The 72,089-nt window shown below is 34.5% G+C and overlaps 3 protein-coding genes and 1 non-coding gene across 5 annotated transcripts; 3 read left to right on the top strand and 1 right to left on the bottom strand.

Moving 5' to 3' along the window:
* Positions 1 to 23,301: 23,301 nt before the first annotated feature.
* LOC128039371 (small nucleolar RNA R71) lies at positions 23,302 to 23,408 on the top strand. Its single transcript, XR_008193875.1, has one exon. It is a non-coding gene; the product is annotated as a small nucleolar RNA R71 (small nucleolar RNA).
* Positions 23,409 to 27,254: 3,846 nt separating this feature from the next.
* LOC105788521 (uncharacterized) lies at positions 27,255 to 32,277 on the top strand. The gene is made up of 9 exons (XM_012615461.2): positions 27,255 to 27,826; positions 27,908 to 28,578; positions 28,660 to 28,862; positions 30,960 to 31,040; positions 31,135 to 31,221; positions 31,295 to 31,427; positions 31,504 to 31,575; positions 31,649 to 31,786; positions 31,992 to 32,277. Exons 1-9 carry the CDS (start codon positions 27,255 to 27,257, stop codon positions 32,099 to 32,101), a joined length of 2,067 nt encoding a protein of 688 aa, XP_012470915.1. The 3' UTR covers positions 32,102 to 32,277.
* A 14,587-nt stretch (positions 32,278 to 46,864) lies between these two features.
* LOC105789851 (pectinesterase inhibitor 4) lies at positions 46,865 to 47,694 on the top strand. The gene has a single exon (XM_012617176.2). It carries the CDS (start codon positions 46,903 to 46,905, stop codon positions 47,515 to 47,517), a length of 615 nt encoding a protein of 204 aa, XP_012472630.1. The 5' UTR covers positions 46,865 to 46,902; the 3' UTR covers positions 47,518 to 47,694.
* A 13,862-nt stretch (positions 47,695 to 61,556) lies between these two features.
* LOC105788520 (uncharacterized) lies at positions 61,557 to 63,187 on the bottom strand. Of its 2 annotated transcripts, XM_012615460.2 has the most exons (3): positions 62,983 to 63,187; positions 62,094 to 62,760; positions 61,557 to 61,952 (listed from the first exon to the last, which is right to left on the bottom strand). In XM_012615460.2, exons 1-3 carry the CDS (start codon positions 62,983 to 62,985, stop codon positions 61,870 to 61,872), a joined length of 753 nt encoding a protein of 250 aa, XP_012470914.1. In that variant the 5' UTR covers positions 62,986 to 63,187; the 3' UTR covers positions 61,557 to 61,869. The 2 variants fall into 2 exon arrangements, with proteins under 2 accessions (XP_012470914.1, XP_012470913.1); XM_012615459.2 differs by having other exon boundaries at positions 61,557 to 62,760; positions 62,983 to 63,185.
* Positions 63,188 to 72,089: the final 8,902 nt, after the last annotated feature.

The raw sequence follows: 72,089 nt of genomic DNA, 5'->3' as shown, positions 1-72,089 counted from the left end.
CGGAATAGGATACGAGGCATTACCAGATTTTACTGAATTAATTTTTCTGTTATTACGAGTTTAATTACTATTCATTTATTGAATCATGTCATGACGTCCCTTGGATGGGTCTCCGAAGCCCAAAAGATATATCGGGACTAAACTGATATTAAATTGAAGCCATAAGAAATTTTTCGCAAAATCTCAAAGTTATACTTACTCTAGCCATACCAACAGCTAAGTTACAAACATTCATTTCTATGTAATATTGGTATTTAGTCTATACATGTCATTCTTTCAAAATAAGTCATTTTCAAATACCAAAAGATATGGGTTGATAGTGTGATAAAGCTCCGACTAATCTCCAACCTTCGAGCTCCCGAGCACTACAAACTAGGGAAAAAGAGAACGGGGTAAGCACATTGTGCTTAGTAAGTTCATGCAACAAGAATTATACTTACCATATTATACACCTATCATTTAATAACACAAGTACACATCCAATTCACATAAACATATACCTATCACATACAAACTCAACTTTTGCATTAGTTAAGTAAACATCATATAAATTCATTACAAAGACAAATGATTGATGAGCTCATCAATTCCATATTTTCCATTCCCTTGTTATTTTCCATATTTATCCCGTTGAATTTCCCAGAATTTCGATGAATTTTCAGATGTACACTTAAGTGTACAAATTCGGGTCCGTCAATTCATATTCATGTGCGTACATTTCTATTTCAGAGAGCACACTCCCGCGAACCACATCCTTACAGCGGGATTACCAGTCCAGGCTAAATCCCCTGTAATATATGTTGAGAGTTAACCAAGTCAAACTAGACTTGTTATCACTCCTATTCTTTAGGATCTTATTCTACTTAAAATTCAAATTCAAATTGTGAATAGCTGTAGATAACACTCTGATGTAATCTTGTATATATTTGCTATCAATAGTCGAATATAATTGAGCTGAATTTACAAACCAAAATCACTATATTTCATGGTATCAGACTGCCAGTAAAAAGGTTTCAATCACCGCCTCCTCTCTTTTTTTTTTCCTCATGGCCAATTCGACTGTTTCCTCTCCACCTTCCATGCCAAATCAAATCACTATCAAGCTTACTCCCTCTAATTACCTCCTGTGGAAAACACAAATGACCCCTCTCTTATACAGCCAAAAACTTATGCATCATGTCAACGGCACAGCAGCTCCTCCCAAGGCCGTTGACAATGCTCCTAACCCGGCCTATGAGCCGTGGTTTCTTAAGGACCAAATGGTTCTTAGCTGGATCCTTGGCTCATTGTCTGAGTCCGTGCTATCTCAGGCAGTCGGAGCCACTACCGCATTCGCAGCTTGGATAAAGCTGCATCAAACTTTTGCTTCCGGATCTCAGGCTCAAATCCAGACCCTTAAAGGCTCTCTTCATGCCTTGTCTCGTGGCGATGATTCAATCGTCATATACATGGATCGTGCGAAACGGATTTTTGATCAACTCGGGACTCTAAATGCGGCTATTTCTGAAGATGATCTTGTCGATCATATTTTACGAGGACTTGGTGCCGATTATCGACCATTCGTTCGCAATCTAGAGGCAAAACTACAGTCAACATCCTTTGATGATTTGTCTGGCTTATTACTTTCTGAGGAATTACAATTGAAAGCTGTTCAAGAGCCTCTTCATCCTACTGCCGTTACCCACTTTACCGGCTTGGCGATATTCGCTTCCGCTAATCGTGGACGGGGTCGTAACAGTAAGCGCAATGGCAATTATTCCAGTCGTGGCCGAGCTGCCTCCCCGCCCAAGGATCCAACATGTTATAACTGCAAAGGACGTGGCCACACAAGTCGTCAGTGTCCCGGCCCAAGATATGCCAAGTCCTACCCCAAACCCTTAGCAAACTATAGCTCGTCTCCTCATGCAAATCCCAAGCCATGGATCGTTGATACCGGTGCCACTCATCATTTGACATCTGAATTGGGAAACCTGGGCATTCATTCTGAGTACACTGGTTCCGATGAAGTCACTCTCACCAATGGTAAAACCTTACCTATCTCTCGTGTTGGCTCGTCTGTCTTAACTCTTAATTCTCATCCTTTCAAATTGTTTAATATTCTTCATGTTCCTGAGGCTAACCTAAATTTATTGTCTGTTCCTCAGTTTACACTTACTAATGATGTCTCTGTTGAATTTTTCCATGATTATTTTGTGGTTAAGGATCGACGGACGAAGCAAACTCTGCATAGAGGGTACATCGAGAATGGTTTATATCGCCTAGCCACTGATCCAGTATCTCCTGCTTGTCATTCAGTTTCGTTGTCTACATGGCATGCTAGACTAGGCCATGCTTGCTCAAACACTGCCAATAAAGTTCTTAGTTTCAATAAATTGTCTGCTTCTAATAAGCATGATTCATCTCTTTGTGAAACTTGCTGTGTTAGTAAATCACACAAATTGTCTTTTTCGGATTCTACTTATGAAGCAAAACGACCATTAGAGTTAGTTTGTTCGGATTTGTGGGGTCCTTCTCCAATTGCTTCTAGTGATGGTTTTCTATATTATGTGGCGTTTTTTGATCATTATAGCAAATATACTTGGATCTATTTTCTTCGTCGTAAATTGGATGTTTATAATTGCTTCATTCAATTTCGTGCTATTGTTGAGAAATACTTTGGTTTACCTATTAAGCGCTTCCAATCCGATTGGGGTGGGAATTCCAAGCCCTTCAAAAATATTTGGCCTCTGAAGCTATAATCCAACGCACTCTTGTCCCCATACCCTGAACAAAATGGTCATACCGAAAGAAAACACAATCATATAACCAAATCGGTCGCGCTTGTTACATCATGCCTCTGTCCCTCCCAAATTTTGGGATCATGCCTTTGTTGCTGCTGTATACACTATCAACCATCTCCCAACTCCAAAATTACACCATAAATCACCCTACCAAGCCCTTTTTCATCATGACCCTGATTACAAGTCATTGAGAATTTTCGGTTGTTGCTGCTATCCCTGGTTGCATCCATACACCAAAAAAAGCTTGAGCCTAGGTCTGCCAAATGTGTTTTTCTTGGTTACAGTGTTCTTCACAAAGGTTATAAATGTTTATCGCTGTCCACCAATAAAGTGTTTTACTCACGCCATGTTATTTTTGATGAACAGGTTTTTCTATTCAAGTCAAGTGATGGGCACGTATCGGTTCTCGGTCTTTCACCTTCCCCGACAACCATTTTTTCTCTTGGCCATCGCTCCGATTCTAATCCATCACCTGCCGTCCCATTGCCTACAGCCCCATGCCCCAACCAGCAGCTCCCTACTGTCCCAAGTACCCCCCACCGACTGTTGATCAATCTCTTGCCATCACCACCGTGTCCTCCCAACCTGCTCCCATTGTTCCCAATGACCCTATCACATTCCCGATAGGTTCTAGCAGTCCCAATGCTTCTCCTACCACTGCTCAGGCACCTACCGTGTGTCATTCAATGACTTTACGCTCCCATACTAGCTCACTTAAACCAAAGGTTTTTCATGCTGCTGCGTCCACTACACTGTCAGCCCCTTCGTCATACACTGAAGCAGCAAAACAGCAAGTATGGCGTGCTGCAATGGGAGAAGAAATTGATGCTCTTCTATCAAACGGCACATGGGATCTTGTTCCTCGTTCTCGAGCTTCGAATATCATTGGTTACAAGTGGGTATACCGTGTAAAAACAAAAGCCGATGGTTCCTTCGATAGATGTCGTGCGCGGTTGGTTACAAAAGGGTTTCATCAACGACCAGGCCTTGATTACGTTGAGACTTTCAGCCCTGTTATAAAGCCGGCCACCATAAGGTTAATTCTTTCCATTGCCGTCAATCGTCATTGGCCCATTCGACAACTTGATGTTTCGAATGCCTTTCTTCACGGGACTCTTGATGAAACTGTTTTTATGGAACAACCACAGGGATTTGTTGATCATTCTAAACCCGATTTTGTATGTGCTCTAAAGAAATTGCTATATGGTTTAAAGCAGGCTCCACGAGCTTGGTATTTTTGCCTTTCGAATAAACTACAACAGCTTGGTTTTCACGGTTCCAAGGCTGACAGTTCGCTGTTTATATATTCCGGTAATGACGAGTATGCATATTGCTTGGTCTATGTTGATGATTTGGTGTTGACAGGATCATCCTCTTCGCTGTTACAACGGTTTATTGCTCAACTTGGGAAGGTTGTTGCGCTCAAGGATTTAGGACCACTATCCTATTTCTTGGGTGTTGAAGTTGCGTGGTTCTCGAGTGGCTTGCAGCTCACGCAATCCAAATATATCAAAAATTTGCTCCATCGTGCGAATATGCAAGATGCCTCGTCGGTTTCGACTCCTTCAACGCCGCAAGCTGACCTCACCGGAACTACTTCTTCTACCTTTGATGATCCTAAGCTTTATCGACAGGTTGCTGGGTCTCTTCAATATTTGGCACTCACTCGCCCCGACATAACCATGGCAGTGAACAAAGCTGCACAATTTATGCATTCTCTTTGCCTCCATCATTGGCAAGCCGTGAAACGAATCCTACGTTACCTCCGCGGAACAATAGATCATGGTCTCGTGCTTCGCTCTTCTCGCCAAGCTTCACTTGTTGCTTTTTCAGATGCTGATTGGGGTGGCGACAAGCTTGATCGAAAGAGCACTTCTGCATATGTTGTCTTTCTTGGCTCCAATCTGATCTCTTGGATTTCTCGTAAGCAAAAGACTGTCGCTCGTTCAAGCACAGATTCGGAATATCGAGCTTTAGCATCAGCTGCTTCGGAGGTTTATTGGCTTCAGTGCTTTCTTCGGGAACTCAATTACAAGCTTCCAACAACGCCGAAAGTATGGTGCGATAACGTTTCCGCTACCTATCTAGCTGCGAATCCCGTTTTTCATTCTCGTAGCAAGCACCTTGAGTTGGACTTTCATTTTGTCCGAGACCAAGTACGCCAGAAGAATCTTCTCGTCTCCTATGTTCCGACCATTGATCAAATAGCCGATGTCTTAACGAAACCTTTATCGACAACTCGGTTTCTTACGCTTCGAGACAAACTGATGGTGACTTCCCCCATCTGTTTGCGGGGGGCTGTTGAGAGTTAACCAAGTCAAACTAGACTTGTTATCACTCCTATTCTTTAGGATCTTATTCTACTTAAAATTCAAATTCAAATTGTGAATAGCTGTAGATAACACTTTGATGTAATCTTGTATCTATTTGCTATCAATAGTCGAATACAATTGAGCTGAATTTACAAACCAAAATCACTATCTTTCAATATAAACTCATAGAGTACTGTCAGGATTACCAGTCCAGGCTAAATCCCCTACAATGACAATTACTCTAATGAGCTTGGATCTGAATTACCAGTCCAGGCTAAATTCAGACCCTAAGTCGGATTACCTGTCCGGGCTAAATCCATTTTCCACATATTCTTCGGGAGGGCTATATCAGAATAGGATCACCCGTCCGAGCTAGATCCTTTTTACCGTCAATTCCTTTTCAGAGATCCATCGAATTTTCCTTTCATTCACCCGGGATTTATTTTCTCTTTTCATCAAGAATATCAATAATTCATCAATTATCATGCAATAAACATCTAAATCATATTCACATCAAGAAAAATATATTTCAAGCATTTAAGAATATAATTCAAGTTACACGAACTTACCTCGACACTTGTTCGTAACCAAAAATCTACTAATCCCGAACTTTTTCTTTTCCTCGATCTTGCTTCGTATTTGAATTTTCCGGATCTAAATAAATAAATTTAATCATTAATGTAATACTTTTCATGTTCATATGTAACATTCTCTATAATTCCATTATTATTTATAGTGCATTCCAAGCTGTCTCACTGAGTCACAGTCACTAAATTATTTATATCTTGAGCTACAGAACTCCAAATTAAGATCCGCTAATTTTACCTGAAACTATACTCACATATCTTCTTACCATAAAATTTTAAAAAATTTTGGCTTAGCCAATAAGTACAGTTTATTTTTTAAAGTTTCCCCTGTTTCACTATTCGACAGTTCCGACCTCTCTTCACTAAAAATTAATTATCTAATTGTACAGAATTTGGATGATGTTTCCATTTGTTTCTTATGAAAATAGACTCATTAAGTATTCTAACCATATAAATTATAACTCATAATAATGTTTTTTACAATTTTTAATGATTTTCGAAATTCACAACAGGGGAACCCAAATTCATTCTGACCTTGTCTCACAAAATCTATTATATCTCATGATTTACAATTCCATTGCTTACACCGTTTCTTTTATAAGAAACTAGACTCAATAAGATTTAATTTAGTATTTTATTCATCCTCTAATTCAATATCTAAAATTTTTGGTGATTTTTCAAAGTTAGACTACTGCTACTGTCCAAAACTGTTGTAGTGCATAATGTTAATTACCATTCTTTCCCTAGGCTTTCAATAAATGATAATTCCATCCCTGCTCAATTAACCTCTTAATTGAGCTGATTTTTCTCAACCAACACTTGATTCTATCACTTTAAACTACTTTATAACCTTTGGAAATCAGAATTTTAGCACTAGACTTTAATTCCAAACTTTTTCACAATTAAGTCCTACAAATCAATTTCTATTGAAATTACCTAATAAAATCATCTCATAAACAAATTAAAGCTTCAATTTCATTCTATTTCATCATAAACTTCCAGCACATATTCATAGCAACTTTCAAATTCATTCATAAAATCAAAAACTAATGAATTTAGTAATAGGACCTAGTTGTAAAAGTCTTAGAAACACAAAAATTATAAGAAAAAGGCAAGGATTAACTCACTTGGTGCAAAAATTATGAAAAACCAGCTTGAAGAAACCCTTAGGACGTTTTTTGGCTGATGAGTATGCAGAAAAATAAAGAGAATTCTAGATATTCCACTTTAGTCCTAACTTTTAAAGTAAATTTTGCAATATTCCAATTTTACCCTTAATTCTTCAATTCTCCTGAGTTTTCTCAGCGTATGCCGCCCAAAATATCTTCTTTTGGGCTTTTTTTCAATTTATGTCCCTCTTCATTTAACAATTGAGCTATTTAATCCTTCTAGTAACTTTTACACATTTTTCAATTTAGTCCTTTTCACTTAATTGACTACCCAAACATTAAAATTTTCTAACGAAATTTTAATACCATATTACTAACACTTCATAAATATTTAGAAAAATATTTTTGACTCGATTTTACGAGATCGAGGTCTCGATACCTTGTTTTTACCCAATTTCTTCAATAGTTTTTTTTCTAACTAAACACTAAATCGGTAAAATTCTTCTATCTATATTTTCATACGATTTTCCTATCATATCAATATTCATGCAAAAATATTAAAATAAATTTATCTTTAAATTGGATTTGTGGTTACGAAACCACTATTCCGATAACCTTGAATTTGGGCCATTACAGTTTCAGAGTTTGTTTAGCTTATAGGAGAGATGTTGAAACCTCACATTCTTACCGAGCACTTCAACAATAAATGTCTTTGGCCATTTCTTTCTGATTCTCAACTTCTGTTCTTTAAATAGGGTGGTATAGATATTTTTTTTTTGCTTAGCAGAATAAGATATTAATATAAAACCACTAAAGTAGTGGCAATAAGGCCGAAATCCAATATATGATATGTTCCAATCCAAAACAGGAAAGTACCACCTAGCATCATAAGTAAAAGAAACAAAGATCACCATATAAATGAGAAATCAGACCCTCACAATCTCAACCAACATAAAACAATCCCTGGCAGTTAAAAAAAGACATTAGGAACAAAGCTGTGCAGGAAAACAAGATTCCTTTCCACGACATAACACCCACACCAAGGCAGCAGGACAAAAGAGCATTTTACCACCCTGCCTAGAAGAGATTCGATCGATACATTATAGCCTTTGTGAGTGCGTCTTACATGCCATATACCTCTCTGAACATGTTGACAGTTGACCGTGTTGCTACAGTTGACGGTGCTGCTATCGATTTCGTTGAACGTCTCTCAAAGTTTTTAAGGGTGAGATGGAGGAAACTAACGGTAATTCACTGCCACAACTGAGTTCGATTCGATAATAAGTGGACATAAATTCCTCCAGTCAGTCCTTATTGGTTTAAATTTTGTTACAGAGAGGAACAAAAGAACAGAGAAGAAAAAAAATTTTAGTGAATAATGGGGAAGGCTTATCTTTCCACCTTCACACACACACATCCTTTTTAATTAAAAAAAATTTACAGCTTCCAAACACAAGAGTAACATAAAACATCAAGTAAAACAAAATTATAGCAGAGAAAACTAACAACAACCTATTACAAAAGGCCTACAGCAACTGACATAGAAAATATATATTTGATTTCCAATATCAAACTCAAAATACATCAACACTCCGTCTTGAGGTTGATATTGGACATACCAAGGTCACACTTGAGAAAAGAAATTCTATTCTTTCAAAGAGACTTTGTCATCAAATCAACAATCTGCATCTCAAAAGAACAAAATTCCATCTTAATCAACAAATTTTTCTCAACCTCACGAATAACATGAAACTTCACATTGATGTGCTTTGTTCTACCATGCTAAACTAGATTTTTAGCAATGGCAATAGTGGACTTATTGTCACACAAAAGAACAATGGCACTTTCTTGCTCAAAACCAAGATCAAAAAGCAAATTTCTCAACCAAATTGCTTGGTTTGCAGCAGTAATAGCAACAATATATTCTACTTCTGTAGTTGATTGAACCACAACTAGTTGCTTCTTCGAACTCCAACAGATTGCACCTAAGCCAAGGTTAAAAACATACTCGTATGTACTCTTCATGTCATCCAAACTCCTTGCCCAATCACTGTCAGAATATCCAGTCAACTTCACATTTCCTACCTTTAAATAATCAGCCCTTCACTTGTTGTGCTCTTCACATACCTGAGAACCCTCTTAGCATCTCCCAAATGAACATCAAGAGGTGAATTCATAAACCTCGATAGCAATGTTGCAGGGAACATTAGATCAAGTCGTGTTGTAGTCAAGTAAAGTAAACTTCCAACTATGCTTCTATAAATAGAAGGATCATAGAGTTTCTCACCATCATTCTTTGACAACTTCAAGTTTAGAGGCATTGGTGAGCCAACTCCTTTGCAAAATTCTAGTTTAAATTTCCTTAGAACATCTAAGGCATACTTTTGTTGTGAAATGAATATACCAACCTTCCTTTGATAAGTTTCCATACAAGGAAAGTACCTCATCAAGTCAAGATCTAACATATCAAATTCTTTTTGCATACTCAATTTGAATTCTAAGATGGCTTCATCATTGCTTCCCATTACCAACAAATCATCAACATAAAGAGAAACAACAAGCAAGTCAGCATTCATACCTTTCTTAAGATACAAAGTAGCTTCATTAATACTCCTTTAAAAACCTAATTTCTACAAATAAGAATCAATTCTGCAATACCAGGCTCTTGGTGCCAATTTTAGGCCACAAAGAACATTCTTAAGCTTGTACACTTTATGCTTCTTTCCAACAATGACAAAGCCTTCAGATTGACAAACATAGATATCTTCTTCAAGCTCTCTATTCAAGAAAGTTGATTTTACATAAAAATTAAACACATTCCAGCCTAATTGACCTGCAATAGCAATGAGTAATCTGATGGTATCGTGTCTAGAAACTGGTGCAAAACTATCACCGTAGTCAACTCCACCTATTTGTGCATACCCCTTTATGACCAACCAAGCCTTATGCTTGAATACAGTGCCATCAGGATTGAACTTAGTCCGATACACCCACTTCACACCTATAACATGTTTACCACTAGGTAAATCAATGAAGAACCAGGTATCATTTGTCTTAACTGTAGAAATTTTTGCCTTCATTGCATCAATCCATTTAAGTACCTTTGTAGATGAAACAATGAAAACGTGCAAGTGTACAGAATCGCAACAAGTAATAAAGTGACAAGTAAATGTCGAGTTATAGTATCCACAGAGACTGGAAAAATGAATATTTATAAAATTAATGTTAAAACACTTTGGTGATTGAAAATATTTTGGTTTAAAGATGATTAAAAACTAATGGTTAAAAACTAAGTAAAAAAATTTAAAAATAAAAAGTTTCTAATGCACGATTTCAAATAAGGTTTAATCAAGATGATATAATTGTGTCGGATTAATTACATTCCTTTAACTTAGAATTATTAAACTTATGTTTATACTACTACGAACAAATTCACGACAACTCGGTAATTTGCTAACTACTGCTCATACATAATTATTAAATTAATCAATCTCTTGAACATTTTTCAATGTTAATCTAAGCGATTAATCAATCTTCACAAGCATATAAAAGATCAAGTGAGGTAACAAAGTATTTCTACCTTGAAACAGTTTAATCACAATAATCTTGCAAGTTATGCAAGGCACATGTATCGCCAAATACAATGCTAAATTAACTTCAGCTACCTTAGAAGAATAAACATGCACTGATGAAGTATTGTGTTGATTAATTACAATTTCAATACGATTTAATAATTAATCCATTAGTTATCTAACAATTAATATTGCAAGAATAACTTAAGCATGATTTTACTTAATCAAGCATCTTACCGAGGCATATAACAACACAAACACAATTTCAATAATTCAAGCAGGCAAAATATAATCAACCCAACACGAATTAAATTCAAGCTAGATTGATTAAAATAACCATTTCAATAGCATAAATATTCATAAACATGTTTTTCAAAACAACAACGAAAGTTAAAACAATAGGGAACAAGAAGCAAATTCAGTGTTTCTCCGTGGCTTAATTGATTTCTCCGTTCTTCGTTCTCCGTTGTCCTCGGCTATTAAGGTGGCTTATGAACACTTTAATTGCTGCTCAACAATGGCTGATGTGGACACTTTCCCAAGAGAAGAAATCGACACTTGAACAAAAGGGAAAATGGAAAGGAAAAGTTGAGAGAAAGTGAGAGAGGAGAAGAGAGAATGAGAGTGTGAAGGATGAGTTGAATGATCAGCAAGGGATGGCTTTTATAACTGATTGTGACTGCTAAAAATAGCAAATTCCATCAGCCAAAGAGACCTCCTTGGCTGGCCACACACATGGCAACGTTGAGAGATTCAACTTTGCTAAAAATAGCCTAGGGCAAATCCATAAAGCAACATTTTTTGGAGGGGTTTGAATGCAAGGTTGAAAGTTCTTCAATGGCTTCTTTGCAAGCTTATTTAGTCAGATAAAATGCTGATTTGGGTCAGCATATGGACAGTTCTGGGCTGCCCAATTGGTGGCTGGTTCGGTTTACTAGATTCAGTTCAACCAATGTGGTTCAACTAGACCCGTTTTTTTTCCATAATTAATTAATAATAATTTATTTAGCCCTAATTAAATTGGGAATAAATTAAACTTAATTATATTATGAATTAACACACATTTTTAGACCATCTTAGGCTGGAAATAAATTTGCCTCGATGCTTCAAATTGCTTCTCAGTTTTATTTTTCGAGCATTGTCTGCCGAGCCAATTTTTGCCCTTTGTACGAATCTATCGAAAATAGTCAAAATTAATCAAAATAAACTATAAAATTAATTAAAATTCATCATGTTCATATTTTTAACATAATTTAATTATTTTATAATATTTAATTATTTTTCGATAAGAATTTAACCGAAATAGCATGATTTTAAGTTAAAAAGGGCATGTAAAAACAGATAAATTTTCATGTTTCCAGTAGATTCATCAAAACTTGTTGGTTCAACAAAAACAAAACTGCACCTTTCATACACATTTACTAAGGATTTAGTTTTGATAACCTTGGCATCAATTGTATCAGCTACACCAAATTCATTACTAGTCACACCATGTTCAGCGTCAATTAAATTAGCCTCTTCAAGCATTAACCCACAATCGTGCTTTTGCACATCATTCTTCTCCCAACTTCAGTAAGAATCTTCATCAAAGATGACATCTCGACTCACCAAAATTTTATTTCTTTTCAAATTAAATCTCTATACCCCTTGGATTGAGAAGAATATCCAACAAAGATTCATTTCCAAGTTCTTTCATCTAACTTGGTTCTCATACTAGCAGGTACATGGCTGAAACAAATAGAACCAAACACTCTAAGGTGTTTCACAGAAGGCTTAGACCCATACTAGGCTTCAAGAGGAGTTTTTCCATCCATAGCCTTAGTTGCTAAGCTATTCAACAAGTACACAGATGTTGATACAAATTTTGCCTAGAACAAATTTGGAAGATGTTTTTCAAGCAACATACATCTTGACATCTCCAAAACAGTTCTATTTATTCTTTCACAAACTCCATTATGTTGAGGAGTGTAAGGAATAATGAGCTGATGATGAATCTCAAAGTCTCTGCAAAAATCATTGAACTCATTGGGCAAATATTCTCCACCATTATCTATTCTTAAGATCTCAATTTACAATCACACTGATTTTCAACGAGTTTCTTGAATTCTTTGAATGTTGAAAATACACTCATTTAGGACTTCAAGAAATACACCTAACACACCTTTGTCAAATCATCTATAAACAACACAAAATATTCGCTACCATTCATGGAAGAAGTTTGCATTGGACCACACAAATCAGAGTGAACTAACTCTAATTTCATAGTTTCTTTCTTCACACCATAATGAGAAAATGGTAGCCTATGTGACTTCCCAAGTTGATAACAATCACATTTATCATCACACACATTCAGTTCAGGCAAATCTGTTACAAAACCATTTGACTTCATATACTTCAAGGTTCTAAGATTAAAATGCCCCATCCTTTTATGCCAAAAAGGACTAACATCATCCTTAGCAAAGCATACACGTTCACAATTAACATCAAGCTTCAAATAAAAACTATTGTTTTACATTTTCAGATCAACCACAAACATCAAATATGTTGCAAACATCACCCTTAAACTAAACACAACCATTTTTAATCATTTGAAGAATGCTCAAGAGACTTTGGTATAAATCAGGAATAAAAAGAACATTATAGAGTGTCCATTTATCTTGTAGAGTATTCATAGAAATTGAGCCTTTGCTTTAAACCTGAACCGTAGTACCATTTCCCAACTTCATGCTTGTTTTAAAGGACTTACCAAGTAAGTTAAAGTATGCAACCATAGGTGTCATATGACTGGTACACCCACTATCCACAAGCCAAATAGAGTTATGAGATGGTTTAACAACATGAGAAACCATAAACATATGCTCACCTTGCTCTTGGTTCTCTTGGATTTTTTGCTTACTTCTTCTTGGCCCAACAAAACATTTCAGTATGTCTAGACTTTTGGAAAAAAGTACACTAAAATTTGGACTTTTCTTTTTCCTTGAATCGACAATCCTTTTCAGCATGATTTGTCCTCTTACAAATAGGAAATGGTGGAAACTTTCCATTTTGACCATTGGTGGAATGATGTGTCTCACGTGACTAACTAAAAATATAACGAAGGCAAGTGCACCTATCGATAGATAGAATAGCTATGGTGAGTAGAGATATCGTATCCACGAGGACAAAAATTATTAGTAATTACTATTTTTCTATTATTTAGTCGACAAATTAGAGTGATATTTTTTAAACTAAATTTACTAAACTAATTTAATTAAGAACTCAACAGAGAATGAATAAAGAAAATAATCGAAAGATAACAATGAGAGAGGCAATACCTAGGAAAGAATCCACCTAGACTTCACCTATTAGTTTGAATCTGAATTAAATGATTTATTCACTTGGTGTCTTGATCCGTAGAAATCCCTAAATTATGTTAATATCTCTTTTGAAAGTAAAAACAATTGACTCTAGGTTGATTAATTGAAATCTCTTTCTAATTAAAACCCCTATCATCGCATTAACTCGATCTATGGATTTTCTTATTAGATTTGACTCTAATACTGTAGATTTACGTTGTCCTATTTTTAGGATTGTATGCAACTCCACTCAATTATGCTAGACCTACTCTTAAACAGGGACTTTTGCTCCACTGAATTAAGCATATCAAATATGAATTAATATCCTGGAAATATTAAAATAAGAAATAAACACACATAATTGAGAACAAGAATCAAATATTTATCATGTAAAACAAAAATCAAATAATAGAATACATCATAGGTTTCATCTTCCCTAGGTATCTAGGGAATTAGTTCATAACTCTGAAATAAAACATGTCAAAGTCAGAATAACCACAAGACATAAAGAAACTCATAAAAACTTTAGTAGAAATTAAAAGGATGTAACACCCCAAACTCGACCTAAGAGTTATGGCCGAATCTGGCGGTGTCACATTGAGGTGTTTAGCGAAAATTGAACTCATTGGTAAAAATTCGTTTCTAGGTTTAAAAACCCCTTTATTATTATTTAATAAATCATCTAGTCAAAAACGTTTACCTTGCTATCTGCTATTGTCATAAAAGGTTGTTCTAAAATCACGGAAGCTTTTGAAAACTCTAATATTTAAATTTCGTGTCTTTGAAAACAATAATTATTTTGAAAATTCGTCTTCTGCTAAACTAGCATTTTAAAATAAGTAAGCAAAAGCCCAATTAAAAATTTAAACAAACATAAATGGCCTTATTACATAAACAAAACCCAACACAAAATTTAATTTTAAATAAAAGCAAGTGTAGCACATCTGTAGTTGTGTGGCCACCTCCGAGTCCCTCGTAGCACCGACCCACCTACAACTGGGGATTACATGTACTGTTAAACAGAGGGGAGAGTTTACAAAAACTCAGTGTGTAATCTCCTAACAAGCAAATAGTCAATTAAACAGTAGATAAATGCGGTTTGGGCCTGAGCCCGTTACAGTAACAATCCAGTTTAATGTGGGCCTAAGCCTTTTCTCGTAACAGTAAACAATTGGGCTTGAGCCCATTACAAAGCCAGTAATCAGTAGGGTCTTTACCCAATTTCAGTAATATTGTCAGTGGGGCCAGTAACATATATCAGTCATGCAGTGAACAATATGTAATATCATTAATTGATGCAGTAATAGTACAAAATCATTAATCAGTGCAGATATGCAGTTAGAGATCCTACCCAATCCAGCAACTATACACCACTCCGTCCCGCTAAACACACCATGTGGGGATAAAATCGACTCACCTAGCCAGACACACCGAGATTAGCACCAGTTGCGGCACTAAACAGTGTTGCAGCAAAGCTACCAGTAAAATAAACGGCATATAGCCATCAGTAGGTCCACAGTTGTCTTGGGCGACCCGTGAAACCTTATCAGTATGGCACAATTCTTCCAAATATAACAACCCATCCCTATGTAATATATCGTGACATAATATCATACGTGTATGTAAAATTTCATGCTCAATCATAGTCATACATAACATAAGGCCATAACAATCATTTCATCTCCTAGAGGTATAACAGTCATTTTACCCTATGAGGGTATTTTGATCATTCTACCCTATGGGGTTTTTCAGTCATTTTACCCTATAGGGGTATTTCGGTCATTTTACCCTATGAAGGTACTTCGGTCATTTTACCCTATAGGAGTATTTTGATCAATTTACCCTATGAGGGTATTTTGGTCATTTTATTGACCTCTCAAAAAGTCTACAGTTGCCTCGAGCGACTCAAGTAACCTAAATGGTCATAACAGTGTAAATGGGCCCAAGACCCATTACTCGGCCCAAGTGGGTCCACATGCTCGTGCGACCCGTTCAGCCCAGATTTTTCCACGGCTATGAGATCTACATAGCCTAGTCTAGTATTTGCCACAAATAGTGGATTTCATCCGTGTGGGGTCCACAAGCCCATTGAGCCCACACGGCCCATTTCGGTCCAACGTGGCTCATTACAGCTTAAGCCCATGGAAATGCTCATGGAGGCCTCTACAGTTTATCGCCCATGATTCGCAGGTTTGGCTTTCTACACAAGCGATAGCACACTCGTGTGGTCTCAACGTCGTTTTTCTGGCTTTTCGGCTTTTGACGTTCTACAGTTACAGTGGGGTGTTTACACATCTGATGCGATTTGCAGATTCCCTTTATTTCGAACACTCTTATTCTGAAAATCAATAATCATCGCACCCTTGGTTCCCAGGCAAGGTGCCAATCGACCTCGACCACCACAAGTTAGGAATGGAAGCAATGTAGGTTGGAGAAAGCGACGAAAACCTTGAAAACCTCGCCGATCTCCCATCGAGAACAAGGAACAAATAAGATTATATATATATCTCTCCACAACAACAACCTCCCCAAATCACTCCTCAACTCTCTCTCTATGACTAGTTCAAACTCCATTTAGCAGTATTTCAATCAACTCTACCACCCACACGAATTAGGCAGCAAAATAAATACTCCCTTTTTGATGCGCCACCCCTCGAACCTTAGACCCCATGTACACTCCACACGCCCTTTATCACTAGACCAACAACTCCTTTGTATCATATTTTAACCACAATAATTTAAGAACCTACTATCTAGATCCAAGGATTTTATTCACTTAAAATAAAAATTTTGCATAAGCCAAGGCTTGAACCCCTGACTTCTCAGACACTTCCAAACACTCCTAAATTACTTAACCACTAAAGCAAACATTCATTTATGTCACTTCCTTGCACAACTAAATATTTATGTGCAATCTCCTAACTGTTCCCTTGTTCAAAACATATTTCTTCTAGGCCTAAAATTTGGGGTGTTACAAAGGAGGTCTTCGATCTTGATGGAAATCCGCTTCAGAGTTGGCTCCAATGGTGTTCTTCGAGTATTTTCTTCGATCCTTTCTGATGACTCCCATATCTCTTTTTCTATTAGGTATTTATAGACTTTAGAATGCTCAGATAGCCTAAAAATTACATTTTTTCGCCTGTTTGGGAAGCAATGTGCGAAATCGACATGGGTTGGCACATAGGCTTGTGTCCAGCCTGTGTGGATCCTAAAATCTGCGATATTTGCCCGATTTTAGCTTGTTTTTCACTTCTTTCGCTCCCAAATGCTCACCTAAGTATAGGAACATGAATTCAAAAGATTAGGAGCATCAAATTCACCCATTTGCATAAATAATCATCCAAAAACGCATTAAGAACGGGAGTAAAATATGTTGGTTTTATCATTTATCAAATATCCCCACACTTAAGCATTTGCTTGTCCTCAAGCAAAATCCTCAACTCACATTAAAATTAATCTTTCTCAACTTATAATTCTCGTCAATAATGTTTCAAAATAATTTGCAAATAATCATGCATTGACAATTCAACTAAAAGGGTACTAAAGATTCAAACAATCCAAGGCAAAAATTTTTAAAAGCACGAAAACTTAGGTATCTCCCCTTATCTAAGTAATTACATTTAATTCAAAATTGACAAAAATTGACATCCTCACTAAAGATTCACTCAAACCACTCAAAGTATTTAAGGTTCAAATTAAGTACTCAACAGTCGAACAAGAAATGTCATTACCATAAATCAAATCTCCACCACTATAAAATGATATGAGACACTAATCAAAAGGTCTTTAAGAGGTTGTAGTGGGGCTTAAGTTAAGGGTGTGAAGAAAGGCTAGAAAAGTTGGTTATGATCGAGATCGAGTTGAAAAATTACCAAACTAGAAAAACAACAAATGTTGAATTAGAAACAAGCGCATCAATCAAGAACAAACAGGAATAAATAACGAGTTTCTTCTCAAAATATGAATTTAACTTTTTCAAGCTCAATCAACAAATAACTAATTAATAACCATTATTTTTCCCTAATTTTTTCCACTTTTTTTATTTAGAGCAATAAGAAATAATTCAGCAAATCAAACAGAAGAGCATAGTTAGACAACTAACCAAATCAAATCTCGACAAAAAGGGAGTCAATAGAACAAGAAAAAATCACAATAAAAAAATAGGTTATGGGTTAAAATTCACGAGTTATTTAAGAAAAGGGATGTTAGGCTCAACATGGTTCACTAAGGTTTAATTAAAAAGGTAGGCTTTTTATGGGATAAGTGGGTTAAAACCTAAGTGCCTTTATCATCTCAGTATATCAAATCAAAGGTATGGTCTATAGGTGCATAATCGAAGCAAGTTATATAATAACAAATCAAGTTGACACACTCATAACCAATAATAGAATGAGCATGAAAAATGTATGCTCTATAGGCTCAAAAGCTCACAAAAAATCATGGTATTGATGTCAAACTCGCAAATTTAAAACTTCAAGATAATACCTCAAATTAGGGAAATAACCTAATTTTTTAAATTTATGAAAAATAACTTATCATGCTTGATTCTCTCATGTCTTAAAGTTTAAATCAATCAATGCAAAAATATCTACAAATTGATCCAAAACACATTAATAAAAATCTCAAATCGATAAAAATTCATTCTAATGGAAGTATGAGAAAATTACTTAAATACAAGACATAATTCGAGATTTTCTAATAATTATATAAATAATCCCCGACACGTAGGATGTACATTGTCCTCAATGTACAAATAGATATAATCACAGTATAAGCAGAATATCATAAGAGAGGGAGAAAACGAAAATTGCCCTAGATATTGAATGAAATCGCTAGAATGGTAAAAAGCGGAATTGTAGGCAAATCTAAATGTAGTACATGGTTCCAAGCAAACTAATAAGAAAATAAACACAAATAATAAAGAAGATTAAGAGGTTACAAACTCGATTAGAAACAACCATTAAAATAAAAACATAGTTCAAAAGATAATAAACGAAATAAGTCTAAGAAAAAAATAAAACTAAAAGAAAAAATAAAAATAAAAATAAAAATAAAAGTAAAAATAAAATCAAAATCAGTGGTATTTATCGTCGAAGGCATTGTGATCGTGAGGTGTTGACCCTGAAGAGGAGATATGGAGGTGCTGACAGATCTGCTGCAAAGTCGCATCAATACTGTTAAACCGCTCAAAACAGTGTCGCTCAAAACGAGTGAACCGTTCGAAGAGGTCTACTAAGGTGGTAGCAGAAGTAGCAAGACGGTGACTCTGAGATGGAGGATGAAGTGGATCCTCGTGGTGGAAAAGGACATCATTAGTAAAGTGCTCACACTTATCTTAAGGGTCAGAATGAGATAATCGGTACTGAGGAGGATCCACTCCATGTAGTCGCTCGATCATCCTTATGTGACTCATACTTGATAATCCCTGCAGAGACATCTGTCCAACTAGTGTAAGGGAATAGGACTACTTCGGTGTGTTGAGGATGTCGAAGTGTCGTGCGAGGCGAGTCACGTAAGAGCCTAAGTAGATAAGACCCTTCTTACTGCACTTTGTCTGATGGCGGACAACTAGGGCGATGAAATAAGCAAGATTAAAGGTGCGCCTCATGGCCATGCTCCATAGAAAATAAGCGTCTATTGTACGGACAACGCTGGTGCTCTCCCAACAACCAGTCAAGGTGTGAGCCAAGATGGCATGAATATAGCATAAGGCCGAAGGTAGGGAGGTCGTGTTGGATCAACTCGCATCATAAGGTGTCGTACTCGTAGTAAGGTCTACCCAACGTAGAGAACGCGAGTAGTGGATGTGCCGGTATAAAGTGAGAAAGCTCTCGACACCCATTAACTCGTCAATGTTGAGTTCTAATGCAATTTCAAACTTTGGGACGCTTATATGACGCATCGTGCCACCGAGTTTGAAGGTAATAATGTCTGGCTCATCATGTGTCGACATCACCTGCTGTAAAAGGAATGTTGAACACTCGAGAGTAAGCTCCAAGTAGGTGAGCTCGACGATGGAGAAGAATCGATCCCAAGTAGGTGTAACAATGATGGCGCAGACTCGATCAGCTAATTGGACTTGCTCTAAAGCAGCCCAATCAATACATCCACCTAATCCAAACTGCCGCTGTTGGAGCTGCCGAAATAGGTCCTCCTAGGGACCCTGTGGAAACCGTAAAAATGGAATATGAGTATTGGCAGAAGCGACCAAGGAGGAGGTCGTGCCTGGAGTCTTCCGCTTATTGGATTTGCCGCATGTGTTTGTCATGGTTTACCTTAAAGATAGAGTAGTCCAAAATCATAAAACAATAAATTAAGTATCACCAACGAAACAAATAGAGAGGTCGACGAATCAACGTAGGAATTAAAATTCGACTAGCAATCATCTCATCAAAATTCAGTCTACCTAAAAAGAAAATCTACTCCTAAAACAATATGTACTAATACCTAATCATGCAAAAACCATGAACTTAAGCTACTATGATTCCAACTAGAAGTAATAAAAACAATAATGAAGGAAAAATAAATAAAATAAACTAAATGAGAAAATAATAGACAAATAATGAAATAATCATAATAATAATAGTAATCAAAACAGTAAAACAAAGAATAAAAAGAAAACAAAACCCTCATAATCAACTATTAACATAACCACAAGAATACTAAAATAACTTATAATTATAACAAAAATGAGATTAAGGAATAATAATAACAAAAATAAATAGAGCAAAACAAGAATGAGAAAATCAAAATTAATCAACAAGAACCAACTTTTCAGAACAACGATAATAATGAAAATGAAAATAATAATAAGAATCATAAGAATAATAATAAAATTAATGATAATAAACTAAGAATAATAAAATAAAGGAAAAATAAAAAATAATAAAAATATTAATAATAAAAATAAATATGAAATAAAAAATAAAGAAAAGTGGAAAATGGGCAAACGGTAAGGTACGACGGTGCGATCGGTGACGGTGACCGGAGACACAGTGGGGAGATGAGGTTTGGTCATTGGGGAGGTGATGAGGGGGTGAGGTATGTCGGAAGAATAAGGGGAAGGGAAGGGGCTTACGCGTTGAAGGGAGAAATGGGGTCAGAGGTGGTGCACAGGGGTGCAAGATGTACGGATGTGGGGTGGTTAGGGGCGATGGTGGGTTTACGCGGCGGTTAGGGACGGTGGCAAAGGAACAAGAAAGAGGGGAAACATGAGAGGGAAAAGGGAGAGGGAGAGTTCATGGAGGTCCAACGACGGTGGCTGGAAAAAAGGGGTCGACGCGGGCAGATCGCCGGTGTGGGAAAGGAGAAGGAGAGGAAAAATACAAGACAAAATGAAAAGGGAAAATTAGGGTTTTGTGTTAAATTAGTGACATGATCGTGTAAAGGCTCGTGTTGGCCCACATGGTAGTGTCACATGCCCGTGTGCGACTCGCTCAGCCCGTGTGTGTTTAAAAATTTGAACCTAGTCTTCACACGGCCTCGTACATGCCCGTGCTTGTGTGATCTCTTTCGCTTCTCCCACACCCGTGTGCGACACCGTGTGGGGCACATGGTCTCACAAACGCCCGTGTGCCTCAGTTGTGTCTCTTGCCCGTGTAACTCACTGAATTGAATTAAAATTGAAAACTTAGTTCCAGTACTCACACGACTGTGTCTCTAGGCCGTGTATGTCACATGATCATGTCTCCAAGCCGTGTGTGCCACACAGCTATGTCTCTACGCTGTGTGGACCACCTCAGGCCGTGTAACCTTCGAAATTTGGAAAAATTAAGTCCCAAGACTCACACGGCCAAGGACACGCCCGTGTGTTCAGACCGTGTGACTCACATGGTCATGTTTTTACATCGTGTAACTCTCTGTCAATTGCTCCCTTATGCACACAGCCTGGGACACGCTCGTGTGTCCAGGTCGTGTGAGTCAAATATTTTTTTTAATTTTAAATTAGCATGCAATAAAATTAAAAGAACTAGCAGGAGTTAAACATTAGGGTTGCCTCCCGTAAAGCGCTTATTTAAAGTCTAAGCTTGACTTACCTTATATGCGCAGTTATGGTGGTTCGCGAAGCCGAAGCTCCTCTTTCTTATTATCAATTTTATTACCAAAATAAGGTTTGAGTTGAGTATTGTTTACCTTAAATGTGTCGAACTCAGAATGAGTTAACTCGACTGTATCGTATGGAAAGACATTCAGTACCGTAAATGGGTTTTATCCATTTGCATCAAGCTCCCAAGGGGAAATTCGTGGATTTGTTTTGTCCAGCAGTATTTTGTCCCCAACCTTAAATTGGTTTATTCCATCCACATGCTCATCATGATGTCGCTTTGGCTCTTCTTCATGCCTTTTTAGTTTCTCCTTGACATGCGTTCGCCATTCATCTAGTTCATCAATTTGAACTATTCGTTCTTTATATATTGTTTTAATTCTGTCACCTTCAGTGAAACATGGCTCCATTACGTTTTCACGAGGGATTTCTTACAAATAAGGTTGAGCCACATGGTTACTCACATTAAAAGAATGTTTCATATTATCTTGCTCACTAGAGACTTTCACAGGATCACGTGCTTGGAGAGAATTATTTCGTCACCTACACTAAGTACTAATTCACTCGTACCAATATCAATAATAGTTCTGGTAGTGGCTACAAAGGGACAACCTAAAATTAAAGGTACCTCACTACCTTTATCCATGTCCAACACAACAAAATCAACGGAGAATATGAATTTATCTATTTTAACAAGCACATCCTTAATAACACCCCTAGGATATCTGATGGTTCTATCTGCTAATTGAATACTCATCCTAGTGTGTTCGGGTTTCCCAAGACCTAGTTGTTTAAACATTTTGTAGGGCATGACATTAATACTGGCCCCTAAATCAGCTAAGGAATTACCAATATTTAAACTACCAATAAGCCAAGGAATAGTAAAAATCCTTAGATCTTTGAGTTTGTTGGGTAGTTTATTTTGTAAGATGGTCGAGCAAACTGCATTGAGCTTCACAGTTGACGAATTTTCTAAATTCCGTTTGTTTGCCAACAGCTCCTTTAGAAATTTAACATAATTTGGCATCTGTGAAAGAGATTCAACAAACGGTAAGTTAATATGAAATTTTTTTAAGAGCTTGAGAAATTTACCAAATTGTTCGTTCGTGTGGTCTCTCTTTGACGTGTTAGGATATAACACTCGAGGTTTATATTCCTTAACAACTGGCTTCTGCTATTTCTGACTTTCCTTAGCCTCATCATTGTTCACCATAATTTCTTGCCTCGGTTCTTGTTCAGATTCAACTAACCCTTCTTCATCTTGAACAGTAATTGCATGAAATTGCTTCCATAGGTTAGCTTCAATATTGCTAGGCAATCTACCTTGTGGTCTTTTCGAAATTAACTTAGCAAGCTGACCTATTTGGGTTTCGAGCCCTTAAATCGATGCTTGTTGGTTTTTCAATGTTGCCTCAGTGTTTTGGAAATGAGTTTCTAACACCGAGATAAACTTTGTCAACATCTTCTTAAGGTTCAACTTCTTCTCTTGTTAATAAGGTGATTGTTGCCTAGTTAAAAGATTCAAACCATTGTAGAAGGTTTGAACTTGTAGCCATAAAGGTAACCCATGGTGAGGACACATTTTCAATAAGCCCTTGTATCTCTCTCATGCATCATATAAAGTCTTTAAATCGATCTGGACAAAAGAAGATATGTCATTCGTCAACTTGGTTGTTTTAGCCAGTGGGAAGTACTTTAGTAGAAATTTCTCGATCATCTGAACCCATGTAGTGATTGAACCTCGTGGTAAAGAGTTTAACCATGGTTTAGCTTTTTTCTCAATGAGAAAGGGAATAACCGTAAGTGAATGGTGTCATCAGTGGCGCTATTAATCTTGAAAGTATCGCAAATTTCCAGAAAATTTGACAAATGAGTATTTAGATCTTTGTCTTGCAAACCATTGAACTAATCATATTGTTGTACCATCTGAATAGTGTTTGGCTTTAGTTCGAAGTTATTTGCAGCAATGGTAGGTCGCACAATACTCGATTTAGCCCTAGTTAGAGTAGGTTTGGCATAATCACACATAGTACGAGGAACAGGAGCAGGAGCTGCTACAGGAGGTAGCTAAATATTCTGATTATCACTCATCTCTTTAGTAATAATAATGTCCTCTTGTTAGTCTACTAAATTCTATCAATTCTCCTTTACTTCTCTATGATTTCTATGAGTAGTACTTCCAATCTTGTTGTCGTAAATCAATGGTCCCAACGGGTTTCTTCTAGTCATAAACTAAAGGAACCTGCCAGAAGCAAACAATAGAAAAATTAGAATGTAAAAATTAAACTAAGACAAAAATATAAAATAAAAATAGAAATGGCTAAATTAATAAAAATCAAGTGTTCCTAATATTTTAGTCCTCGACAACGGCGCCAAAAAATTGATGTGTCTCACGTGACTAACTAAAAATACAACGGAGGCAAGTGCACCTATCGGTAGATAGTATAGCTATGGTGAGTACAGATATCGTATCCACGAGGACTAAAAGTATTAGTAATTACTATTTTTCTATTATTTAGCCGACAAACTGAAGTAATGTTTTTTAAAGTAAATTTACTAAACTAATTTAACTAAGAACTCAACAAAGAATGAATAAGGAAAATAATCAAAAGATAACCAATGAGAGAGACAATACCCAGGAAAGAATCTACTTAGACTTCTCCTATTAGTTTGAATCTGAATTAAACGATTTATTCACTTGGTGTCTTGATCCGTAGAAATCCCTAAATTATGTTAATATCTCTTTTGAGAGTAAGAACAACTAACTTTAGGTTGATTAATTGAAATCTCTTTCTAATTAAAACCCCTATCATCGCATTAACTCGATCTATGGATTCCCTTATTAGATTTGACTATAATCATATAGATTTATGTCATCCTATTTCTATGATTGCATGCAATTCCACTCAATTATACTAGATCTACTCTTAAATGGGACTTTTGCTCCACTGAATTAAGCATATTAAATATGAATTAATATCCTAAAAATATTAAAATAAGAAATAAGCACACATAATTGAGAACAAGAATCAAGTACTTATCATGTAAAACAAAAATCAAATAATAGAATTCATCATAGGTTTCATCTTCCCTAGGTATCTAGGGAATTAGTTCATAATTCTGAAATAAAACATCTCAAAGTCAGAATAACCACAAAACATAAAGAAACTCATAAAGACTTTAGAAGAAATTAAAAGGAGGTCTTCGATCTTGATGGAAATCTGCTTCAGAGTTGGCTCCAATGGTGTTCTTCGAGTGTTGTCTTCGATCCTCTCTTATGGCTCTAAGATCTCTTTTTCTATTTGGTATTTATAGACTTTAGAATGCACAGAAAGCCTAAAAATTACGTTTTTCTGCGTGTTTGGGAAGCAATGTGCGAAATCAACATCGGCTGGCACATGGGCGTGTGTCCAGCCCGCGTGGATCCTAAAATCTGCTATATTTGTTCATTTTAGCTCGATTTTCACTTCTTTCGCTCCCAAATGCTCACTTAAGTATAGGAACATGAATTCAAAGGATCAGGAGCATTAAATTCACCAATTTTCATAAATAATCATCCAAAAACGCATTAAGAACGAGATTAAAATATGTTAGTTTTATCATTAATCATGGAAGAAAGAACAACTTTGCCCTTGCTTAAGCTTTCAAATTTCTTTCCGGAGTTGTTGAACTTTACTCCTCTATGAGCAGCAAGAAAAGCACCTTCACTTGCCTCATGGACAAACATAGAAACCCTTTGTTCTTGCGTTTTTAACTTGCTAACAAGATCAGCAATTGTTAGACTCGTCATTTCACAAGATTCCTCAATAGATGAAATTTTGGCATTAAACTTTTGAGGAACATTGATCATGACTTTTTCAACCGCCTTTTCATCAAGCAGTTCTTCACCATAAAGTCTGATTTGGTTTACAATAACCATCAGCCTGGTTGAATAATCTTTAATCATCTCATCCTCCTTCATTTGCAGCATCATAAACTCTCTTTTTAGAGTTAAAAGTTCTGTTTTCTTCACTCTACCACCTCCCTCATAAGTTTCTTTGAGTTAATCCCAAATAACTTTTGGTGTTTCAAGATTCATAATGCTTGTGAAAATATGATCTACTAACCCGGAGTGAATGCATGTTAAGGCTTTATCTTTTTTCAAGATTTCTTTATCATAAGCTTTGAGCTGAGCAATGGTAGGATTTTGTCTCAATGCTGGTGGATCTTCATCAGTTTCTACAACTTTCCACAAGCCAAGAGATCTCAAATAAACTATCATCTTAACTAGACATGATAATGAGTTCCTATGAAAATAGGAATGGATGTTGAAATAACATTAGAAGAAGCCATTGGAAACACTCAAAAAATAGCAGTAGAACCTCACAACCATCAAGAAGACACTCTGAATACCACTGTTGGTGTAAATTTTGTTACAAAAAGAAAGAGAAGAATAAAGAAGAAAAAAATTACAGCAGACAAAACTAACAATAGCCTATTACTAAAGGCCTAAAGCAACTGACACAAAATATATATTTGATTTCCAATATCAAACTCAAAATACATCAACCGTCCTTACCAAAAAATCCAATGCAACCTTGATGGCCAAAACCTTTGCTACATTTGAATCGATAATACCCAAAGCAAGAATGTCTCCTGACGAATTCCTTAAGACTCCCCCACAGCCCCCAGGACCCGGCTTGCCCCTAGCGGATTCATCCACGTTAAATTTGAAACAACCATGGGGAGGTGGAGACCACGATAACCCTTTGCGAACAGCACACCCGCGGCTTGACGGAACACATAGCAGTGGGTTATCCCACCAAGTCGACTAGAAAATGCACACATCTTCTTTTGAAGCCCGAATCCCAATAGTGTTCTCAATTTGAACAAGAAGATGTCTGCGATCTTCAATTGTTTCCCTTCGAACCTAGTCGCTTTGCAACCCTACCAAATTGACCAAAACACTGCGCAACAACTCTTAAACCACCACCTTTTAATAGTACCTATGAAATTAAACTCCCAGCAACCATATCACACTTTAACAGCACTTATCAAATACCAAAAGTTAACATTTGTCTCTGATGAGCAACTAAACTTGATAAGCTACCAAAATAAGGTAGAGCCAGACTACGACACTACAAAAAAAAAAAATTGAGCTCACATCTTATCACGAATATATTTAATATAAACAAAGTATATTTAAAAATATTTCGTACCAACTTTTTTAAAATTTGAAGTGTTAAGTGATAAGAAATTTGTTGTTTTATAAATAAGATCATAAACTTTAGCATTATAGATTATAGATGAAAATAATATTGAAGAGCTTTCCCATTTAAAAATCCTATTTGAATTTGAATTTAATCAAGTCTAATGCTCTTATACAGAAAGATGTAGAAAATATATTATGAGTTTGTTTGCATGGACAAGTGGAGAAATTCTTAGAATAGGAAGAGGCTTTGCCGTCGATCGCTATCAATCCGGATAGCACAAAAGAAAAGACAAGGCCTACACGCAAAGACAGCACACCAAGAAAATGACATCAACTGAGAATGCCGGGCCGGCCAACGTTGCTTCATCCACATCGTGCCTTATGATATTACCAACGCTACGCTACCTTTTCCAAAATTACACCCTCTTTTTCGTTGTTGCCGAATCATATCCCGGTTTCTTTTTCTCTTTCACTCTGGCATTGCCGGCGGCCCTCATGGATCGGAGACTCAGCAGAGACTCGTCGTTGCAGAAGAAAGCATTGGAGAATCGATGCAAAGCTGAAGCCGACCAGCAACATGTTCCCGACCTCACTGATTTCATCAACGACATGTTCTTCGGAACTGTCGATAATGACAAGAAAGCTCATTATAATTTAACTGGTAAGTCTACGGATGAAGAAGACGAAGATTTTGATTCTAGCACAAGGAGTAATAGCAGCAAGCTAACTCAGGAATGGCTGGAAGAAGCTAGGCGCATGATGGCTTCATCTCCTTCTCGGAGTGACTCGCCTTCTCGCCTTGTTGGTTCACCTAAGTTCGCCGCCGCTCAACCGGGGCGGCTTTCCCTGTCATCATCTTTTGAACGCCGTGACCCTCTCTCCAGGTCTGCTAGAAGGTAGGAGTATTTCTAACATTCATTCATCTGATCTATACATATACATATATATGAATCCAATCGAGTGTGTTTCAAATACAGGAACAGGCAGTTGGAAGGATTCAGTGAAGAGATTCTAACGAAATCAGCAAAACACAGCCGCAACAAATCAGAAACACCAGACACGGTGAACTCTCCTAGTCCTACTGATAATATATCCACAGCCGAAGCTGTTCATAAATGGTTCTCCAACATCCTTAAACCCACCAATCATACACCACCGTCTAGTGCACCACCTTCCCCGACAAGAAATGATCTAACCTCTAGTTTGCCACCTAGGCAATCAACCTTCCGCAGGTCACGATTCCAAGCAGACCCATCTGCCCGAGTCCCAGTCCCCTCCTCTACAACTCTCAAAACTCAACTTTCTTTGCAAGACACCCAGTTGCTTTCTCCTCCGAAAAAACTGGTTGAATCGACTCACAGGAGGTCAATATCGTCTTCCACATGCTTCTTTGAGCAGAATAAGCCTCTTTCACCACCAAGGAACTTGGTGGAGTCTGCTCAGAGGAGGTCTATATCTAAGTCGACGTGTTCATTAGAGAAAATTGCACCAAGGAAGAGTAATGCAAATGGGTGGTCCAAGGAAGATGATGGAACTCGAGAAATTAGCCTTAATAAATTTCTAAAAGATCAGAGAAGTAAGTTCGAGATGATATTGAATGGAGAGGTTGGATCCAAGGCCAAGATCGTCCTGTCAGGACCTTCTAACAGTTAAGTATATTCATGTTTTGATTACGGGGTGTGCGTTATGGGAATTAGTCTATTAATTAGAAATGTAGGTGGGTTTTCAGGTACGAGTTCAATGGTGGCAGCTATATGCTATGCATGGCTATTAGATAACAGAGGTAAGAAGAGTAAAGGAGGAGAAGAAGAAGGGTGCATTGTGGTGCCAGTGATGAATGTTAAAAGGGAAAGAATGTGGAAACATAGGCAGGCGGCTTGGCTCTTTCACCATGTTGGCCTTGATGCTACCTCACTTCTCTTTGCCGAGGAGGTACTCTTTCATGTTCCAATGATAAATATAGGATGATTATTGAATTTAAAAATTGCTCCATGATAGTTTTTAAATTCATAAGAGTTTAGGTAGTTAATAATAATTCTCACACGTATATATAGTTTTAATTTCACACAAGTTTACTATTATTAATTTTAAAGTGTTACATTATACTTGTACTGTTATTAGGGATTGACTTAATCAGTATCACCTATTAATTGAATCGAGAAATTATGAAAAATTATTTCTTTTATAAAATAATAAACATTACTTGAACAAATATTTTTTTATTTTATATTTTATATAAAATCTAAATGCACATTATATAATTTAAAATTAATGTACCATAATTTTCATTACCTTTTACCTCTATTATTTTAATTAAAACCTCATTTATTTTTTAGATTATATTTTATAAACATAGTTATTACATAACTTATATTAACCCATAATCTAATCTATTTTGAGCACTTTCAACAAAGTGATTGCATGTGGCTTGCCGTTGGCGTGCAAATTTATACGTGGAGAGTAGGGGTGGGCAAAACTTGATTCGACTCCAAAAAATTGAAAAAAATTCGAATTTCGAGTTAAACGAATCGAGTTATTCGAGTTAATCGAGTTATTCGAATCAACTCGAATTTTTTTTCGAATTTCGAGTTTGAATCGAGTTGAGTTTTCAAATTCGAATAACTCGAATAATTCGAATATCAAACTATAATATTTTACATTTTTACCCCAAACTCCCAAACATTTTTTCTTTTCCCTCAAAACTTTTACTCCTTCTCACTTTCCCCCCAAAACTTTTACTCCCCTCCCAACCCCCCAATCTACCCAAAATCCATTTTCCACCAAAATTTTACTCTCCCATTTATTTTTTCTCAAAATTTTACTCCCAAAAACCCTCAAAACCTTTTATTTTCCCCAAAATTTTACTCCTCCCACTTTTCCCTAAAACTTTTATTCCTTCCCATCCCACCTCTCATTTATCCCAAACCCTCCCCCTCCAATTTTTTTAATATTTTCCTCCAAAATTTTACTCCCCTATTTACTTTCCTCAAACTTTTATTCACCAAAACTTTTATTTTTCCCTAAACTTTTACTTCTCACCCTTTACTCTCAAATAAAAATCAAAATTATCCAAAAAATCACTAAACATAAATAGTAATAATTTTATTTATATCTACTATTTATATTATTAAATTAAATTTCATATTTTATATTATTTATATTATTGAATTGTTTAGTCATATTGAATATTTATATTAAAATTGAATTATTAATTATGCCATAAAATATTCGTGTTAAAATTTTATATTGGTATTAATTTCACATTTTATTTTTAAAATAACTTTTATTAAAAATCATATTTTTACATTTAATATATTTTCAATTCTAAAATACATAGTGACAAGAATCTGAAGATAATTGAAACAACTAAGCAAGCAAAGAAGCTAACCAATATATAAAAAATTAATAAATAAATTATGAAGTGATGAAAGTTAATAAAAAATTTGATTAATGTGGACAAATTTTATTACGATGGGCGACAATGGTTACAAGGACCTAAAATTATTTTTTTAAATTTAACTCGAACAAATATATTCGATTCGATTCGAATTCTATCTCACTCGACTCGATTCGAGAAAACTTCAAATAAAGTTAGGATGATAAAATGAGATTCGAAAACTCGATTAACTCGAAAATTTTCGATTTGATTCGATTCAATCGAATGCTCACCCCTAGTGGAGAGTGTATTAAATACAAATTCATATTATAATTTAATTTATGAAGTTAATAGGTATGGTTAATTAGTCAAACTAGTCTACTAAGTTTTAGTTCAATTGGCATTGATATTGTTACTATAGTAGGAGAATGTGAGTTTGAATGCCCTAACACAAGTTTATCTTCCTATTTACGGGTAAATAGGATTAACATTATATTAAAAAAATACCCAAATTAAAATGTGGGTGTCAGATACAAAAACATGCTAGATATATATTTTTTTAACTTTTGTTTTTTAAAAATTTTATGTACCCATGTCCTAATATCTATTGAGCACTAAAACTAAACATGAATACTTCAATGTCTGAGGATCAGGTGGATGTGGAGACTCTAATGATGGCTGGCCAGTTAAGCATCCTTGTAGTTGGCCAAGATATTCTCAAAACAAATGGAGAGGTCAGTAATATTAACATCCATAGCTACTTACAACCTTTATTCTTTTCTATTCCACCAACTTCAGGACATAAATTAGTTTGGGTCTTTCTTATAGGTTGGATCTCAATGCACAATTCTAACAGATAATTATTGTGAAGATGCATATGAACTACTGCAAACCCCTATGCTGAAAAAGCTTTTGGTAAATTCCCATTCACTATATTCTTCAGCAGGCAATTCTGGTCTGTGATTCTAAACTGGTTTCTTTTTTACAGCTTTCTGGCATTCTATTAGACACACAAAATCTGAATGTGTATGCTAAACTGTCCATGGCTAGAGATGCAGAGGCAGTTCAACTACTTCTGGTCGGCTCGGTCCCGAATTATCGAAATGCTCTTTACGATCAATGTAAGAACTTCCATATCTATCAACAAACTTAACCTCAGTGAATGAAATTTATCTGATTTTTGGGTTGTTTTCTTAGTAATGCAAGATGAAAGGGACAATTCGTTCATTGAAGTATTGCAACATACCTATGGAAAGCCCTCTAATGATGGTAATTAAGCAATCCATATATATATCTGATAACCTTAAATACCATAGTTGTAAAATTTCTGTTGATTGTATAGGTGTTGATGATACTGTTTATACGATGTCGGAGACGAAATCACCGTCTATTTCACGTCGTGAAGCTTCTGCAACACATTCTGATAAGACTTCTAATGATTCAAGGAGTGCAAAAGTTAACAAGTCTCCTTCAAAACCAGGTTTTGCTTTGTTTTTAAACATGTTTTTCATGTTGCACAAATATTGTTTGCATGGACCAACCTATACAAGCTTACAATTAATCATATATATATATATACATATCGAGTGCTTTAACTGATTTTTTCTTTGAAATTCTTTTTCCTGGTTTATGTTCTTTGAACGAAATGAAGCCATTAACGCCCATGTTTAAACCTTAATTTGCAGCAAAACCTGGTGCAGTACCAGTGAAAGGTGGAACAGATTCAATAGCAGAAGCATCTCGTGGAAAGAACAAGTTTTTTCTGGCAAAATGGTTTGGTTTTGGATCAAAATGAATTGAAAATGGAAATCGTCTTCATCTTTTTGGCCTGAATTTCCAATCATCCAAACTTATTCTTCTTCTTAGGTATTATTCTTTGGCTGGCTTTACATTTTTGAGTGGTAGAGTACCATAAATTAAGAATGTATTGAGGAAAATATGACATGTGGTATCTAGATTTTTTTTAAATATTTTTTTAAAAATATGTATTAATATGATTTTTTAAAAGAATTATATTAATTAGTATGATTATGAAAATGGTTTTAAATCAAGTTTACTTAAACATTATCTTTCATTTAATTCCATGACTAGTAAGCTTGAAATTACTAATCTAACTAAAGTTAAAAATGCTAATAATTAAGTTAATAATTTCAATTTCAATTTTCTCCTATTATAATCGGTATGTTGATAATTAAACTTAAATTTATGAATCATTCGATACATCTCAAAAATAAAATTATAACTCTCACTTATAAAATAATTAATAATAACTAAACAATATCTATTTTAATGTACAACTAATATTGAGATTCAACTAAAACAAAAGAAACAAATTTACAACCTAGAAATTACAAAAGAAATAATATTTTATGAAGAAATGTTGATGAAACTAAAGTCTAAAATCTCTTTTTCATCTTGAAAGAGTTATTTAAATGATTAACTTCCGGTGTGAAAAAAAAGGTGTAAAGCAGTCAATCATACCTTGGCGTTGCTACTCAATTTAATTTGTGTCGTGACTGCCTTTTCTTTTTCCTGCAATTCAAGCTCAAACATCACAACACAAAATCCCATTGGATCGCAACTTACTTCACTGACTTGCCAAAGTCGAGCCTTTCTACAATGGTTGAGCTTCGACGAATGTCGCTACCTTCCTTCACATTGTGGTGCGATGCAGCACACTAACTTCTCCTGTTTTTACTTTCTTAGTTTTTCCAACCTGCTCCATATTATCTCAAGTGAGGCTAAATCATACTAAACACTAAACATTAAACGTGTAAAATTACTAAAATTAAACAAATGTAAACACTATTTAGCCAAACTCTAAAATACTAAAACTGACTTTAAACCTAGTAATTTCACTTGAAACCAGCATAAATCAAGTGTGAATTTGACTTTAAAACGTGCATATATCAATTTGACACCTATCAAATTTTCTCACAATTAAACTTTTGCTTATCTTCAGGTAAAACTACTAACTAAATTCTCAAACACAAACAACAATGCAGACTGTTGAAGTTAGCTTCCAGGCAACACAAGCAGTAACAAACGTGTCATGCAACCCACATGCAGAAAAGAAGCAGCACATGAAGGGAGCAGTTTGAGCTCGACATTGCTGTCCAAATTCAACTAGTTTTGTTGGATTAAGTTTATATTTTGTAACTTAGTTCTTATAGAACTTAGTTGGTAAACTTTTGATGTAATTTTTGATGATTGATTGACTGAAAATTCAGCTATGTAACTTATACAAGCTGATTAACAATTTCCAATGTATTAAGTGGAGTTAGGTAAGTGATTAGGTATTATTTTGATTTGTAAGTTTAACTCAATGTTTGATATATGTAATGGCAACTTGCCAATGTTTTTGTTAATGAAAAATCAACTTCTTTTCATTCAAATTCTCTCCTTTCTGTTATACCACTTGCAAATTTTTGTTCTTCTGCATTTGTTTCTTCTGCAAGTCTCGAGGCTTGTTGTCCAAGCAAGGCCAAAATCAGCTTGCTACTGCCTTCAACACCAACAATTGGTATCCAGAGCCTTTGTCTTAGAGGACCTGTTGCAGCAAAATCTTAGCTCGAATGGCTTCTTTAGGATTTTCTCCAGCAGCCCCACCAGTCTTCAATGGAGAAAGTTTCCACATATGGCTGGTCAAGATGAAAACTTACCTGCAGACCTTTGATCTGTGGGAAGTTGTTAACACAGATGCTGAGCCACAGTAGCTCAGATCAGAAAACATGCTGATGAGAGGACCAAGAGGCACAAAGCCATGTCCTGCATTCAGAACTGTGTGTCAGATGTCATCTTCACCAGAATTATGGCCTGTGAAACTCCAAAACAGGCCTGGGATAAGCACAAGGAGGAGTTCCAAGGCACTGAGAGGACAAGGTAACAGCAGCTGTTGAATTTAAGAAGAGATTTCGAGAATTTGGAGATGAGGGAGGAAGAAACAGTGAAGCAGTATGCAGATAGAATCATGGCAGTGGTCAACAGTATAAGGCTCCTTAGTGAGCACTTTGATGAGGCAAGAATTGTGGAGAAAGTTCTCTCCACTTTGCCTTAGAGATATGAAGCAAAGATATCCTCTCTAGAGGACTCAAGAGATCTTGCTAGTATCTCTTTGACTGAGCTGATTAACACTTCCTATGCTCAGGAACAAAGAAGAGCTAGCAGGGCTGAAGACCATCAGGAAGGGAATTTTCAAGCCAAAGCCAGAGAGGCCTCGAGCACCAATAATCATAAAGGAAAAAGGATCTGGAAAAAAGGCCTAAGCCTGATGCTGCAAGAAGCAGTGACCAGCCCTGCATGCACTGCAAGAGGCCTAGTCATCCAGAGGAGAGATGCTGGTTTAGACCAGACGCTGTATGCCAGCATTGCAAGAAGAAAGGCCATGTTGAAAAGGTCTGCAAAAACAAAGGCAGACCTAAACAGCTTCACTCTTAGCAGAAAATGCAGAGGTTCAAGTGGCTGAAGACAGCAGTGACCATGAAGAGCAGGTCTTTGCTGTGCCTTGCTCAGCTGCTGAAAAGAATTGCTTAAAAGGCTGGCTATTGGACAGTGGCTGCACTAACCACATGTCACCAGATGCATCCTTGTTCAAAACCTTGGACAGAAGCTGCAAAACCAAAGTTAAGGTTGGAAATGATCAATTTATAAAGGCTGAAGGAAAGGGGGAAGTGTTTATATGCACTCCCACAGGCAACAAAGTCATCTCGAATTTGCTATTGGTGCCTGAGATTGACAGAAACCTTCTCAACATAGCTCAACTGCTCAAGAAAGGCTACTCAGTTGTGTTCAAGGACAAGCAGTGTCAAATTGCTGATCCAAGTGGATCAAGCCTAATGACAGTCACTATGACTGACAAATGCTTTGAGGTTCATTGGCCAAGTAACTCAAAGTCAGCTTACACAGCCTCTGCTGATGATTCCAAGCTCTGGCATCAAAGGCTTGGACATGCCAACTTCAGATCGATGGCTCAAATGGTCAGTGAAGGTCTGGATAAAAATTTCATCAACTCAGTGGAAAATGATGAAGTTTGTAAAGTATGTCAGCTGGGAAAACAGGCTAGACTTCTAGTTCCTACAAACACAGCATGGAGAGCCACTAAAAGACTGCAACTTGTGCATACTGATTTGTGTGGCCCGATGAAGACTGAATCACTCAACAAAAACAGGTACTTTATCCTTTTTATTGATGATTTTACAAGATATTGCTGGATTTTCTTCATGAAACACAAGTCTGAGGTAGCTCAAGTGTTTATGAAGTTTAAAGCTGCAGCTGAAACAGAAACAGGTTACAAGTTGAAGTCAGTAAGGTCAGACAATGGAACTGAGTACACTTCAGCTTAGTTTCAAGCCATTTGTAATGATGCTGGCATCAAACACCAGCTAACAAATGTGTATACACCTCAGCAGAATGGAGTCAGTGAAAGGAAAAACAGAAGCCTGATGGATATGGCCAGGTGTTTGCTGTTTGAGAAGAAACTGCCCAAAACCATGTGGGCTGAGGCAGTAAACACTGTTGTCTACCTTCAGAATAGGCTCCCAACTAAGGCTCTTGCTCACAAGACACCTTTTGAGGCTTGGTTTGGATTCAAGCCTTCCTTGACACATTTGAAAGTGTTTGGTTGCTTGTGCTATGCACAAATACCAGCAGTGAACAGAGATAAGCTATCAAAGAGGGCTTAGCCAAGTATTCTAGTGGGCTACAGTTCAGTCAAGTAGGGTTACAGGATCCCGGATCCCTTGATAAACAAAATTCAAGTAAGCAGATATGTTATTTTTAATGAAAAGGCATGCAGGAACTGGGAGAGAAATAAGCCAGAAGCTATTTCAGAAGAGCTAATGCCTGAACAGACTGAATCTGAGCAGCTTATTCCTAAAATGGACATTGATGATGCCCCTGCTAGAGGCACAAGGCCCTTGGATGAAATTTATAAGAGAGCACAAGTTGCTATAGCTGAACCTACCAGTTTTGAAGAAGCTGAGGCAGATGAAGGCTGGAAGTAGGCTATGGTTGATGAAATCAACATGATTCAAAAGAATCAGACATGGGAGCTGGTTGATAAGCCTGCTGGAAAGAAGACCATTGGAGTAAAATGGGTCTATCGAGCAAAGAAAAATGTTGATGGCAGATTGAACAAGCTGAAAGGCAGGCTTGTTGTCAAAGGTTTCAGCCAAAGGTATGGCCTAGACTACTTGGAGACTTTTGCACCAGTAGCCAGGCTTGACAGTCAGGATGATATTTGCTCTAGCTGCTCAAAACCAGTGGACCATTCATTAGCTAGATGTAAAGTCAGCATTTCTCAATGGCTTTCTGGAAGAGGAAATTTATGTTGATCAGCCTCAAGGATTTGAAGTATCTGGCAAAGAGCACATGGTGTACAGGTTAAAAAAGGCCTTGTATGGCCTGAAGTAAGCTCCTAGAGACTGGTATGCTCGAATTGACTCCTACTTGCTCAGTTTAGAATTCGAGAGAAGTATCAGTGAACCAACATTGTATGTCAAGAGGAATCAAGCTGAAACACAGCTCATCTTATCCCTTTATGTTGATGATCTATTGGTAACAGGAGGAGACAAAAATATGCTGCATGACTTCAAAGAAAAAATGATGAAGGTGATTGAAATGTCAGATTTGGGAAATATGAATTATTTTCTTGGAATAGAGGTAAAAAAGACTGCAAAAGGAATCCTTCTCGGTCAGAGTTCTTTTGCTATGAAGGTTCTGGACAAGTTTCTCATGAAGAACTGTAAGCCAACAAGTACACCAATGGCTATTGGTATGAAGCTATCGAGACAGGGAAGTGGTGAGTCAGTTTGTGAGACAATGTACAAAAGCCTCATTGGTAGCTTGCTATATTTGACTGCAACAAGTCCCGATATTATGTTTGATGTTAGTGTGCTATCAAGGTTCATGAATTGCTGCAATGTTCAGCACTTTCAGGCAGCTAAAAGAGTGTTGAGGTACATCAAAGGCACCATTGGTTATGGTGTAATGTTCAAAAGGGCTGAAAACATGAAACTAATAGGGTATGTTGATAGTGACTGGGCTAGTTCATGTGATGATATGAAGAGCATATCTAGATATGCTTTTAGCCTTGGCTCAGGGATGTTTTGCTGGATCTCTAAGAAGCAAAACCTTATGGCACAGTCAACAGCAGAAACTGAATATATTGCTGCTGCAGCTACTGTAAATCAAGCCATATGGCTTAGAAAAATCCTAACTGATTTAAACCAAAATCAAGAAGAAGCAACAGAGATTTACTGTGACAACAAATCTGCTGTTGCAATTACAAAGAATCTTGTCTTCCATGGTAGAACAAAGCACTTCAACATCAAGCTACATGTTGTAAGGGAGATGGAGCAAGCTCATGAAATCGAGCTGGTTCATTGCAATTCAGAGGAGCAAATTGCAGATATCTTTACAAAGGCACTTAATGTGTCAAGGTTTGTAAAATTAAGGGAGCAGCTAGGTGTTACAAGCATGGAAACTAAGGAGGAGGGTTGAAGTTAGCTTCCATGCAACACAAGTAGTAACAAACGTGTCCATACAACCCACATGCAGAAAAGAAGCAGCACATGAAGGGAGCAGTTTGAGCTCGACATTGCTGTCCAAAATCAACTTGTTTTGTTGGATTAAGTTTATATTTTGTAACTTAGTTCTTATAGAACTTAGTTGGTAAACTTTTGATGTAATTTTTGATGATTGATTGACTGAAAATTCAGCTATGTAACTTATACAAGCTGATTAACAATTTCCAATGTATTAAGTGGAGTTAGGTAAGTGATTATGTATTATTTTGATTTGTAAGTTTAACTCAATGTTTGATTATGTAATGGCAACTTGCCAATGTTTTTGTTAATGAAAAATAAGCTTCTTTTCATTCAAATTCTCTCCTTTCTTTGCTTTTTTTTCTGTTATACCACTTGCAAATTTTTGTTCTTCTGCATTTGTTTCTTCCGCAAGTCCCGAGGCTTGCTGTCCAAGCAAGGCCAAAATCAGCTTGTTACTGCCTTCAACACCAACACAGACGACCCTAAATTATCCTAAATAATTAGCAAAGGTCTCTAGTATCAAAGATTTAAAAATACATAAAGCAAGTTGAAAAAGACTAGTTTGCAGTAACAAAACACTAAACTTAACTAAAGTTCATTGCGACGTGAGAATGAAAACTATAAGCTTGTAAAACTAAAAAGCAAAACAGAGAAGAAATAACAAGAACAAGCTTTGTTAACACAGTTCAGACTCAACGATCTTATGTCTCTGGAGTCTCGCTTAGGATCTACTATCATTCAATTAACCAAATCCACCAATCGAACAACACGCCTCTATCAACTAGAGCCCAGACATCCCTCTGCAAGTAAAGTTCATGTAGCTCCAATAGAAAGCAAAAAATCAACTGACATACATCTAATATCACTCTCAATACCACACATTAGAGTTATTCAATACCAATCAAGAATACATCTCAACACAAAAAAATAAACAAAAGCTGATAACAAGTACTTTGAACAAGATTATTCAATTCCCAGCATACCAAAGTGGAACATCTCCAAGGGAATAAGACACATATTTATAGTGCCAATCAGCAGCAAAATAAACACAAGATAAGCTTTAATAAAATGGAAAATAAATCCCTTGGATTAAGTTGATCAATCTCTTTTATCCATCCTTCAACAACTAAATAAAAAAAGATAAAGCTTCAAGCCTTATCTGCTAAGATCCTCAACATCATCAAGTAACCGGTTAGAAAGATGATGAAATCTCATTCCAAGTAACCAAAAGTCAACTCTTGTTTTAACAAATATGTCATTCAACCTTTTTCGCTCAAGAACACCTGAATACTATAAGGTTGAAACACCTCAAAGTCCATGAAGAAATTATTTTTTTCGAACAAACAAACCCAAAACTCTAATTCAAACAAATGAAATAAATCTAGCCTTTTGAATAAGATTGATTAGATGAGTGTTACAAATGTTGAGGATGAAACAAAGTAAACCCAAGATATTAGCAACCATTAGAATAGTCAGAATGTGAATTGCGTGTGTGGTGGATTCAAGAACTCAATCACAATTATTGGAATGGATGTTAAATGAAATTGTTTGTTGGAAAAAATTGGATATTTTAGAAGTTTTGAGACATATTCTCGATTAGTAAAGATGGATATTTGAATCATAAAATTATATTTTTATATTCTACTCCATGAGATCTTTACAACGGTATATCATATGCTCAAAATGGTTGAGTGATGAATGAGAAATTGATACTCAAAGTAAGCCACTTGTGAATTAAGCTGAGAAAAATGAAAAAGTTTAGTACCACATTGGTTAGATACCAAAAGTGGAGTATGTTTAAATATGAGAACCAACTTAATATTTATTCAATGATTAAACTAATATTTTCTCTCGCGTGCACAAGAGCATGCAAATTTAAACCTGTCAAAGCTTATATGGGCAATGCAAAATGTCTAAATTAATTGGACTTTTTAGGTTAATTATTCACAAACACGTTTTGGCTCCATTAGTCAAAGATTTCAAAAAAAAAATTTCCATTGAATTTATTTTAAAAACCTAATAATCTGTCCTGACAAGGACGATACACATTGAAATATTTTCCAATTTTTTCGAGATATCCTTCCCTGCATATTATTCATTCTGTTTTCTGGTGATAGATGAAGGCAAGACCACTGTTCATTGATCACTGTAGCCATGCTACTGTCGTGTTCATCTTGTTGTTGTACTCCAGCATCCAAAGGAGCGACCAAATCTGTATTAAGGAGATTGTTTAAACAGGTCTCAACTATTAGTACAGTATTTCAATATTGATTGTGATTAATATAAAAAGTTTTATATTATTGTTATTTTACTAACACTTGTACAAGATTGTTGACATAGACCTAAGCCGTTTCATAAGTTTTTCCTAGCATTTTCTAATCTCCATCTTGTAAAATTACAAAGTAATACTCTAAAAATTCTGTTATCATAATTAGCCTTACATTTTGGGATATAGTTCACTCAATTCCCAAGAATGAACATTGTATTATTCAGTATAATATAGATAAACCAACTAATAACCGATAAGTAAAATTTAATCCAAAAAGTTAGAATTGGGTTATGGACTAATTTGCAAAAAAGTATAAAGAAGTTGAATAATATAGGATTTAAAGACATATATTTTTCGTAGGAGGAATTAGTAATATATCCACCGGAAATAGATTAGTGGAATGGTTGACCATAAGACATATATTTTTCGTATGGTTGGATTTAAAGACTTTTTGTTTCACACAACAATATTTAATCTCACTGCTACCATTGTTTTTCACTAATTGCAGATAAACACACCACCCATCCAAACCCACCCTAAGTCTCCACCGTAAAATTAAGGTAGGGGAGATACCTAACTTTAATTTTTTTCTTTAACCATTTTAACTTTTCTATAGTTATATTTAAAATTATAGTTATTAAATGTTATTCAACCTAATTAAAAATTTTAAAATTTATATTTTTTATAAATATATTTATATGAATATAATTAAGATATATTTACATGTATATAATATATAATTTATTTTTTCACCAAAATAATATATAATTTATTAAGAAACTAAAAACTAAACTATAAATATGTGTGTGTAAAAAACATTTAAATGTTTATATAATTTATCATGAAACTAAAAATTAGATTATAAATATATATGTGAAAATTATTTAAAAGTATCGATAAACACGAAACGATATACCGAAACATGTTGGTACCAGGTATGTACTAGTGTCACGGGCTATGAATCAAAGTTTGTGACAATTGCACACAGAACATCCCATGGAGGTTAACTAATTAAATAAATCTCATTTGACCCACTTGAACTGACCCGATTTGTGGAACATATGGGGAAACCCATCTACTTGAAGCCTTGGTGGCCTAATAGAACACTCCAGTAAAACAAGAGTTACCAAGGTAAACATTGTAAATCCTAAGGGATAAGATTGTATAGAGTTTAAATCCTTTAAGAATCTCACCTTGTAGATAGGCACAATCTCATCTATTGATGTAACTCAATATGTACCGTTGGATCTAAGGGAGCTAAACTATAAATAGAGGTCTTCCCCTTCATTTCTAATCACCTCATTTTTTAGTCAAATAATACTTTTGAGAGCATATACTCAAACACCTTGTTTGCATTGCTTTCTTCTGGCATTTTTAGTTCTTTCGTGCTTCTTTGCTTTGAGTTTGCTTCAATTTATTTCAATGCCTTAGAGAATTTCCTTTCTGAGTTCTCACTTTTTTTAGATTTAGGTTGACTTAGGAAGATTTGAAGCAAAAAAATCGCCTAAGGTCGCACGGTTTGTGAGACTAAAATTCTAGCCCCGTGACAGTTGGTATCCGAGCTAAGGTTCGAAGGCATCGGTTGAGATGATGAAAGGACTAGACGAGCAAAATGTCTCGATGGAGATTCATGAGAGATCTAAGAAAAATAGCATCTCGAGGAATATGTTGTCGAATTTGGAAAGTAAAGTGGTTAATATCGAGGAATCCATGCATGGGTAAAGTGAAGGAAACACTTGAAGCAGTTGAGGGACGCATTAATGAGCTAGACTCAATGAAAGAACAACTCAAGGAATATGTGGCGAAGGCCCTTTGTTCCAATATGGATGCGTTGCAAGTGCTCTTTGATACTGCTATGGGTAAGCTAACAGAAAAGAATGAGGCTCTCGAAGCTGGGATTATAGCTATGAAGGAAGAAAATGAAGCCACAATGAAGATTTTGAACACAAGAATTGAGGAGATCGAGGGAGAGCTCACTGTGTGCAAAGCAACTGTGGATAAAGGGGTGTTGGGTGGAACACTGAGCCATAACATTGATGTCCCCAAACTAGAAAACTTTAATGGGGTAAGGTCTACGAGGGAAATGGACAACTTATTGTAGGAGATTGAGCAATACTTCCATGTTGTGGGCATCAATGATGATGATGCTAAGGTAAATACTACTTTTATGTATTTTATTAATGTCACTCTTTTATGGTGGCATCATAGTTTTACAGATGAAAAGTGAGGTGGGACCAAAATTGGGACTTAGTAGGAGATTTAGAAATAATTCAAGGAGTAGTTTTACCTATAATATGTCGAGAAGGAAGCTCGAGCTAAGTTGTGTTGGTTCTTGCAACAAGACACAATTAGGGAGTACGCGAAAGAGTTGAGTTAATTGATGCTCCAAATTACTGATCTAAGTGAGAAAGAGGCATTCTTTTTTTTTCATGAATGGGTTGAAGTTGTGGGTTAAACAAGAATTGGAATGTCGAGTGGACCAAGAACTGTCCAAAGCCATGATTGTGGCAAAGCCATTAATCGAGCTTATTCCGAGGAAAGACAAGTTTGAGTCTTCCAAGCCCAAAGAGAAGGGAAACGGTGGGGAAGATAAAGAAAGACATGTTGAGAATAGTAATGGTAATGGTGGCAATGGATAACCACAGAAAGGGATGCCTACTAACAAACCAAAAAAGAAAAAGAATGAGATACAATGCTTCTTATATTGTGGTTCGCATAGGGTGCGAGATTGGCCACAACGATCCAAGTTTTCCATGACCATTAAAGAAGAGAAAGTGGAGCCTAAGAATGGTAGGCTATTGAAGCTTGGATCAATAATACCCAATTGTACGAAAGAGAAGAATGATCACAAGCAGAAAGGGTTGATGTTTGTGGACATTGACATTGCAAGTCAAAGGAGGAGTGCTCTTGTGGATACAAGGGCATTTGATTTGTTTATATCGGAAAGATTCGAGGGTAAATTTGGTCTCTCTGTTAGCAAATTGATCAAGAAGATCAAGATTGTTAATTCCAAAGAGGTCTCAACTATTAGAGTAGCATAAGGAGTTTAGCTACAAATTAATGAGTGGAAAGGCAAGTGACCTGTCACAATTCATTGTAGCAGATTAGGCCCAATTCTATACTTAACGAGTTTATCTTATAGCAAATTAATATAGTATTTATTAACTTTTCCTTTTTAGGACTTAGTTAATAAAATGAGCATTTTTATGTGTTTTATGATCTTCTAGGCCAATCTGAGCCTAAAGGATGTTGATTAAGTGTGTAAAACATTAATTCAGGCCAAGGAGTTAGTGCATTACTTCCAATGTTGCAACACAAGGTTGGAATGTCGCATTACACCTATCTTACTACTTAAGAAGCATTCTAACTTCCATGTCACGACACATATCAGAGGGTGTCACGACACAACCCTGAAGACACCAAGAACAAAGCAAATTGCCTTCGATGTCGCGACATAGCTACGACGAGACCAATTTAATGAGCAATGGTGTTTTTTCCTGCACAACCTAAATTAACATGCTTAACCGTCCTTGACCTAATTAGGTCATCATACAAGTAATCTATAAATACTCGCTCAGAACAACACATTAGGGGAGATTTTTTAGACATATTTATACATGCATAGTTTTAGGGTTTTTGTTTTATGTTTGTGTAATCTGAAGATCCTATTTTGACGTTAGATGACCTTGAGCGGAGATTGTTTCGGAGCCGTCCTTTTACATTGATGAAATCCATGAGCATCTCTTTCCTTTATTCTATTCTTTATGTCTCTTTCTTTAACGTTGTTAATTGAATGTTTGTTTAAAGATTAGAACCAATTTATGCTTTATACATATTTCGCATGTTTCAACTGTATTAACCTAATTAATTGATTGAAAGGTAGAGTTTAATTTAGATTGGTTGGATCAGATTGAGTGCAATTAAACCCTAGGATTGATGCCCCGGGGAAGTCATTTAAGTAGATATGAACCCTAAATCGGTATAGTCGATCGAGCATCACTTAGCTTGTCTTGGTCTAAACTGTGACATCGAGAGATAAGTAGTTATTGCCGACTAGTTAGGTTAGTAGAAGGTCGAGAGGCCCTTCTAGGTTAATTACTAGCCAATTGTTTAAACCTTACATCAATAATTAATTAGGTAAACCAATTGGATCTAGGCTAAAGGAACTCGTATAGTCAAAACAAAGAATAGGAAAAGTCGATACATTAACCTTGGAGTAGATTTAGGCTTAGTATTAATTAGTTTAACATCATTATCCTAACTTAGAATCAATACTACTAATTAGTTTGCTTTCAACCAAACAATCTTCTCCACTATTCTCGTACCACAAATTGCTTCGAGTATGAGCTCGAACGATTCAAATCAAACACAAAAAATAGAAATAGTTTTCTTTTCTTTTGGGGTGAAACCCAAAAATTCTCTTCTCAAATAGAAACTGACAGAATCGTTATTCCAAAAAATATATTTAATTCTTAGAGAATAAAAGTCTTTCTATTTTCGGGAAGAATAATGATATCTGAAAATTGTGTAAATAGCCTTACCGATGTCATCTATTTATAGGGAGAAAAGGTAGAACATTTGTTGAATTAGAGAAGTTTATTTTAACTAGAAAAACAAAATCTTAGTTCTACTAGATGTAGGGGGCGACAACCCTAGTTAATTATACTAGGGTTTGTCGTCCCCCTTATTACATAAGGAGTTTTTGGGTTTTTAACCCAATACTTTATAATTTGATCCAACCCAATATTTGTTTTTTCATTTCCCAAAAAATAAACTTCAATATATTTCCAATTAAATAATTTTCTCAACCCAATTTTAATTCTGTTAAAATCATGACAACGTTACCGTAAAAGAATCTACAAGAAAATATATTTAATATTCTGCATTCAACGATTCACTATGACCAAATGATTTATTTTCATTTTTGAACTTCATTTATTCGAAAAACATAAATTCATTTTTCAGGTCATTTTCATCTTTATTTTGGGGAAAACCACGTTGATTTTCAAATGATTTCATTTCTCCATTTTCAATTTTATTTTGGGGAAAACCTTAATCATTTCGAAATGTTTTCTATTTCTTCATTTCACCATCTCTATTCATTTTTGCTCATTTGATTCAACATGTCATTCATTTATGGTTTCAACGAGCTAGTGGAGGAACCGATTGGATATATGCAATTGAGGCTCAAATGATTCATAATTAAGTTCCATCTTTTTACCTATAAATTATAAAATCATTTAGTCATGAATTCATTCCACTATAGTATTGTGTCTGAGCTCTCCCCAATAACATACCATTACGAAAGTAGCTTGATCAGTGCTCATTCAATGACCTTACCATAAGTGTGTTACCCTCATAGGATATCCTTTTCTCTTTGAGATAATATCCATTCTCCCAATATGATCATATTTTATCTCATGGTAACCATTACATCTTCCTTAATGAAAAGTCAATTACTATCAAATAGTGATTAAGTCATTCATCACAAAGACGAACGACTCGTGGCCACGTTTACTTTTCATCAACCATGTAATGTCAATGAGATGATATCATTTACCCATGTCTCGGGTTATGAATTTCATTATTGTAAATGATGCTACATACTGCAAATGTCGTACACCTAACGCACCAGCTCTCGGTTCCTTATCTATTCAAACTTAGGTTTTTACTTACATCAAAGTGTATGAGTCACACATACATAGTCCGTCATCCACTCAAGATTTAGGTATGTCACACTATGAACACCACAAGTGAATAAATTTATAAACAGATTCAAGATCTAGTCTTCTTAGGTCCAGTCCGATGTACTGTCAATTCAGTCAATCACATTTGTGTATTTATCTTCTAGGAGTCATCCGCTCCGATTTCCAAGATAAAGCATCTCCTCAATTGGACTTGATAGACGACATACTAGTCTTTCAACCGGTTTGCTAATTTCCGATTAGACTAAGGACAAATTTTGGTTCGTCTACTAATACAAGTTGTCTTTCTGTATTACGATCCGACCACGTAATACCGCTTAGTATTGGTTTAAACATTAGACAACCAATGAGAAATATTTGTTTCCTTTTTACTTTGCTTACAAAAACCATATGAGGACAATCTGTTTACAAAAACCATGTAATCAATGAATTTATTTTATTAATTAATCTGTTTAAAAATATTACAAATTTATAAATGAATATACTACACGTATTATAGAAAATCACAGCGAGGACCCGGTAGGCCACCCGCAATTAGCAGCAGAAACAAAGCTTATATTTAAATTGAAGGAACTGCAGCTCGGCTGCTGTACCGTATCTTTTGTTAGACAACTAATTAAATAATAAAGAATCAAAAGATAATTTTCATAATAATACATAATACTATTATATGCGGGAGATTGTGATTGTGATTGTGTGCCAGTGCAAGCTAGATGTGTAAACAACCTAAGCATCTAAGTATATATCTCTGGATTAATTATAATTTATTATCATCTGATCGGTTGTCATTTACACGTTCTAATTTCAACAAATTTTATTTCAATCTATTTTCTAGTTTTGATTTGTACTCTAGTGTGATCATAACATTGTCATAAACTAATCGATAATTATAGGACGTATCAAGAATCAAAAGATTGTTATTGGTGGTGCAAATAAATAAAAACCAATTAATTAAAACATTAATTAGGGTCACCTCACCTGATTGCCTATAAATAAGTAGCGATCCATATTTCCATGCTGCATCACCAATACACAAGATAGATATCTGAGTAGAAACGAAGTTAAAAGTTTCACAATGTCAAGCTCATCTTTCCAATTAGTCTTCATGTTTTGTTTTTCCATTCTTCTTCTTCTTCTTATGTCCACCTCCATGCAAACTGTCTCAGCTGCTACTACTAACAAAGCTAGTGCCAAAACTTACAAAAAATTTATCAAATCCGCCTGCAATTCAACCACATATCCCAAAGTTTGCTACAAAGCTCTATCTCCCTGTGCGTCCGCCATTAAAACCGATACCAACAAGCTTTGCAACATCGCCTTGTCCTTCACTCTAAATGCCACATACAATGCATCTTCATCGATAGACTCGTTGTCAAAAATGAAGGGATTGAGTCCGTCCGAGAAAGAAATCATCCATGATTGCGCTGAAACTACAGGCGAGGCCATCGACGAGCTGGAGAAATCCTTGAAGACATTGGCTAATTTACAAGGCTCGGGTCACAAGGCTGATGAGATGAATGATTTAAAAACTTGGGTGAGCGCTGTCTTGACGGATGAGTACACATGCACCGATGAATTTGATGGCCAGAAAGTAAGCAAAGCTGTTAAGAACACAATCAATAAGAGTGTGTTGTATCTTGCTCAATTGACCAGCAATTGTTTGGCTCTTTTTAATCTTCTGGATTACTGATTTAGTGTTTTCATTAATAACTTCCATCTTTTATTTTGTTTAATAACATGTATGCTTGAGTATATTCTCCAAGTTAGTTCTGGGGGAAGGGTGCTCTGATCTTTTACATACATGCATTATCGATGTAATATAATTTGTTGCAATATGACATATGCTGCCCGTTATAGGTAATTTACATGTTTTGGTATACCGAGAATAACGAAAATAATTCCTACACAATTACATATAAACATTATATTCATTGTTAACAAGGCTTCCATCGTGTTAGTAAAGGTTGAGATATTGGAATCTTCATACTCTAGGATCAAGTCTTACTATAATTGGTACAGAATTATTCTTAAATTTAGATATATTTCGATTTTTAATTTATTATACTTCGTTTTATATTGATTTTAGTTTCAATTGATTCAAAATTAGAAATTTATTTTAATATACATATATATGTATGGGGAAACTACTTACTTAGGACACAAATGTGTGTTTAGAAAATATATGTAATAAATGATAAAATGTATAGTTTGAAATTAATTAATAATAACACATGAAATATGTATGATATTAAAATGAAAAATAGATTAAATTGTGAGTAAAACGAAATTTAAACATGTAAAGGCATCGGATTAAGAATACTAAATACACTATAATTATTTATCATGGTGTTGTCATCAGTCTTTAGTTGGTATCGAGTTAACTAGCAACACCAACTCGATCAATAACTTTATCAATACTAGAAATTTTATCATACATGTGTGCATGTTGAAACTGCGTATTTAGAATATAGAAGTGTGTTTGAAAATAACATACAATAAATAATAAAATGTATGGTTTGAAACTAATTGATAATATTACATGAAATATTTATGATATTAAAAGAAAAAATTAGATTAAATTGTGACATTAACTTAATCAACAACATTATTAAAATATATGCAAGTGATAGAGGTAATAAAGTATGCATAATAGAATTAAATTTATCAAATAAAATAAAGAAATGTTTTAGTTGAATGGTAAAATTAAAGTTTTATTAACCCAAATGATATGGGTTCAAATCCTAGCACATTTAAATTTGTTATTGGCTCTTTCAAAAAATAAAAATAAAAAGACTAAAGAAGTTGATTTTAAAAAATGTAAATAAAAGACTAAATAAATTGGTGCTCGGTTAACTCTAAATAATAGTATAGATTAAACATTTAGACATACAACTTCTATAATTCATATATAAAATATTATTTAATTAATAGAAAATATGAAAATATTAATGAAAAGTCTTGACTTTTATGGATCCGTTATTAAATTTTTATTAGACTTCTATTTGATACGATTTTAAATTGTATTACCTCATCCCAATTCAATATAGTATAGAAAATGTTAATAAAATTAATATATTTTAACAATAAAATAACAAGGTATGGGAGGAGATATAAGGAAAATAATGGCATGATGATTTATTTGACCCTCCAATTTTACAAAAAAATTTGTTTTAGTTTTTATTTAATTTTTGTATTTTTAGCCCTTAGATTTGTGTTTTTGTCAAATCACCTTAACATGGATGGAAAAGTTAATGTTTTTAACTTTTTTACATGGCATACACGGGATGACACATCAACATTTAATTAATTTTTAAAATTTTAAAATTCAAAAAGAATACAAAATTATTTTTTAAAATTAAAAATCATTAAAATTATTAAAATGTATAATATTTATAAAATATATATTTTAAATTTTAAAAAATTAATTAAATATCGACATGTCATCCACATGCTAATACACATGTATGTCATGTTAGCAAAGTTAAAAAATTAACTTTTCGTCTATTTTTAAATGGTTTGACAAAAAAAAAATTAAGGGTTAAAAATTTAAAATAAAATCATTATGCGATTTGTATCAAGACATGTCCAACAGGTGCCAAACTTAAGAGCACCTTAAATGTACGAAAACTAAAAGATAAACAATTACAATAATCTTGTAGCATGTGCTCCTCTGGAGCGTGATCTGTACTCCCCAAGAATAAAGGACATGCCAAATTAATTATAATTAGCGTTAACTTATAATAAAATATAAAGAATTGAAAATTAAGATGTATTTCAACTTACATTAAAATAAATTTGATTATAAGATATAAATTGTTGACCTAAATTTTATTTGATAAAAGAATTTTGATACAGCAAACACTATGTTTTGAATAAAATATTTAACAAAATTGTACTTCAAATTATTTCTAAATAAAAAAATATATTAAATTTATACTTAGAAAATATTTCAAGGCCAAGTAAATTAACAACAACACTTCAAAACATTTTTCAAACAAGTCAAAAATGTTCCAAGCCAAAAAGTATCGATACTTTTTGTCAGGTATCGATAGATTTTTAGAAATCGATACCAAAATAGGTTACTGACTTGCAAATAATTTAACAAGTATCGATATGGTATTGATAAATTTTAAATGGTATCGATTTTGGCACACTTTATTGATACATTTTTCAGTATCAATACAAAATTAGCATTATGTCATTTTGAGATATTCATTAAGTATCGATCTAATATCGATACCTTTTATTTGGTATCGATAATTTTATCCTGGTATCAATTTTATCGGTTTTAACGGTCACTAAATCAAGGCATTAAATGCTAAAATTATCGATACTTTTCCAAATAGTATTGATACCCTTTGTTGCATGTGAATTAAATGCACTGGTATTTTCATCTCAACAGCTCTATTAACTTCTACAACAACCCTAACGGTTGGAAATGAATTAGAAGGTATAAAAACTATCTTCCAAATGTCCAACAATAAGAAAGTATTTTTAAGCAAAAAAATCAATCAAACATAAGCAAAAAAATCAATCAAACAACCTTTGTGCCAAATATTTCCATACTTTTCTTTCATACACTTGTGAGCTTCATTGTTATTGTATTACCTCAAGTGTTTTTTCCTTGTAATTGAGTTTAATTTGCAACATTTTGATCTTGTAAAGATTATTTCTTTCTTTGCTTCTATGTATCTCTTTGAGAGGGTTTGTGTCTTAAGATTTGGGTATAAAATTTAAGGGAGTTTGTAAGGTTAAACATTGTCCTCAAAGGTTATCAAATTAGTGAATTTGAGAAAATCCTTAGTTGTGTGGAAAGCTAAGATAGTGGAATAGGCAATTGGGACCAAACCACTCTAAATTCTTAAGTTCAATTTTCTATCTTTTCTCTCTGACTTTCACAAAATTTTTAACAGTTAATTCACCCCCTTTTGGCAATTCCGGTTTGATTATTTGAGCTAACAATTGGTATCAAAGTAAGTCTTTTTTAGACGGTTTAACAACCAAAGAAGAAATCCTTGAGGAAGCTCAACATTCTACAAATCAATCCACAAGATACGACATCTACATTCGGTTCAATTTTCCTTAGAGAATCACAATCTATCTCTAAGCCTCCTTAATTCAATGGCGCCAACTATTCATATTGGAAGACAATAACGATGTTGTTCATACAAGTAAATGATCTTGTTGTATGAGACATTATCATGGATGGTCCATCCATACCTCTCAAGCAAGAAGGAGAGCTCATTATTCCAAAGAGCAAGAAAGAGTGGAATAAGGAAGATAGAAGAAGTATTCAGTTGAATGCCAAGGATATGCACACCTTATTTTGTGCACTTGGACTGGAAGAATATAGTAGAGTTTCATCTTGGTCCAATGCCAAGGAGATATGGGATAAGCTCAAAGTCACACATGAAGATACCAGCCAAGTAAAGAAGTCTAAGGTTGACATTCTTACTTTAAATTATGAAACCTTCAAAATAAAGCCCAAAGAAGATATCAAGACGATGTCCGATTGATTTACTATAATCATCAATGGATTGAACTCTTATGTGAAGACATATCCATATGAAGAGGTGGTAAGGAAGATGCTTCGAAGCTTACATAAATCATGGGAAGCTAATGTGACTGTAATTGAAGAAGCAACAAATTTAGAAACATTGACTTTGGATAAACTCATCGGTTCTTTGCTTACACATGAGATGAGGCTCAATGAAGGGGATGAAGAAGCCAAAATTGAGAAGAAAAATGTTGGTGTTGTACTTAAATCCACCACAAATGAAGATAGTGAATCAAGTGAAGAGGTGGATAAAGACAAATATATGGTCATGTTTACTAGGAAATTTAAGAATTATGAGGTCCAATAAAGGGAGAAAATTTCAAAAGAATGAAGGTCTTAAGCTTGAATCTACCAAAAAAAAAAGGATCCTATCATATGCTATGAATACAAGAAGCCGGGACACGTCAAGTTCAATTCTCCCCAATGAAAGAAAAAGGGATCAAGCAAACAAAAGCTCAAGGCTCATGTTACTACTTAGAGTGATTAGGATTCATCTGATGATGAAGATCAAGAAGTAGCCAACCTTTGCCTTATGGTCATTGATGATCCTAAGGTAACTTCTAACTTATCTAATTTAATTTCTTATTCATTTGATGAGTTCCAAGATGTCTATGATGAGTTGGATTTGGAGTTTCAAACTATGGTTTCAAAATATAAGAAAAACATTTCAAAATTAAAGGATGGAAATAGTTCACTCTCCAAAACCAATCATGAACTTGGAAGTAAAATTCATGATATGCAAGCTATTATTAATGATTTTGAGAAAAAAGAATCAAGATTTGCATAATTTGCTTTCAAAATTTCATGATGATCTTCAAAAGCAACTTGAGTTGCTTGAAAAAAAAGCTTCATCTAACAAAGTTTCTCCAAAAGGTTTTAAAAATGGAGAAAGTTTAAGGGGAAATTTTTTTAAATCAAGCTTTAATTACTATAAACATAGAGGTATCCCAATTTTTTACAAAGGAAAGATTGTTAAAAGTGTATAGGTCCCTAAAGAACTCATAACTACTCAAGATAAGGATATCATTTCCAAAGGGATACCTAAATGGACTAAAATTATAGGAACTAATACTTATGAACCCAAAAGAATTTGGGTACTAAAAAAAATTTTAATTCTATGCTTGTAGAAAGAAGGGCATTGCTTTAAGGTAAGAATTCAAGCAAAAACTCATGGTACCTTGATAGTGGATGCTCAAGGCACATGACCGATGACAAGAGCCACTTTATCAAATTGAAGCCAAAAAGTGGATGAGAAGTTAAATTTGGTGACAACTCTATTGGTAAAAACTCTTCAATTCTTATTGAAAATGTTTTGTATGTCAACGGTCTTAAGCATAATTTATTAAGTATTAGTCAATTGTGTAATAAAGGTCTCAATGTCATTTTTTAGTCTAATGGATGTAAAGTAATTGACATTGTTTCTAATAAGATTATGCTTCTAGGATAGAAACACTTATATGGTCCATTTAGATGACTTGCATGATTCATTCATATGCCTTGTTGTTAAAAATGAAAATAATTCTTTATTGTGGCATAGAAAACTAGGACATGCTAGCATGAGCATATTGTATAAACTAGCCAAAAATGAATTAGTTAGAGGATTGTCTAAAATTGATTTTAATTTATATAAAGTTTGTGATGCATGTGTTAAAGGAAAACATAAGAGAGTTTATTTTTAACCTATGAATGTTGTATCTACTAATAGAGTTCTTCAAGTAATTCACATTGATCTTTCTTGACCAATTAGGACTACTAGCTTGGGTGGAAAACAATATGCTTTTGTGCTTGTAGATGATTATTCTAGATTTACTTGGGTTCTTTTCTTAAGTACTAGAAATGAAGCTTTAGAAAAATTCATCATATTTTTAAAATTTAATCAAAATGAAAAAGTTTACTCTATCACTAGTGTTAAAAGTGACCATGGAACCGAATTTCAAAATCTTTGTTATAACACCCTATACTCGACCCGATTTACTAGTTCTGAATTTAGGATGTTACAAACCTTAAACACTTAACAAAAAATTTTAAGACGAGTGAAGACTTTACTGAAATTGTTGCTTTACTATTTACTTTTCATTCTTAGTCAAAGATTTTGAAGCTAATTGTTTATTCGTTACAACTGAATCTCAATAATAGTGTAACACAATATCACTTAAAACTTAAAAAAAGAAACTCAATTATGGCTTATAGTTTTATTTTCCATTTAAAAACATATTTTCAAAGTGACCCTCTGTATGCATAATATTGCTCTGCGATCATCCACATTAGAGCATTCCTGGCTTGGACCTCTTTGGTGAGATAGTTCAAACTTAAAAACCTGCATTTCAAAATAACATTCATAAGTTCAATAGAACTTAGCGAATCTCAACTAACTTTACCTTTAAATGATGGTGCTGGTTTCCTTGACGAAAAAATTCTGGACTTCCTTTCAAACTTTGAAGAATACGTTTTTTTATTCTTGGTGGATAGCAATACGCCTGCCTCTACTCTTGAACACACTATAGACGATCCATCTAACTAGCAAATTTCAACTTCGCCCAATAGTCTGAATAATATTTCACTATCCCTTTGAAGATAGCAGTTGAATTCATTCCAAAATGTATTATTCATATGGGTACTACTCTTTGATTGTCTCTTCTACTGACTCTTGTGGTCATCAACACAGTTCACATCAAATCTTCCAGTTAACCCAGGCAAACATATTTACTCGAACAAATGTAAGGTTTTGATCACCCAATAGAATTCCATATAACTTGATACATAATGTGAGGATTCCCAAGTCTGGCGGACTCTTACACCACTGTACCTCTAGATATGACAAGCTCACCCTCCTAGTGGTTTACTAAGATGGATTTCTCAATCAGAGACAATACTGAAAACTCTCTCAGGATCTAATTCCAAACCATGCCCCAATTACACGGTAAGGGTGGTCTAACCATTCACCATTTAGGCTCTACAGAATTCATTATACAGTCTTTCCAAATAATACGCCACAAAAGTTTTTCATAAGATTAGTCATAAAGGCATTCCAAATAATACACCACAAAGGCTTTTCATAAGATTAGCCTCAAAGGCTTTTTAGATAATACGCCACAAAGGCTTTTCATAATATTAGCCACAATGGCTTTTTAGATAATACGCCACAAAGGCTTTCCGTAAGATTATCCCCAAAGGCTTTTCAGGTAATTCATGTTCACTATCCTGACGAACCATCTTTGTGGATGCCACGAGGCTTCTCCCACATGGTATTATACCTCCACGCCCTATTAGCGTATTATCATATGATGTCATGGCTATGGACTTTTCACAACTTTATTCAATGATCTTCCAATCCAGTTAGAATTATAGCTGCCTTACGAGCTACACAATTGATCTTCATTTTACAGTGATTTGCCTATTTGGTCAACATTATACCTGCCCTATCGGAGGGTACACAAATGGGTCTCTTTCTCACCTTTTTACATAACTCAAATTTTTTAGGTATTGGAATCATATAACAGGAAAGTATTAAGCAATGATCATACACACACAAGTAATAACATCTTATATCACACACATCATATCATGTTTCTCTTTGTTCACCTCGTTTACATATTTCTGGATATCTTTCAACAAACACATATACACATATTTATATAACATGCAAGACTCAAGTTTAGAGACTCATTAGAGACCTACCTTTACTTTGACCAGGAGTTTTTGTTTCGATTGTCTTTTCTAATCCAGTAGCAGCAACTACTTAAAAGGTCATAAGATTTCCATTAGAATCCCCATTATAGACATTTTACTAACATTTCAAATATATGCAACCCCCATGCAAGGCCTTCCAGTATCACCCTTCCCTTCTCTAATCGTAAAGTGCAAAGTTGTAAGACTTACTAGAATGCAAAATCATTTACTTATTTGACGAGATCTAAGTTTGATCTTAATCAAATAAGAAAAAGAGAACGTTAAGGTTAGAAAGAAAAATATGAACATTAAGCAGATAGATAAACCATCTGAAATGCCCCATTCTCATAAATTACTCTTGGTCCCTCTAATTTCCCTACCAAATCAAAGGTAGGTATAAGAAAATCTAACAAAGGTTTTCCTTACTATTAACCGGTCATAGGGAGGGTTAAATCAATCTAATTGACTCTTGTTGAGAAATGGCTAGTCGTGTTGCTTGTGATGATTTGTTTAGTTGGCTTATTTTAGTGTACAAGCAATCCTTCACACATCTTGGCATTTTTCTTCTACTTTGATCTCTACTTCTATTTTTATAAAATCCCAAAAACTCCCATTGAAACTCAATACAAAATTCAATTGGACAATACTCATACAAATCGGGCGTACCATATCTTGGCGATAACTCACCTACAGTGTGATCTTAAGGACAATTAAGTCTTCTACAGCTTCCTCATATTCTTGACAGGCTCTTAGTGTTCATACAAAACTCTAAGGCGTACCCCATCATAAGCGCGCACTATCTTGGGCATAATATTTCTTCACTTGGAAACATCTTACGATCAATTCCTTAGATACTGCCAATGGGCGAATGCTTTAACACTAGTATGCGTCAATAGTCTAACTCGTCATTTGGCCAATAGGGTGGTGGATTATGTTACCACAGCATGCTCAACAGTCTATATATCTACCTTACCTATATTTTTGGATCCGTTGATTTTCGAGGTGTGACATCTCTCCTCTCCTTCAAGAAATTTCGTCCTCAAAATTTTTACCAACTTGGAAATCCCCATTACTATCGATGCATGGCCAATCTCCTTAGACCAAGTGTATTATACGGCTTAGCGAAATGCCCAAACCTAGCCATAACTGAGAAGTCTATGACGTACATTTTGTGGATCCCAACTGGCATGAATGTAAAAAGTCAGTCTCAATTGGTGGATTCTAGGCTCGTGGGCAAATACTAGTGGGTACTCTTGTGTTTTTAAACGTCCCATAACCCTAGCCTTAATAAGTTTCGAGCTACGATTAAAGGATTTGAATAGTTGGCCTAAATTTTAAAACTTCTCACAGACATTTAGTTCTTTAAAAATATTGAAACTTAAACACATTTCCAAATTGAAACCCTATATTTATTTTCTATCAAATCTTCTTGCTTCATTTCATCTTCAGTTTACATTTTCTTCAAAGGTAATTTCCTTTCTTCATCTTTCTTTCAAAATTTAAAAAATGGTTAAAACAATTACCTGTGGAAGAGGCCGTGGTGGTCCTGCCGAAAGTAGCAGAAGTAATAGTCCCCAAAACACTGCCACGATCAAACCCAGGGGTCCCGATGCTATCCATCGAATACTAGGTCCCCTTTTTCTACTTGAGGTTGGTTTCCATATGCTTATACATGCTTTCCTTTGTTCGGTGCCTCAACGAGTACTGTATTGCACTAGGGTAACTCTCCGCCCTTTTCTGGTGGACTTTGGTGGCCCATTTCATTGACTGTTGTTTGCACAACGAGCCGTCATTCTTGGAATTTTCCAGAAGATTTACCATTGGAAATAAAAAGATAAGGTCCTTCGGTCAAAATGGCCCATTTCAATACACGCCAAGGCTTTGAGCCCGTCATCCAAAACTAGGCCTCAAACCTCTACCTCAAAAAGAAAAAGTTCTTGAGGGTCACATGTAAGCTTGAAATTGGTTTTGGATTTCCCAGTTTTTGGTCCCTACCCTTAGAGGATATTTGCCAACAAAGCTAACATATTGATTCGGAGTTGCTTGGAAACAATTTAAGCGATTTAGGAAGGGGCATGTCCTGAAATTGGGGGAGATTGCTAATGTCTGAAACGTCTTCCAATATTATTTACAAGGGCTGAATCCCAACGGTCATCGGGCGAATGATCTACTTTGGGTGAACTCCCACAATGTCCCTTCTACTGAAAGGGCCTGACTTTACCATGCCAACGATAATTTGGCACGGATCTTAGTAAAGAGGATAATGAAGCTTTCTTTCGTTTTCTACAATCATTGTGGACTGCACCGAAGTCATTGGAACATCGTCTGTCATGGTACATCTTCCACTCCTTCTTTCAGTCAATCTAATTCTCTTGTTGATCCTGCAGGATCTTCTTCCAGTTCTCATACCTCTACGCCCATTCCAGTAGCTAATATGGATGTCTTAGCCTTATTAGATGAGGTTTGGAGAATGAAGGTGCTACTATTGCCCCAACAAGAATAGCAGCTGCTAGGAAAACTCAAAAGAGGCCAAGGGTGGAAGGAAGACCCAATGTAGTGAAGATATTGATCGCCCACAACTGACACGGCGTAGACTCAGAAAATGGCCTACTCTTCTAAGAGTCAACACTTCTCCAGTCTTTGCCCTTCCTCCTACACCTACCCTTTAATTACATCAAAATGAGTTTAAAATCATTTTTAAACAATCTTTTAGCTTACAATTACGAGATCTACCATTTTCAAGTGAATGAAATTAATGGTAAAGATCTTTAAATAAATGTTAAATATGATTTTAGGTAGTATGAATTAGGGATTAAGTTAAGTGAGAATGAAGAAATTAGAGTTCAAATGAGGTGAACTCGCTAGAGAGGTGTGAATGGCGAGGTGCTAGGTAGGTAGGAAGGTTGTTTTACTTTAGATTGATTGTAACCTATTATGTGTGCTGTTATGCGAAGCCTTAGGTCGTGAAGGAGTATCCTCGAGCAAGGACAAAGGCAAGCAGAAGTTTACCTAGGCTCGACAAAGCAATGAAGTCGTGATAGGTGAGTGCCTTACATACTACAGTAGCACACAAGCCATGTGTTAATGGCAAGCTTAGGTATCCTAACCGCCTATCCTAAGTTAATTGTTATAGATTTAAAATAGTAAAGAGGTAAAAGTTAATTGTTATAGATTTAAAATAGTAAAGGGACCAATATTCTAATTAAACCATGGTCAAAAAGCCCAGGCGGTGGTGGCATGATTAAATCTACTAACTTTTGGGCTATTTTCTCATTTAGTCCAAATTAGTTAAGATTAAATTGTAATTAAGTTTATTTAGTTGGAATTTAATTTAATTGAAGGACCAGTTGTGCAATTAAACCTTCCTTAAATGGTAATTATACCATGTTTATATATATTGGACATTTTTGGGCATGTTTTAGTGATTTACAACCTATAAATTAAAGGTTAATTTTGTAAATAATTAAAGAATAAGTTAAATTAAAAGATTTAAAGGATGATATTATCGATTTTCCTTCTTCTTGTTGTTGGACAAGCCGAATGGCCATGGAGACATGGGGAAGCCTTCAGTCAAGCTAGGGCACCTTGATTGGGTAGGTAATTCTTGTTCGTTTTTAGTAATTTTTATGTTTTTGAGCTCGTATTAGCTTAATCTAACTAACCTGGGGATTAATTTGTAAAACTCTCAAATGTTGACGATTATGCCATTGATGAAATTGAGATGTTTATCAAGTTTTATGAAAGATTATTGAGTTTTGCTGTTCGTTAGGACTATTGTGTAAAGTAGTTTTTGACGATTTTAACGTTTAAGGACTAAATTGTTAAAGTGTTAAAATTACTTGTACTTGGTGTGAAATAATTACAAATAGGGGTTGTATGGAGACCTTTGAATAATCGGTCAAGGTGGGTTTTAAATAAAAATGGTTAATTTACATGTTTGGGGCTTAAGGACTAAATTGAATAAAAGTGAAATGTTGAGGGCAATTTTGTAAAAATGTCAAAAAGGAGTTAATTGCATAAAATGAATTAATATTGCTGTTAAAATTATTGAATTGAATGGAATTATTATTTTGGATCCTAAACAAGTGGAAAACAAGGGAAAAGAAAATTTTATCAAATAGCTCTTGTACTTTGTTGTTGCTACAATTTAGTCTGGTAAGTTCGTACGGTTTAAATTTAGTATATTTTTAAATGTATTATATGCCTTAATTGTATAATGTTTGGATCATATTGATGAGTGTTGATTGAAAATGAAAATAATGAATTGACCCCAATTCCTAACCTTTTCACAATTAGGTCCTAAAAATCATTTTATACTAAAATCACTTAATAAAATCATAATATAATGAAATTAAAACTTAAAATATATAATAATTCATCATAAACTTCCAGAACTTATTCATGGTAACTTACAAAATCACCCATGGAATCAAAAACTAATGAATTCAATAGTTGGACCTAGTTGTGAAAGTCACAAAACATAAAAATTTCAAAGAAAAAGCAAGAATTGAACTCACATGGTATAAAAATATGAGAAAACAGCTTGTTTCAGACCTCCTATGGCGCTTTTGCTGATAAATTATGAAGAAATCTCTAGATTTTTTACTTTTGTCTTTGTTTTATATATTTAATTTGTAAAGTTTCCAATTTTTCCCTTGTTTCTCCTTACTTTCTCGCTGATTTTTCTTGCCCAACCGTCCAACCCATATAATTTGGGCCTAATTGTCTTTTAAATCCCTCCTTATTAGTCACTTAAGCTATTTAATCACAATTTAACAAATTTTACTCTATTTTCAATTTAGTCCTTTTTAGTTAATTGATTATCCAAACGTTAAAATTTTCTAACGAAACTTTTATACTAACTCAATGACACTCCATAAAAATATTTATGGCTCGGCTTATGAATTCGGAGTCACGATACCTCGTTTTAGACCCAATTTAAATTCTTTTTAAATCACAAAATTCACTAATTCAAGAATTCTTCTATAATCACACTTGTCTCATACGTATTTATTTATTAGATTTTAAAACTCACCGGTCGGATTTAGTGATCTCGAATCACTATTTCCGACACTACTGAAAATTAGGCTGTTACACTAAATCTACCGACAGCCTTAAAAGGCTTTAATAGAGAAAGATATATGCAATAGACATTTTTTCAATACTTGTCTAGGAACAACATTTCCCCCTACCATCCAAAGTGTCCAAGCTCTAGCATATCAATCTATCTCCTCCACTATTGCATGTGGTGGATGGGTCGGTTGGACAAGCCTTTCCAACCACATGCATATCACACAATCCCTGTCTAGTTCATTCTCTGGCTAATTCTTAGATGGGATGGCATCCAAAAAATGATAGCACTCATACGTCAGGTTGATGTTACGAACTCTAATTACCGCATGTTTGTTTATTGGAAGGTTATTTATTAAAGTGACATCGTCTAGCGTTATAGTCACTTCCCTACATGGAAAATGGAATATATGTGTTTTTTATCTCCATCTTTCCAAAAATGTAGCTAACAGCTCTAGTATCATAATGAATTTCACCGTCGTAGATGCCACTTATAAACCAACATTTTTCAAGCACCCTTTGATACATATTGCAATAACTTCTAGGAATTTTAGATTATGGAAAACTTGAAGAACTCAATTATCCAATAGTTCAAAAAATCATAAAATAAATATTAAATTTCTCAATATCTTAAAAATATTTTTGCAAAAATTACAAAAAGAAAAAAAGAAAAAAAGAGTTTGAAACTTTACTATATTAATGATGACATAGTTTGTAATGTATTCTTCCATAAACTTTAAAGCAATCATTTTTTCCTCCAATAAAAGAAGTGCAAAATCATGATTTCTTGAATGAGATTGAACCAGTTGGAATGAAAATCGTCCGAGGTATCAACCGAGAAAGAGGCATCAAACCAATTGATCTCGAAACCAGTACGGACTGATTTAAAAAGCTAGTTGTACCAATTTTTTATTTTTATAATTTTTAATAATTTATTTAATTGAACAGATTGACGGATCATACCAATATACCAATGGCTTGATCGATTCAACAACTGTTCCGATTTTGAAAAGCTTGTACAAAATAATAAAACTTTTTTAGAGTCGAGAGAATTTTCGGTATAAAGAAAAGAGAAAAGGTAGAGTATTTATAGAGTGAAAGCCAACAACTATTGGAGTCGACTTCCAAAACTTAAATAGGTTGATTGAGACAACGAGCAAATAAATTACCTAGCTAAAGTTTAAAGCTCTAAACTCAACATTTATGAGTGTCGAGTTATTGTTGATTATAATTTACAATACTTTTCTCATAACGTACATGACACAAACATCACCTTGAACTTGACCTCTTTAGATATCTTAAAATATCCCTTAAAAAGATATTTGTTACTTATTTTAAAAATAAGATTAAAATCTATTATACCTAACTAAAAAATCCAGCACTGATTTGCTGAATACAGACATTCACTAACCCACGAATAACACTTATCGCCCTTTTGTACTTCAATATATTATATAAAATATCAGAAAAACATACATAATAGTGTACTGAAAGGAGCTTTGCTTAACAGCTCACTTATCCAGATCAGATAAAAATAAAAATAAAAAACAAAACAGCTGGAGCCTGGAAATGGCAGATGCCTCTGGATATGGAGAATTATTAGGCATGTTTGGTATTCAATCTGCCTTTGTCCAAATTTGCCCACTTGTTTCAGTCCCAGCTGTAAGTAAATCCAACCCTTTTTCGGGATTCATACGCTCCCAATCACATGAATTGATTTTGAAGCGACCTATGGCCTCTTTGCTGTCATTCAACTTTCCACGCATACACAAACAAGCAATATTCAGACAATCCATTGTGATTAAACCCTTCTGATGGAGCACTGCTCACTGTTTCAGATGAAGAAGAAGAAGAAGAAGAAATAGGCTTGAATATAAACAAAGCATGCCTTAAACCAGGGTTAAAAAGCCAATCATGAACATTCCAATAAAGTTCAACTCTTGTTTTGTTGACGTAAATGGACTCATTACCTCTAAATTTCCATTGGAGATGCTTGACATGTAGGACCAATTGTCCATCAATTCTCATCTCCATTTCAGGTTCATCATCAACCCCACTCTTGCATTCGATTGAGATCTCATGAAACCTACCTTTTTCATGAAATTTAGCTCTTGAACTGAACTTCTTTTTCCCAAATATATGCTCTTTTCTCGAGACAAAAATGGGGTTAAAATTTGCAGGCCTGCATCCGGTTTTCCTATAAGCATCTTGCTTTAGATCCCCAAGGAGTAAAACAATCTCTTCCTCGCTAACAACAGCAACGTAGTAATCAGATCCAGGCTCGGTTTCGCCGTTGAATTTAGCAGATTTCAAGTCCCAGAAGATATCAACGGGTTTACCATCATCGACCGTGAAGCGTTTGGAGCCTTGTTTCCTCCAAAAATACCATGGTTTAAGCTCGATTTTGCAGGTATACTGAGACTCCCCCTCGGGACCTTCCACCGATATGGAAAGACCATGAAGCAACAGATTCTTGCACCAAGTGACGGTGATCAAACGACAGTGATCCGCCATTTTTGTACGGTAAACTGACATGAAAACACTCTGACCCGACCTGGTTACCGCCAGATCATGGTCGGTTGGCTTCTCACCTGATGAAAAACAAGCGGGAATCCCGATTGGGTCTTGCATGGTTATCTACAGGAATTAATAAAAGTGGAGTTGATGGATCAAAGCTTGAATGAAGTAATTAAGGAGTAAGGTAGATATACTATATATTGTGACGTATGAATGAGTATGAGTGAGATATAGTGATGGTGCCAGAGGTGTTATTGGCAGCATTAATGGATATTAAAAAAAAATAGTTCCAAACTGGCAAATGGATGTCAGTGAATTATGAGTAAAGATCGAAGAACAAACCATTTCTTTTCTTGGGTTTTATAATATAGCAATGCTCAACTTTTCTCTTGCATGGATCAGTTTCCTTTTTTCTTTAGCTACGTTATAGGTGTTTGAAAGCGGAGATTCCCATGTTTTTCACCGGATTTGGGGTCTTGATTTCTTCGTTACTAGGTGGAGTTCGAGGCAGGTGGTTTAATTGCTATTCTTTTTTCTTTCTTTATACACATAAAAAAGCTTACTCACTCTGCTACAAGGCCATTTTAGGGGGCTGGCATGGCCCGGCACCCTTAAATGAAAAGTTGTAATTTAGGCGCTGTAATTTTTTTTAAAATTTTAAATTAATAAATATAAAATTGTATTTTAATTCTCTTAAAATTATAAAAATTTGATTTAATCTTTTAAAATTATAAAGATATAGACTATAAAAAATTAAAATTTCATTCGATCCCCCTAAAAATTGTTCTTTCTTCGCCCCTGCTCTACTATTAATTAAACCCTTTATTGAGTTGATGACAACTTTAATCGAGTCTCCAATTCGATTAAAAATTATGAGAATATTTTATTGGATCTGAAACTCTAAATGTAGTATTTTTGTTCATGTATATTTATATTTTTCAAATAAACTGGTTTAATAATAATATTCATAAATTATATTAATATTCTTGTATATTGTCATGGTTTTTGCACATAAAAAAATGGAAGCAAATATTAACTCACTAATTATCTAATGTTTAACTAATATTAAGCGGTATTACGTAGTCGGAACGTAATACAAAAAAACAGCTTACATTAGTAGATTAACATAAACATGTCATTAGTCTAATCGGAAATGAGCAAACTGATTGAAAGACTAATATGTCGTTTATCAAGTCCAATTCAAGAGATGTTTTGTCTTAAGCATCAGAGTGGATGAATCCCAGAAGATAGAGACATAAATGTGATTGAGTAGATTGACAGTGCATTGGTCAAGACTCAAGTAGAATAGATCTTATATCTGTTTTATGGATTTATTCACTTCTAACATTCATAATGTGGCATTCATTAATCCTGAGTGGATGTTGGACTATGTATGCGTGACTCATATACTTTGATGTAAGTAAAAGCCTTAGTTCAAATAGATAAGAAATCGAAAGTTAGTGTTTTAAGTATACGACTTATGCAGTATGTAGTATCATTCACCATAGTGGAATCCATAGTCCAAGAAATGCGTAAATGATATTCTCTCATTAACATTACATGACAGATGAAAAGTAAACGCGGTGACAAATTGTTTGTCTTTGTGATAAATGACTTAATTACTATTTAATAGTATTTGACTTTTCATGAAGGAAGATGTAATGGTTACCGTGAGATAAAATAGGATCATATTAGGAGAACAGATTTATCCAAAAGAGATTAGCGATATCCTATAAGGGTAAAACGCTTATGACAAGGTTATTAGACGAGCACTGCTTGAATAACTTTCGTAATGGTATGTAACTAGGGAGAGCTCAGTCACGATACTATAGTGGAATGACTTCGTGACTAAATGAGTTTATAATTAATAGGCTAAAAGTTAGAACTTAATTATAAATCATTTGAGACCTAATTATATATGTCCAGTCAGTCCCTCTACTAGCTTGTTGAAACCAGAAATGAATTGTATAAAGAATCAAATGAATAGAAATGGATGAAATGGTAAAGTTACAGAAATGGGTTACATTCGGAATTGAATGTATTCTCTCACTAAATATGGAAATTACATGAGAATTAATTTAAGTTTTTTAATTATTATTTAATTAAATAATTGAATTTCAAAATAGAATTAAATTAATTGGTTATTGTGAATCCATTGAATAAGAAACTTAAATATATTTTCTCATAGATTCTTTTCTTGTAAAGTTGCCATGACTTTAAGAAAATTAGAATTAGATTGAGAAAATTATTTAATTGAAAAATTAATTTATTTAATAAATAATATTTACTTTGGGAAATAGAAAAACATGTATTGAGTTAGATTAAATTACAAAGTATTAGGTTAAAAGTTTAGGAAACACATATAATTTAACCTAATACAAGAGAGGCCCAAAACCCCACATAATACATATGAGGGGCGGCAACCCTAGTATATTTAACTATGGTGTGTCACCCCTCTCTCCTAGTAGAACTAAGGGATTAGTCTTTCTATCAAATAAGTATTATTTGTATTCTACTAATTCAATCAGGATTCTTCTATCTCTCCTTATAAATAGATAGCACTAGTAGGGCTAAAAATGCTCAACTTTGAGATATTGTTATTCTACCCAAAAATAGTGAGAATTTATTTTTTAAGCGTAAATTCTATTTTCTAGGAATAATAATTCTACTAGCTTCTATTGAGAGAGAATTATTTTCTTACTAAAAGTAAAAAAAAAAATATTTTTGGCTTTATGTTTGATACGTGATTGTTCGAACCCACACTCGAAGTGATTCGTGGCACGAGAATAGCAGAGATTGTTGTTCAGTTAAAAGTCAAGAACATCTAGGACTTGTCTCGCACAAAGCACAAGTACTTTTCGAGAAAAATTTATTTCTATAAATATCACAAATCGGCTTGATAACTCTAGGATATATAGTTATTTTATTATTCTTAAGCTTATATTTCAATCAAGTTAAGAGCGATTTAGAGTATTCTTTTTCTAATTGTTTTAGTTATATTTATGTTAAGTAGTGAACTTTTAAAACTTTTATTTTAATAATATATTTTTGCCAAATTAGACACTGAAAATGTGAAATTTTATTTTTCAAGGTGGCTAACAGAACATTGGAAAGGTGGAGAAAAGAATATGCTCATTTTTGACATCTAAATCCCCAATGTTGCAGCAATGCCTCAAAATCGAGCCTAACAAGAACAGATTGGGAAGCTCACACTTAAAGAATGCCACATCAGCTTTTGGGTTTAACTAGGGGTGAGCATTCGATCGAATCGAATCGAATCAAAAATTTTCGAGTTAATCGAGTTTTCGAATCTCATTTTATCATCCTAACTTTATTTGAAATTTTCTCGAATCGAGTCGAGTGAGATGGAATTTGAATCGAATCGAATCTAATATATTTGTTCGAGTTAATTTTAAAAAATAAATTTTGATCCTTGTAACCATTGTCACCCATCGTAATAAAATTTGTCCACCCTAATCAAATTTTTTATTTACTTTCATCACCTCATAAATTATTTATTAATTTTTTATATACTGGTTAGCTTATTTGTTTGCTTAGTTGTTTCAATTATCTTCAAATTCTTGACACTATGTATTTTGGAATTAAAAATATATTAAATATAAAAATATGATTTTTTAATAAAAGTTATTTTAAAAATAAAATGTGAAATTGATAACAATATAAAATTTTAACACGGATATTTTATGGCATAATTAAGAATTCAATTTTAATATAAATATTCAATATGACTAAACAATTCAATAATATAAATAATATAAAATGTGAAATTTAATTTAATAATATAAATAATATATATAAATAAAATTATTACTATTTATGTTTAGTGATTTTTTTTTGAATAATTTTGATTTTATATTTGAGAGTAAAGGGTGAGAAGTAAAAGTTTAGGAGGAAAATAAAAAGTTTTGGGGAATAAAAGTTTTAGGGAAAGTAAATAGGGGGAGTAAAATTTTGGAGGGAAAATATTAAAAAAAAATTGGACGGGGGAGGGTTTGGGTTAGATGGGAGGTGGGATGGGAAGAGAATAAAAGTTTTAGGGGAAAAGTGGGAGAGAGTAAAAATTTTGGGGGAAAATAAAAGGTTTTGAGGGTTTTTGGGAGTAAAATTTTGAGAAAAAGTAAATGGAAGAGTAAAATTTTGGTGGGAAATGGATTTTGGGTAGATTGGGGGGTTGGGAGGGGAGGGGAGTAAAAGTTTTGAGGGGAAAGTGGAAAGGAGTAAAAGTTTTGAGGGAAAAGTAAAAAAGTTTGGGAGTTTAGGGTAAAAATGTAAAATATTATAGTTTGATATTCGAATTATTCGAATTATTCGAGTTATTTGAATTTGAAAACTCAACTCGATTCGAACTCGAAATTCGAAAAAAAATTCGAGTTGATTCGAATAACTCGATTAACTCGAATAACTCGATTAGTTTAACTCGAAATTCAATTTTTTTTATTTTTTCGAGTCGAATCGAGTTTTGCTCACCCTTAGTTTAACACATCTCTTAATCAAGTGCGGATAATCATTAAGAATCAAAAAGAATAAGCTATGCGAAAATGTAAAGGCTCAAACACTCCCAAATGGACAAAAAAAGAATAGGAAAGGGAGTTGATCTAATATATAATCTTTTTGGGGATATAAATATCACACTTTGAGAACATAGAGGGGGAGTGATCGGGTGCAAAAAGAAAAGAACATCACTTTTTTATAGAAAGCAAGTCTGGGAAGAAAAAGATTCGAAGATGAAGAAAAAGAGAAGGACGCTTTGCCTTTTGTTTCTTTTCTTTTGCTATTTTGAACCATGGTTGAGTTGTGTTTGATTTTTTTTTCATTTGATGATTATGGGCTAAGCGTTTGTTAGCTAGGATAATTATGAAACCCTAATATAGGATTATTGAGACTTTGATAAGAATAATTGTTGCAATATGAGGTTTATTCATTCAAGTGTTATTCATGTTTAATACTTGCTATTGCTCGATCAACATTCGTGGATAATTTAGTTAATTGTTAATTCTGAAAAAGTTGTGATTAATGGACATAAAACTTGAATGGTGCATGTTTAATTTTTTTAGTTTAAGTGTGTAATGATACAGACATATATTGTTACCGTGCATAATCCTGTAGGAGTGGTGCTTGCAATTGTATTCTTGACATTAATTTGGCATAGAAATATGTTAAATTAGTTATAGGATTGAGCATAGGGATTTCAAGAGAAGCCTATAAACTGTCAATTCCGGATTAACAAAATGTCTTAATACCGCAGCATTGTCGCAGCATCGCTACCAATAATTGCATATTAGGGGGAAATAATTATTTTGTCTCTTCAATTAATTTCTATTAATTTGTGTTACTGTTTTTAATTTGCTTTGCATATTTCTTTGAATCCAATCATATTTTTATTTACTTTCCATTTACTTTCCAAATTGTCATTTTTTAATTTTTTAATTTATGTTTTAAAATTAGTCCCTATGGAAACGATAATTCTAGTATTTACTACTATATTACTTGCTAGTGATTGTGTACACTTGCGCATCATAAGAAAATTCATGACACGGCTCGGTCTCCAAAATTTTAATTTTTCGTTGTTACAGAAAACCATTTTTAAACTAGAATTTTTCCAACATGCTCTTCCGTAATTAAAATAAGTAATGTTATTTGAGTGTATTTAAGTCTTTTCACTTTAAAAATATATATAAATATATGCATATGATGAAATTTGAACCCATATCTATTGCATTAATAAAACCTTTAATTTTTCAATCAACTAAAACTTCATTTTGATATTTTTATACTTATTTTATTATGCACACTTTATTAATAATGTATTTGATTGAGTTGGTGTCACAAGTTAACTTTACACCAACTCAAGATTGATGACAACACCATGATCAACAATTTAATCTTTTTTTTCATTTTAATAGCGTACATATTTCATGTGTTATTATTAATTAGTGTCTAACCGTACGTTTCATTATTTATTGCATGTTATTTTTAAATAGAAATTTGTGTTCTAAATTTGTGGTTTCGACACGCATATGCATGTGATAACATTTCTAGTGTAAGTAATGTAAGTTACTTATTATTGCACTCATAATTAATTAAGTGGTATTTTTATTATAATTATGGATTAATTATGTTAGAATAATATTTAAAATATTTTATTTGTTGAGGGGAAGTTAATTTTTTTGCTCAAATGTTTGAAGAAGTGACCGGTATATAATATGAGAGCTCGAGTTTCTAATGAGGTAAACCATATGTGTTGCGCATGATTGGACGCGAATCTATATACTATAGCATATAGGGCATTATTATTGCATGAGAATGCTACCACATGAGTATGGTTCGTCTTATCAAGCATTTGATGAGACACTTCTTCTTTGTGAACTAGTTGTCTCTTTAGGTATCTGAGTCTTCAATAAAGTCGAAAGACAAAACCTCCCATCGAGATTAATATCGACTCGTTAAGGGGTCTACCAACTCCCAAAGAATCACACATCGCAAACTTCTCGCAATGGAGTTGATCTCCCCTCAATAGTATTTTATAGATATTATGAATATTTATATATTATTGTTTTATTAATATCATATTAGTATCATTTATGTCCCATTTTAATTTTTTTATTGTATTTGTAGCTTGTAATAATATGATACTATCTTTAACTCCCTTACTTACATAGGGCGTTGGAACCTACAGTTGAAACTTGCAAAGAAAATAATTAGTGATAATAAAAGTGGCCTATAAAGATGGCATTGTGATAAGAACAAAGAAAACAAGAATGCAACAAATTGTTTATGCAATTCAGTTTCTCTCTATGTCAGTGGAGCCTAGCTCAGTGAGTAAATCAACTATCTTTAATCTCAATCCCAATACAACAATTGATTTAAGTCTTATCTCAACTCAAAATAGTAACCTCACTTTTGTACCTAAAGATCTAGATCACTCACCTCTAAGTTCTCCCCCTGAAAACTTACGTTGTAAACCAAGCAATAAACTTGCTTACGCTCTCAATTACAAGTTCCTCAATGAACAAATAAGTGCTAATGCACTCGATACAAAACCTATACAAGTCTCTCCAAATATATAGGAATTTGAGACTTACTAACATACTAGATTGATTACAATCAATTCCCTTACTATACAATAGCTAAAATAGCATACACAATATCCTATTAAATTCCAAGATAAAGTAGAATCATTTGGAGATAAGTCCTCAATGTAATATCGATCCAATATCCTTGCTTCAATTCGATCCAATCTAATCCAATTTGGTCCAATCTGATTGCTTGATTTAATATGATCCAATCATCAAGATATGTCGCTTCAAACGGATCGTCTTCATAGATGGGTTGTCATACTACCACAATATCAATAAGATTCTCAATCCAAGAATTTTCTTCTAGAAGATTTTCAACTCCAAATATTACAAATTAGGTTGTCTGTCGTAGTGCTAACCACAATGGCCACTACTGCTAACACTGCGTGAGTTACTACTCACATACTTGCTTCAACAATAAAACATTTATCAAGGTTGAACAAGCTTTCCATATTTAGAGCACGAATCCAACTAACCTAAGCAAACTTCAATCCATCACGATCTACCAAAATTTCTTTAAATCAATTACCCTGTATATAAAAATATAAAAGATTTAGATAAATCTTCATAAAGTCAGCCCATATTTTGGTCAAACTTAAAAAGTTTTGAAAAATACCCTTGCTTGATTCATTCTCTTCTCACTACACCAAAACAGGTCTTTAGCGGCGTTTTTTTAGGCCTTTAGCGGCGCTTTTTAACGCCACTAAAGGTATTTGCGGCGCTTCCATAAGCGCCGCAAAAAAGGCTGCTAACGAAAACGTCGCAAACTTTTGCAGCGTTTACAAACAAAAACGCCGCTAAAGACCATGTTCTTTAGCAGTGCTTAGAAAAAAACGCCGCTAAAGACCATGTTCTTTAGCGGCGCTTAGAAGAAAAACGCCGCTAAAGAACATGATAAAAACGTCGCTAAAGAACATGTTCTTTCGCGACGTTTATTCTTAAGCGCCGCTAAAGAACATGAAAAATAGTGGCGTTTTTTTTTAAAACCCCGCTAAAGAACATGTTCTTTAGTGGCACTTTTATACAAAAACGCCACTATTTTTGGGAATTTTTTTATATTAAATTTTTCATTTTTTCAGCCCTAGCAACAAATCAAAAGCAACCAGATTTACACCAGCCAAAAGTAATAAATTTATATAATATTTCAAATTAAACGAATAAAATAATATTATTATCAATAAATAAAAGTGAATTCATAGTATTTTTGCAAAAATGTTAAATGTTAAAATGATAAAAATATTTATGTCATACACTATGAAGGCGGAAGTTGCGACTGAAACATCTTCATCACAGTCTGAAGCTATTGCTGGAGTTTGTCGTACTTTTTGGTCTGCTCTGCTTCCCTCGCTGCGGCCTCTGCTTCCCTCGCTGCCGCCTCTACTTTAAGTTGTAGCTGGAGTTCTTCATATTTCCTTTGAACCTCAACTGTGGTCGCTTGCATCTCAGCCATCTGGGCTTTCAACCTCTGAACTTCAACTTGAGCCTGACTCCCCGAAGCCATGTATTGGTGGGAGTTGGATCCAAAATATTGGGTTGGGCTAACAAAAGATCCTTGAAATCGAACCCGACCATACCTTTCAGGACCCAAAACTTCAGTAATAATCCGGTTATCAATGTCTTCAAGATGAACAGAACTATCACTAGAAGCAATCGCTTCGAACTCCGCCTTTTTATCCTTTAGTTTTCCTAATAAATAAATCACATAGTTAGGAACGCAATATTATATATTAAAAAACATATGCAACATAACAATAGTCGCATTACAAGAAATGAATTAAACCATTAGAAAATAAACACTAAAAATAACTAAAATAAGTCAAATCGTATTAAGTAAACGTACCATTATTTCACCAGCTTCAGGAGTCATTGGAGATCCATCTTTCTTCCTATGTGTAATTTCAAAAGTTGAAGGTGTCCAACTTTTGACCGCATTTACGCTTCCTACAATATGGTAGTATAAATATTATTTAACAGAAAGTTATACATATTCGACAATATTAAAAAAATTAAAAATACCTCCGCCTCAGCTACACATGCAAAACTTCTCGACCTAGCTGTGTGGGTGAATTTTTGTTTCTGCCTGCTGCTTTTTCCAACTTGTTCACGATCCTACGTTATGACATTTTTAGTACGTAAATAGAAAATACTATAAACCAAAATAATTACAATAGTTTGGAAGTACGTCATACCTCGCCTTTCTTCGAATGCCAAAATCTAACTGCATCTTCCCATTGGTACCTCAACATACCCGGCGGGACATTTTGCAATTTCTCATCGAGGGTTGTTTTTGTTTTATAATAATTTTTCTTCAAAGTACTTTTATTGTCTCTCCATCTTTTTCCTAATGCCTTC

This window comes from Gossypium raimondii, chromosome 2, assembly GCF_025698545.1.
Source record: "Gossypium raimondii isolate GPD5lz chromosome 2, ASM2569854v1, whole genome shotgun sequence".
NCBI lineage: Eukaryota > Viridiplantae > Streptophyta > Magnoliopsida > Malvales > Malvaceae > Gossypium > Gossypium raimondii.
This window is presented reverse-complemented; position numbering and strand designations above follow the sequence as displayed.

Excerpts from the sequence above, each read along its gene's own strand:
- LOC105788521 (XM_012615461.2), top strand. The coding sequence starts at position 27,255 with ATGACATCAACTGAGAATGCCGGGCCGGCCAACGTTGCTTCATCCACA. Across the intron at positions 31,041-31,134 it reads TTCTCAAAACAAATGGAGAG|GTTGGATCTCAATGCACAAT; the intron begins GTCAGTAATATT and ends TCTTTCTTATAG. Across the intron at positions 31,576-31,648 it reads TGGAAAGCCCTCTAATGATG|GTGTTGATGATACTGTTTAT; the intron begins GTAATTAAGCAA and ends TTGATTGTATAG.
- LOC105789851 (XM_012617176.2), top strand. The coding sequence starts at position 46,903 with ATGTCAAGCTCATCTTTCCAATTAGTCTTCATGTTTTGTTTTTCCATT.